The 72,089-nt window shown below is 40.8% G+C and overlaps 1 long non-coding RNA gene across 1 annotated transcript; it reads left to right on the top strand.

Annotated features, from left to right (window-relative positions):
- Positions 1 to 18,014: 18,014 nt before the first annotated feature.
- Positions 18,015 to 47,432, top strand: LOC127375291 (uncharacterized). Its single transcript, XR_007887363.1, has 2 exons — positions 18,015 to 18,084; positions 47,307 to 47,432. It is a non-coding gene; the product is annotated as an uncharacterized LOC127375291 (long non-coding RNA).
- Positions 47,433 to 72,089: the final 24,657 nt, after the last annotated feature.

Below are 72,089 nucleotides of genomic sequence, written 5' to 3' on the forward strand. Positions count from 1 at the left end.
TGAATTAAATATGTAAAAGAAACAAATATTCTGCTGTTATTGGGTTTGCTTGTCATTTTCTTTATGCAAACTGCGCTGTGGGGCAAAGCATTGTTGCCGTGGTTCAGGCCCATTAAATTTGATTGTTGCGGCGGTTACATGACATTTATTAAAATTTTGCCGGTTGGCTCGGCAGCTGTGCATGTTAACTCGGTTATTTTTAGGCACTGGTAATGGCTTACAGATTATAGCAGGTTGCAGGGCCGACAACAGAGGCTCATAATAAGGAATTAATGAAATATGAGCCTTCAGACTTATTCTTGTTTAAAAGATGAGAGCTCTCTCTCATTCTGTCCATGCGTGTGTGTGTGTGTGTGTGTGTGTGTGTGTGTGTGTGTGTGTGACTTTGCCCCAGCCTTTTCATTCCTTTCCTTCCTTCCTCTCTTCAGCCTTTACATAAGAGGCTGTTTATCAAACCAACCGGCTGGAAAAAAACATTAAGTGAAAAAAATAAATAAAAGAAAGAAAGATGGATTACAGTATACAAGTACAGAAACTTTCACTCCCGTGAGTTCATTATTTTTCTAAATCTCTCTAATGGAACAAGCTGAATTCTCTAAACAGCTGTAGTAATAATGCAGACGGGTGGTTTGTGTGCTGAGACACGCGCACACAGAGCATGTTACCTGAACTCTAAAATGTTGTCTGCTTTAGTGTGTTTAAACTGGTGGAAATAATGAAACACTGACATATGCAAATGCAGGTCTTAATTTATGAAGAATATAATATAAACCTAAAACTGTGACATTAGTTTTGACCACTGACATGAGTTTTACAGCTTTGAACCAACAACTGAGTTACCAGTGAATTTATATAACTTGTGACCTATTTACAGGACTGTTTATTTGCAGCTTTATACCGTTTCACACAGCATTAATTATCAAGCAGAAGAAATACATAACCAACATTTATAGTTTTGTAGGTTTTGTTCCGTCATTAAATCCTTATGCGAAGAAAATATGGTTATTCTCTAATTTGTTGATGATAAATTCTAACTTGTAAACAATGGAGCAATAGCAACTGTTTTTATTATCCGGTTCTATTCAAGCTGTGATTGATTGAAACGTGACATTGATGAGTGTATCGATGTGTTGAAAATGTTTCAGGGAAAGGCACCAGATATAGCTAAATAGCCAGCCGGCCAAACTTAAACCTTGTCCCTCCTATCTGTGTCACAACTTCAGATTTACAGTTGAACTCTATTGAGGATCTTGAGGCAGAGGATGTGGGCTGGTGCACAATCAAAGTGGGCTGACAACGCATCTACCTCGCTCTTGTTTTGCTGCAACACGAGTACTGACAGGAACTAGAAAAAGAGATCACATCTCTCCTGTACTAGCTTTTCTGCACTGGCTCCCTGTAAAATGTAGAATAGAATTTAAAATCCTCCTCCTCACCTATAAAGCTCTTCATGGTCAGGCCCCTTCATATCTTAAAGAGCTCATAGTACCCTATTACCCCTCTACAACACTACGTTCTCTGAATGCTGGGCTACTTGTGGTTCCTATAGTCTCTAAAAGTAGAACAGGAGCCAGAGCCTTCAGTTACCAAGCTCCTCTCCTGTGGAACCAGCTTCCAGTTGTGGTTCGGGAGGCAGACACCCTCACCACATTCAAGAGTAGGCTTAAGACATTCCTCTTTGATAAAGCTTATAGTTAGGGCTGGATCAGGTGAGTCCTGAACCATCCCTTAGTTATGCTGCTATAGGCCTAGACTATCGGGGGATTTCCCATGGTGCACTGAGCTCCTCTCTTCCTCTCTCTTTCTGCACTCATTCATGTTCCATTAATGCATGTTACTAACTTCACTTCTTCCCCGGAGTTCATGTGCTTTCTCGTCTCGCAGGTTCTCATTGATCCTGGTGGAGTCCTGCAGACTGTACACATTGCCTTGCCTTACTTTGCTACAGGTTTTTAGTGCCCGCCCACATAGATATGGCACCAACATCATCAGTGGCAACATTATATGGCCTGCTGTCACAGCAGAAAAACACTGAATGCTTAGCAACATTTTAATTTCAGTTAGACATTCTAAAGACTTTAATCATCTGAAATTTAGCAGTGAACTTTTCTGTATGAAAAAAAGTTATCTTTTTAAATCTTTCAAATCGGCCAGTAACATCAACCTTTGCTACATTTTTCTTTTAATTAATTATTTCTTTGCTATGATTACTGAATTTATATACTATATACTAAATATGCTCATCAGCGCCAGAGAAGGAAGTGCAGGGATTGGATTAAGTGCAGCAGACCTTGAGATGATCACTGCTCACGGCATCTACCGTCCAGACAAGCAGAGCAGCCGCCCCCAAACAAAACCTTGGAAGGGAAGAGAGGAAACAGCTTGGACCTAGGGCTATTCCATTACACAGCTTCCTCCTAGTCAGAGGAAAGTAAAATAGATGAAATAAGACTCAGGCTAACTCAGTAACAGGACAGAGACTGCTTTGCCATCACAGATCCACAGAGGAACTCTACTGCCCTGCACGCAGTCTTCACACATCTTGAGAAAAACCCCTCTGTCAGAATGCTGTTTGATCCAACACAGTCTCCCCTGTGACAATGATCGGTAAGGTCAGCACTCTGGGCCTGACTACCACACTCTGCAACTGCACATTGGACCTCCTCACAAACAGACCCCAGAAAGTTCGTATTGGTCGTCCCAGCCCCCGACGTGGAGACAACAGATTTCCAGCAATGATGAAGACTTCATATCCAGGGACGCTGGATGTTAGTCAGAGTTGGGGGTGCTGAGAGAATGTCAGTCCATATAATGTCATACTAAATTATGAATGCATTCATTCATTTATTTCAAATTTCAAAAAAACCTTTTAGCAGATAAAAGGAATAAAAACAAACAATTTATATTTTTTTTACTTTACTTTTATTATTTATTTATTCTATTGTATATCATTTTTGTGTGTAACGACTGTGTTTGTTAGTTGCATAAAGGGAACTTAATCTCGTCCTACAATGCTGTGTTGTAAAATGATAAATAAATCTACCTTGAACCTAGACCTTTGAGTTAATGTTTGTTCCAGTCTTATTTACTTTAATAGATTCTATCTGCTTTCTCAACCTGTTTTTTGTTCAGCTTTTCAGGCCGAGCACTACATGTCCTTGACTGCAGTTTCCAGTGCTCTGCATTATTTCCCTGCTCCAGCTTGCTTTCTGTTCAGTCTCCCTGCCTGTTGCACTGAATAGCAGCAAATTAGCCTGTCCTCTCCCATGTTTCTTAGTTTTGAGTGGGAATCTAAAGGCTTTTACTGGGAGCCACAAAAACATGACGGAATGTTAGTCAAAAAGCCTTGACAGGACAGCATTAATATGAGCTGTGTCTAAATCATTGGCAAAATGAAAACTACCACAAAATCACTCACTGCTGCACAGAAAGTAAAAACACTAGGGCCAGAGTGCAAAATATTATAAACACCCCTCAGTATAATATGCTCCATACAACGCCACCACAGGTTACATCACTTATGTCCTACTGCATCCAAAGATATGTTACAACCCCTCTATAAAGTACCACCACCCACTATGACATCAATATTAAATAGTAGATATATAGAATTATATATAATATTAAGTAGAATGATCACCAATTCATAAGCTTCATAAAAGTATATTGTAAAACTAGATGTTGAAACCGAAAATTTTAAGTAAATCAATTTTGTAAGTAAAAAAAAATTAAATCAAGTAGCTTGAGTAATTTGAAGTGATACTGACTAAATTTTGTATTAACGCTGTGTTACGACCCGGCTCATTTTGGAGAGCAATAACATAATTGGGATAGGCAATGAGGTGGAATGTGACAACTGGACAGGATCAGGTTAAAGTCAGGTGTTTAATTAACCAAGGAGAGTGTGCTTGCGCAAGGAAATATAACAGAAAGAGGCTAAGAGGCTATACAGGTGCTGACAAATAACCAATACACAAAATGAAGTTGAATAAATGGCAGTTACTTAGCTCTTGGCTCAAAAATACACTAAAGAACAAAAAGAGGTCAGCACCCATAAGCTCACAAAATACAAAGGACAAAAACAAACTAGCAGTTATTCTGCAACTTAGAGGTCTCAAACGAAAGAGTGTCCAACTCTTGGTACTCTGTATCAAACTAAATAAAATACAAAGATTCCAGGCAATACTAAGGAATATAAACACTCTAAATACCCTCTAGACTAACATAATGGTATGCAACCAACTGCAAGGCAAACTGATCACTGGTTCACAGCTGCCCTGAGCTGTGGACACACAAGCTATTTAAAATGCAGCTGGGGTTGATTGAAGACTCCCGATTGGTAGGTCGAATCACAGCCACACCAATCACAGACGCCAGGGAACAGCAACCAGGAAGTAAGCGGTCTCAGCTCCAGAAGGACCAATCCTCGACAGGGAATCACACAGCTGGATTTCCATAACCGGCAGACTCACTCATGGAAACACAATTAATACATGCTAAATGGCAGCCTGTGGTGGTCGTAACAGGTGTTATATTCTTTGTGAGGCAAAAATGCTCTTTAAAGTCCCCTCCAGTCAGTAATCAGTGTTTCGTCTTGTCCCTACAATGTGCTGTTTGAATGCTATCTGTGCAGAGTTTGACACTAAAAGAATGTTTTCACATTCATCTGCTGAAAGTGGAAAGTTTCTCTGTGCTGTGAAAATCTAATTTTGATTTGTGACATCACAAAGAGTTAGGAAGTCAGTCCTGGTCCAGTATCAACTTGTACAGTGTGATGGAGAAAGTTGAAGCCACCAGTGCACATCCACTGAGAATGAGCAACATTTGCATATTCTGAGATTCTAGAATTTTCAATGAGGCAGTATAAGTAGATTCCTTTTTGAGGATTTTAATGTGGAAATTATACTTTTGTTGCAGAAAAAACACATCAGACTATTGTTCTAAGTAGAATATTGTATATATGTCTTAATATATGTCTGGAGGGGATCTTAATTTTTCCTAACTATTTTTTGGAGCTAGTGACACTTTGCACAGGAAGTCAGTCAATTAAGGGAACTTGGGGTTATAGAACCATTGTCTATCTGAATGATACAGTACAGTAAGTGTTTGCTTTTGGCCTGTGGCCCACTAATTAAACATAGTGTTAGTTCATGCAGGCCACAAAGTCAAGCACAGCTCTCAATTCCAGCTACATCAGCTGATCACAGTTCAATTCAATTCAAATCAATTCAATTCAATTTTATTTGTATAGCGCCAATTCATAACAGAAGTTATCTTAGGACACTTTTCAAATAGAGCAGGTCTAGACCGAACTCTTTATAACATTAATTACAGAGACCCAACAGTACCACCATGAGCAAGCACTTGGCGACAAGGGCAAGGAAAAACTGCCTGTTAAAAGGCAGAAACCTAGGACAGATCCTTCGGCTCTAGGTGGGTGGTCGTCTGTCTCGACCAGTTGGGGTGAGAGAGAGAGAGAGAGAGAGAGAGAGAGAGAGAGAAACACACAGACAGACAGATGCACAGCAACAACAGTATTGGCAATGGCAATCTAGCAGGACCAGGATCGATAAGAACCTGCGAGATGAGAAAGCACAAGAACTTCGGGGAAGAAGTGAAGTTAGTAACATGCATTAATGGGACATGAATGAGTGCAGAAAGAGAGAGGAAGAGAGGAGCTCAGTGCACCATGGGAAATCCCCCGATAGTCTAGGCCTATAGCAGCATAACTAAGGGATGGTTCAGGACTCACCTGATCCAGCCCTAACTATAAGCTTTATCAAAGAGGAATGTCTTAAGCCTACTCTTGAATGTGGTGAGGGTGTCTGCCTCCCGAACCACAACTGGAAGCTGGTTCCACAGGAGAGGAGCTTGGTAACTGAAGGCTCTGGCTCCTGTTCTACTTTTAGAGACTACAGGAACCACAAGTAGCCCAGCATTCAGAGAACGTAGTGTTCTTGTGGGGTAATAGGGTACTATGAGCTCTGATATGAAGGGGCCTGACCATGAAGAGCTTTATAGGTGAGGAGGAGGATTTTAAATTCTATTCTACATTTTACAGGGAGCCAATGCAGAGAAGCTAGTACAGGAGAGATGTGATCTCTTTTCCTAGTTCCTGTCAGTACTCATGCTGCAGCGTTCTGAATTAATTGGAGTGTTTTAATGGACTTATTGGGGCAACCTGATAATAAAGAGTTGCAGTAATCCAGCCTTGAAGTAACAAATGCATGGATTAGTTTTTCTGCATCTGTCTGTGATAGGATGTGTCTAATTTTTGTAACATTACTTAAATGAAAGAAGGCAGTCCTGGAGGTCTGCTTTATGTGGGAGTTAAATGACAAATCCTGATCAAAGATAACTCCAAGATTCCTGACAGTGGTGCTAGAGGCCAAGGTAATGCCATCTAGAGTAACTATATCTTTAGACAGTGAGTGTCTAAGGTTTTTGGGGCCAAGAACAAGAATTTCGTTTTTTCTGAGTTTAACATCAGAAAATTGCAGCTCATCCAGGATTTTATGTCCTTAAGACATGTTTGCAATTTAGATAATTGATTAATTTCATCGGGCTCGATCGATAGATATAACTGCGTATCATCTGCATAACAGTGAAAGTTAATGGAGTGATTCCTAATAATGTTGCCTAAAGGGAGCATATATAAAGTAAATAGTATTGGTCCAAGTACAGAACCTTGTGGAACTCCATGACTAACTGTAGTATTTATTGAAGATTCATCGTTAACATGTACAAACTGCGAGCGATCTGATAAATATGACTTAAACCAGCTTAGTGCGGTTCCTTTAATGCCAATTTGATGCTCAAGTCTCTGTAAAAGAATATTATGGTCAATGGTGTCAAATGCAGCACTAAGATCTAATAATACAAGTACAGAGACAAGTTAATTGTCAGAAGCAATCAGAAGGTCATTATTAACTTTAACCAGAGCTGTCTCTGTGCTATGATGAACTCTAAATCCTGACTGACAATCCTCAAATAAACTATTGTTATGTAGAAAGTCACACAACTCTTTGGCGACTACTTTCTCCAGAATCTTAGAGAGGAAGGGGAGGTTAGAGCTAATCATAAACACACATCAGCTGACAGCTCAGCTGATTCCCTCAAGCATCCAATTGGCAAATATCATTCAGGGCGCCTTATTTAAGCTGCTTTAGCCTGCCTATCTTTGCTGCTTCCTCTGCAACCCACCTCCACCCAGTTCCTCCTTTTATGTTGTATCTAATTAATTAATGTCATTTTCTGATTGCCATTGATGCTCGCTCTGTTCTGTACCCTGGGGGGTCTCTGCTGCCGCTCTCCTTGTCTTAAACTTTTCCATGTATGCACATGGAAGGGCAGGGAGGTGTGCTCTCCCTGCCTTAAGGTTTTCCACGTAGACATGTGGAAGGGCAAGGAGGTCCCAGAACAGAGCCCTACCGCCAAATGTAACATTCTGCTTTGGGAATAAAAGTTCTTTTGACAAAAGTGGTCCTGACTGAATTTAGATTTTGTTTTGGCCCTCAAAGAAAAAAAAGTTTGTATTATAACTTTGAATGCTCATAAAACAATGACAACCTCATAACATCATCCATATCAGTAAAATCTGAATACTTAAATATGGACACTTACAGGGGTGTTCCTGCTTGAGAACAGCTCAAATCTGTGATGCAGTTGTATCCATGCATCCATAAATGACAGCAATTGATTTGTTTCTTGCCTTCAGCTATGTACAAACATTCCTCACTGTATGAAGTGATTTAATAATTCATTTTTTCTATATGACAGACCTGGACATTTATTAAAAACTCACTGGAAAATTGGTGGTGTGCACTAAGCTAAGCTGAGATTACTCTGATTCATTATCTCCTCTATGCTGCCTGTTTATACTGTTTTGTGGTCAGTAGCCATCGGCACAGTCAGCCCAAATCACTGGTCACACAGAAGACAGGGCACAAACACGCCTTTCCAGTAAAGTCCCTAAATAAAATTAAAAAAAACATCTTTAGGCAAATGGAAGATTTAAGCATGATGAAAAAAATGTTTTAGCATTTTCTGTAAATTCTATTTGCAGGTGTATTGTAAGTTACATAACTGAGAAAAATCCAAACCATGCCATTAGTATGTGTGTGTGTGTGTGTGTGTGTGTGTGTTTGTGTGAAGTACACACTTCCCGAAGGTTCATCTCACTTCTCTCAGCTTGCCCTCTCTCCCTTCCTAATTAAACACTGAGCTCATGGAGGCAATTTGATCTCCCTCATTAACAAGGCCTCATTAGGGCCCCACGCTTCATTTTCTTAATGAACTGATCAAGTTAAATGGAATGGAAAGTCAGGACTGGGAGTTTCAACACAACTGCACACTTACACAATTGGTGTGTGGTGTGTGCTGAGGGGGCCCACTCAGCACAAAGTCGTCTTTTTAATGTCTTTTTAACAACATTTGGAAAAAATGTCTGCCAAAATCTGGCTTAGAGTGGAAGATTGGAAGACATATTTTGCTGTTGTCTGGCTTTTGATTGGTTGGCTTATTTATTAATTTATTGCTGAACAGACTCAGGACAACTGAAATATAAGTACAAATTAATTATTTTAAAAACACTGCAATTGATAAATGTTATTATCTGCAAAAAGATATAATAAATATACCATAAATAACAAATCATTTAAGTCATTTAATATATAAAAGCCTGTAAAACTCTGTATTGGTGCATATTTGGGACTAATGCAATAAAAAGAAATTAGACACACAATGATTATTGATGATATGTCACATATTACAACCAAATAAATAATCGGCTCCAAATTCATTTAAATCAAATTCAAATCCGATCAATTTTGCATGAACTTCTTGTAGTAACTGAGTTCACTATTGGGCTCATTGTACAGCTTTGAATATAATATTTAATATCCTTTAATGTCACTTAAGCAAGGGGTTTCAGTTTAATAAATGATAGAAAAGGTTAAGGAAAAGATTGGGAACCACTGGTGTAGGAGGAACTATGAAGGGTGCGAAAACTCGCAAAAAATGCAAAAGGAAGTATCTCGAGTTTGTGTAAAAAACAAGGACGGGGAAGATGGCGGACCACGCTGTGGAGTAAACGTGTTTGTTGGAAGCTCCACCTTGACCTAGCTTGTACACCTCACCCATAAGTCTTTAAACAAATTACTAGCAGTCGTATACTGAGCAGCATGAAAACGTCAAAAAAGGCAAGGGGCTCAGAGCCGAAAAAGGTTCTTGTGAAGAAGAATTGGTCGAAAAAGATGCTGAAGCGGAGAGACCACCGAACAGGCAGGTGCTATTGCAGCTAGTGCTACTGCTGGTAGTGCTGAGTTCCCGGCTACTAACGAAGACATTTTAGCAGCAATACATAAGATGAAAACGCCGTGGACAACAGATTCGACGAGCTCAATGGGTCCCTTTCCAGCCTTTCGGCTTTAACAGCCATTAGTGAACATGTGTCCACAACAGAGGACGCCGTTGAATCGCATGAAAAACGTCTGGATGACCTGGAGAGGCGACACGAGAGCCTAGCTTCCCAGTGCATGCTACAGCAAGCTAAATTAGATGACCTCAAGTCCCGCTCTCGCAGGCAAAACATCTGTATAATCGGAATAAAAGAGAAAGCCGAGATCGGCAGGCCAACAGAATTTGTCACCAAGTTACTACCAGAGCTACTGGGAGAGGAGCACTTTGATCATCCTGTGGATGTGGACCGTGCCCAACGAAGACGGGAAACCGAGAGCTATCATTGCCAGGCTGCACCGCTTCCAGGTAAAGGAGCTGGTACTAAGGCTCGTGAGGGAGAAGGCACCGCTACAGTATGACGGGCGTCCGGTATTCATCTTTCCCGATCTAACATCAGCAACCACGAAGCGGATGGCTTTTCAACACATCAAGGAGAAGTGCAGAGCCAGGAAAATTCGGTGTGGCTTTAGGCATCCGGCGAGGTTTGTGGTCACCGTTAACGACAACTCGGGCACCTTCAGTACCCCAAAAATTCCCAAGTCGAGAGGCTCATGACTGGGACACGGACATTTGATCGGGTCGTGATGTGGACTGAACTTGACCGACAATTGCATTGTAATTTGGGTGAGGTTAAATGCCTTATTATCTCCTGAACATTTATAGGTGGATTGCTCCACTGTAGGTAGGGAGATAAGTAGTTATATGCTAAATTGGGCCTTAACTCGGCGCCAATGTTTAGCTTTGACTATCAGTTTGGGGTATGGAAACACCGCTCGTGGTTTTTGTTTTCCTCCTGGGGTGCGTTCATATGTTCAGTTTAGGGTTCTCTTTGCTTCAGCACGTCTCTTTTTTTGTTTATTGCACAATCCTCTTTGCCATGGTCAGGTGATAAGTTATTTTACATTGTAGATAATATTTATGTTATGAGGGCCTAGTAAGCACAGTGATGGTGGAGTTAATCTAGTCAGCTGGAATGTAAGGGGGATGAATAGCCCATTAAAAAGAGGAAAAGTGTATACTCATATACGTACACTCAAAGCCTTTCCTCCAGGAAGCACATATTAAAAAACTGCCGCTAAAGTATTACGTCCTTCATGGGCATCACATGTCTTCACTCCCTTTGTACATATGCAAACCATTTCTGATGATAGAGGTAGATATTTATTAGTCAAAGGGGAGCTAAACTCCTACCTGTGACTTTGATAAATGTATATGGCCCAAATTTTGATGATCCCATTTTCTTTCAGAATCTTTTTAACACGATATGCAATATGTCTAACACAAATATAATCTTAGGTGGAGACTTTAATTGTGTTTTGGATTCAGTCCTTGATCGGCAACACTCTCAAATTAATACATCGAGGAGCAGTATCGCTCTTAATAATTTGATACAGTCTTATAATCTGGTGGACATTTGGAGGCTCCTTAGTCCCACAGCAAGAGATTTTTCCTATTTTTCAGCCGTTCATAAATCTTACTGAAGGATTGATTATTTTATATTGGATTCTAAATTATTGTCACAAGTTGTGGATTGCACTTATCATAATATTCTCATTTCAGACCATGCCCCTGTTTCCTTAAAGCTTTGTCTGAATCTTAAACGGGGAGAATTTAACTGGCGGTTAAATAATACATTACTGAAAGAGAAGGAATTTTGTTCTTATCTTTCGAGCAAAATGTATCTTTACATTGACACTAATGATAATGGTGAAGTTAGCGACTCCACACTTTGGGAGGCCATGACGTCTGTTCTCAGGGGCCACATCATATCTTATGAAGCGATGGAAAAAAGAAAATCTTTTTGCAGATTAGAGATTTTGTTAAAAAAAATTAACCAAACTTTGAAGTTCTAAATAAACATGATACTCTTGAGGCAGTTAACAAATTTGACCCGGGCTCCCGAGGGGCAATCTCTGCTTTCTGTTGAATGCTTCATGATGGAGCTCTGATGAATACGGAGGTGTATAAAAGGGCATGGGCAGATGAGTTGAATATGGAATTCAATTATGAAATTTGGGAAGAATGTCTACGTAACGTGCAAATGTGTTCAGTTAACACCAGACACAACCTAATACAGTTTAAAACACTCCACAGACTCTATTATTCGCAGGAAAAGCTACACAAATTTTATCCTGATATCCCACCAGTATGTAACCGATATAAATCCAAGATAGGTACTCTAGCACATTATTTCTGGGCATGTAGTAAACTTCATTCATATTGGAAGTGTATTTTTCTGTTTTTTTCTGAGGCTCTTGGTAAGAATTTGGTACCCAGCCCCTTGGTAGCGATCCTGGGGGCCACAAGTGTCCTTTCCTCCGTCAATAAATTTGAAAGAAGAGCTATTCAATTTGGGATTGTGATTGCAAAAAAGCTGATTTTATGTGTATGGAAAATGGATTCTGTGCCTTCATATAATTAGAATGAAGGTGGAAAGATGGAAAGATTGAGATTCTATAATGAAGATAGAGGAGACAAGTTTGATAAAATATCATAGACATTGGCTAATGTAAATGGTAAATGGACCTGTACTTGTATAGCACCTTTCTAGTCTTCCGACCACTCAAAGCGCTTTTACACTACGTGCCACATTCACCCTTTCACACACATTCACTCAGTGATGGCAAAGTCCATCGAACAGAAACTAACATTAATGCAACACCAATGCATTCAGTATCTTGCTCAAGGATGCTTCAACATGTGGCACCAGGAGCTGGGGATCGAACCCACAACCTTCCGATTAAGGAACGACCTGCTCTGCCTCTGATTGTATAAAACCTCACTTTGCAAATGAGTATGTGACTTTGTATATGTCGAATTCATTTATTTTTTCTACTTTTAGATGTTTTTGTTTATAGTACCCATCTTAACTATGACCTTGGAATATTGTTGTTGTAATCCAAGATGTGCTGTGTTCTGTATGTTATGTGATCTTTGCTCTGTGTTCTTTTTCCTGTTTTTTCCCCCCTCTCTCATCTTTCTTTATTCTTTCTCTTGAAAATCAATAAACATATTTCTAAAAAAAAAAAAAAATAGGACAAAATTTGAACATATATCTCTCCTGTTCAAATAATTTGATAGATATCTAGATGGGATTATTACTAACAAGTATACTCACTTTCAGTTGGTAGCTATTAGAACAAGACATGATTCACATAATCATGACCCATTTATTCAGATGAAAGATGTCACAGGGCATGTTAGAGGCAGTGAGGAAAAGGACCCAAGTAAGAATCAGAATCAGGTTTATTGCCAAGTAAGTTTTTACACATACAAGGAATTTGCCTTGGTGCGTTGGTGCATAAAAATTGCACAAAAATAAAGTACTTTTTAAAATATAAATAAAGATAAAGATAGAAAGATCCAAACTGTACAGGAAAGATATTTACAATGTGCAGGATAGAAAAACCAACGGGAGTGCATTAATGTAATGCATATTGAACAGGGTGGGTTTAACTCCACAATGTCAATTGGGGAGTCACACAGGATGATGGGGGCGGATGGGGCTGGGTTCTTTCTGAAGTCCACAACCATCTCCACTGTTTTCAGAGCGTTTAGCTCCAGGTTGTTCTGGCTGCACCAGGTCACCAGATGGTCAATGTCCCATCTGTAGGCGGACTCATCTCCACCAGAGAAGAGCCCAATGAGGGAGGTGCCATCCCCAAACTTCAGCAGCCTGATGGACTGGTGACTGGAGGTGCAGCTGTTGGTGTACAGGGAGAAAGAATGCAGCCGCCACACGCACACGCACATTTTCCTCTCCTCCTGCGTTTCACTGCATCTGAGCACACCATTGACCAGAATGTCCAGTAATTCAACGGAATAAAGTAGATGAGTGGGAAAGAGATCAGCTGGAGTTGTTCCACTGATGTTCATGAGCTCTTCTCTAGTGAAAGAGCTCCGGGTCTCACAGCTGAAACTGAATTTACAAACAAAACAAGAAAAAACAATGCGCACCAACACAGAGGTAAGAATAGCAGTAAGTGAATTAATAATGAAATTTAAAAGTAGCCTAAATTTATGCATAAGCCACGATGATGTATAGATATGATTTAGAAAAATAGAAATGCATAAGAAAATAGCAAATTGTCAATATTTTAGAGACCCCACAAATTTTCACTAATCATGTTTTCAGGGGAGCTCATGTCTCATTAAGAGGAGCCATGCGAAAGTGCTTATTAATTTGTCACATTGAGTCTTTTTTTATCCTCCATTGTTATAGTGAACAGCTTAAAACATTTGAGTCCAGTTTTAGTCAACATTTTTTTCTCTTCAATTGGGCTTATAGGTATCAGAATATAGGCGAAAGAACATAAAAAACAAAGTCCCAAGTCTGTTTATCCCATGTCGTATTTGACTATATAGATCTTCTTTGACATTAACTATTGGAGCATTCCCCTTGAGTCATAGCAACCATTTTCAAAATATGAGCAAATGCATTATTTTGCCTGAAAGTCAGAGTGTAGTGAAATAGTTTCCATAAGGTCATAATCATAAAAATAACACCAGTTACAACAAAAATTATTACATTATGCAATTCCAACACTGTTTATGGACCCCAGTATGCAGAAATATTCAGATGCATTAGGTGAGAATGGGCATGTCTGCAAAGGGGAGACTTGTGGCTACCCATAGAACCCATAGAACGACTGTGGGTCAGAGGCAGAGTGGAGAACGATTTGGAAGGTTGTTGGTTTGATCCCCGGCTCCTCCAAGATAGAGCTGCTGTGCATCAGGGTATGAATGAGTTAGTTTCTGTTTGATGGACTTTGCCATCACTGAGTGAATGTGTGTGAAAGGGTGAATGTGGCACGTAGTGTAAAAGCGCTTTGAGTGGCCGAAAGACTAGAAAGGTGCTATACAAGTACAGATACAATTACCATTTTCATTCTGACATTTTGAGGTCAGAGGTCAAGGGATCCCTTTGAAAATAGCCCTGCCAGTTTTTCTATTGCCAAAATCTTGTCTAAATTTGGAATGTTTAGCCCCCTTCCTGACAAGCTAACGTAAAATGGAGCCTCTAAAAAGACAGTGTGGAGTGCCAGTGCCATCTGAGGCCCCCCCTCTGGAAACGCGCTTGCTCCCACTATATAACAGCTTCTCTGGCTTTGCAGTAGGGAGAGGGTTCAGGGAAATGCCATTGAAAGAGACAAAATCCTCTAAGCTGTGACAGTTTCTATAAAGACAAACAGGAGGAGAACAAAAGAGCCTGACACACAGTTGACTCACTCATTAGCGAAAATATCAGAAAAACACAAGAAGGAAACGCTTTAACAGGCAGGTAGCAGGAAGTATGAAACTGAAAGGCCTCAGGTGGATCACTCAGGAAGCTCTGTGTCGTACAGTATGTGTGAAGACAGGTTGAGAAAGACGTGTCTTTTTATAATGAACAAACTTTTCTTAACCTTCCAATCAACCCACTTTTTACAGATTTTACCAGAAGGCTAGACTGAAAGAGAACATTCCACATACTGTAGCTACACTTCAAATGTGTCATCTTTCTCATTCTTCAGAGCTCTCTGTGGCCTTATACTGGATTGTACAGGTATTACGATTTAGTGTAGCACCGTATTACAAAAACACTAAGCTGAAAAATAGGTTGTAAAATAAACTCCAGTGATGTTTTTTCAGTGTGTCTTTTTGCCACAAGCATTCAATAGACGAGTTCCCTGATTGACATTCACTGCAACAAGCAGTGACTGTGTGCAGATTTCTGAACTATACCAGAAAGCCCAGTTTTCCTATTTACTGCATACCCTCCTTTCTGCTCCTGTCTTATACTTTTATAGAGTTGGAATTAATACAATTTTTCACCAAATCACCACATCAGTTCATGATGTTCACAGTGCAACATCGTTTAGTTTGTTTCCATTTTTCCATTGACTTTTTTTGGCACGCAGCCTTTAAATAGTTCATTAAAATACAAAGCATACAACAATTAATTAAGCTATTTGGGCAAGAATGTTTTTTTTTTTTAACTTAAACTCTTATCTCATCTGGTTTTACAGTGAAGTAGCTCTGTAAGGCTATACTTTGAGCTAAATGCATCTAAATACATAGGGCTGAGTGCAAAAAATGTGATACTTTTCTGGCACAGACTGAATTTCTTTGATACTATTGAGTATTGAAAAATACCTTTTTGTGCCTCCAACGCTGTATCCAGTTCTCTATATACATCCCTGGTCTCAGGCATGGATGTATAAAGAAGAACTGGATGCAGTGCTGGGGCCTGGCTCCGTTCATGGAAGCTGCTTAGTGGTGCATGAAGCCAAAAACATGAATCTTCCAAACATGCCCCCACATTGTATGACCCATATAGCAAGTACACTAGAGACTTCTGCTGGTCGAGCCACTATCTTCTAGTTTAGCCCTTTGCTAACCTGAACAGAGATAAAATGATTAAAATTTGTGGCTCTCCTAGAATTTCAGATAGAATGGATCAAAATAAGATAGTGAAACAAGTAATTTTGCGGGGATTGTGGATACTAAAGCATGTATCCGTCGCTTTACAGCCGCGTCTATAGCAATGTAAGCTTATGGGCCAGTGTGTGTCTGCGCTCTTCCTGGGGGCTTGGTTTCAGGACAAGTACTTTGCAAAATCAGTGTGTGGATAGAATGTGATGGAGGCTGGAATGGTCCTTTACTGAGACATTGTGGTCCAGTGCTTCAATCAGTCCACTTGGAGTAAAACAAACTTCAACAATCAGAACTGGATGTAATCCTTGAGTAAATATTTGTGTCTTTGTTTCTTCAGACCACAAATGAACGCTGGTTATTGAGTGGAAACTGCCGGCACTTTGAGGGAACTGGGCCCAGAGCGGAGAAGCTGTCTGTGGAGCTGAAACCCCCTCTGGCCCTCTGATGTCTGTAGCCCACACAGCCAGCCTCTGTTAACTTCATCCATCAGGATCCCTCTACATGGAAAAGATGGAATTCCATATACGCGGTTTCATCGCCCACTTTATTCTTGCATGTTTCTGAGGATGCTCCAGAGCCCGCAGTGAATATGCTTTTAGGAGGAGTGGTATTATTTTCTCCTCTGCACAAATGATTCAGTCCACCGCCCAGGACACCACTCCCCGCAAAATCGAAGTGTCTTTCTTCTTTAAACCAGAGGCTTTAGGGACTGCCAGCAACTCCTTGCCAGTCTGACCTGTTCTTTTTCCTCCTCCTCCTACTCATCGTCATTTTCATCTCACAGGAACGAGAGGGTCCTGGCACTATTTAAGAGGTTTTCCACCATGTGTCCGGCCCGTTTGGGGCTTTCAGCAAGGGAATGGAGTGTGATGCATCTGCCCACTCGCCTCCATTTCTTTTTTCTTTTCCTTTCTCCCCTGGTGGAAAGTGATTTAGGGTGTGATCAAACCTACAGAAAATTTTTTTCTTTTTTTATGTTTCACACAAGCTCACAGTTGAGCAGTGCTGCACAAAAACCCGGTCCCTGTGTATATACACAGTTTCAGTGGGTTCCCTCCCCAACAGCTGAACACTGAGACTGTGTATATGATAACTTTCCAGTAAATTGTATTTTTTAATCTTACCATTGTTTTATAGAAGAAAATAAAAACTTTCATGCATTACCTTTGACAGAAACAGTCCACAGTCATCGGAAAAGGAAATACTTGATGTTAAGGTCTTTATATGCTTGAAATGAACTAATGAGTTAAGGCGTCTGAGGTGTTTATAATTGTTATGACTGGAGTCACACCTCCCACATATACAGCTACTTCCTTTTTGTTTTCAATAACAAAAAAAGTAATACTTTTTAGTGATGTACAAGCTAATATTTATTATATCACTACCACTACTTTTCCCCACCACACTGATTTAGAAACTGGAGGTAATACGTTTCAGAGCTGCAGAGCTGGAAGCCGCACACCCTCAGCTGATTGGTCAGCTCTTGTGATTTTATCCGCAGATAAATAATGACTTGTAGCTGCTAACTAGCGTTGTGCTGTTGTGCTATGCTAGTTTGGTTTTACAACAGACATTGTACAGAGTTTTGTTTCTGCTTGAAATAATCCCAAGCTTTGGACACTTTGTCGTTTTCTCTGGTTTGTTTCTCCTCTTCGACAATCACTTTTTTCTCTTTCCAAAGCGCATTGTGCGAAAGCAGTAATCATCACTGCAAAACACAGTTCGCTGTAGTTATAGATTAAATGAAGCCTCAATGTAGATATATTGTAGTAATTATTCGATTAACTCGAGGAATTGTTTCAGCCCTAATTCAAGTTGATAAATGGGAGCCTCCTACCATGGTCCTGCTTGACTGCCATTGCTAATATCACTGATATTATTGTTATTATTATTATTATAAATATTATTATAGCTACGGTTACTGTTGTTGCTGTAGTCGCTGCTCATTGTCCCCCATCGTTGCTGTTGTTGTCATCGTCGTCGTCTTCTTAATGTTCATCATCATCAATCACTATTAGTGTGGTTGTTGCTACTGTTGTTGCTGTGCGTCTGTCTGTCTGTCAGTCTGTCTCTCTCTCTCTCTGTCTCTCTCTCTTTCTCTCTCTCACCCAAACTGGTCGAGACAGACGACCACCCACCTAGAGCCGAAGGATCTGTCCTAGGTTTCTGCCTTTTAACAGGCAGTTTTTCCTTGCCCTTGTCGCCAAGGTCTTGCTCATGGTGGTACTGTTGGGTCTCTGTAAATAATATTTTAAAGAGTTCAGTCTAGACCTGCTCTATTTGAAAAGTGTCCTGAGATAACTTCTGTTATGAATTGGCGCTATACAAATACAATTGAATTGAATTGAATTAAACACTACAAACATATTGGCCAAAGATAAGCAAACCTAATTATAAGACGTGAGCACATGTGAGGCTGTAAAGTAATATCAAGCCTACACACACTTACTGGTGCTTTATTTCAGTACAGGTAACGTTAACATTACACTGACAGTCCACTAACCGACCTGTTCTGTCTCGCATGCAAACACCTACGTAAGCATTTCCTGTACCGCCTTCACAATAAAAGCCTCCCGCTAGTTCGCCAATGAAAAATCTTTTAATATAAATCAGCAGCAGGAAGATGATGGGTTGTATTAGCAGTACCTTCAATATGATGATAAGTCAGACAGGGATCGGTTACCTTCCTGTAAAATAAGCCTGATATCTCAAAGTAACATTAAATTTAAAGTTACGTATTTAACGTTATTTAAGCTTCGCAGTGATATGTCGATATATATGACGTGTTCTTGGATTGGCGAGATAAAAGCAGACCGACAGTGCAGTTAACAGTTAAATTAGCTAGTTACAATGTCCAACATCTGCACTCTAAAACTATGTTACACCTATTTTTTATCACAAATATAAAATACAATCATACTCAATATGAAAATACTATTAAAAAATTTATAAGCGCAAAAATAAATATTCTCCTACCCCGTCCAACACAGAAATGTCAGACCAACAGCTACTTAGACGTTAAGTGGCAATGCACATGCAGTATGAAGCATCTTAATCTTGGTCTTCCTTTGGGGTTTTACGGCACCTGGCATTGCATTACTGCTACAACACATTATAGCAGTAAACAACACATAAGTATTTTCTACAGATAATGAGAGACACAATTACATGGACTTTATTAGAAAACAAGTTAACTGAAAATAAATAATAATTATAAAGTGCACAACCAAGCTCATTCACTTTGTGTGGAGTGAGCTACAACTGCATTTCATTGTGCAATCCTGACTTGCATGATGTAAGTACCCACAGCTAAAAAGAGTACGTCGTCATGATTTTGAATAAAACACTCAAAACATGCAAACCTGGAGCGCTTGAATCAAGTGCTTCAAACAGTTCAATTTTCAATTAAATTAAATTTTATTTGTATAGCGCCAATTCATAACTTTAAAGAGAGAGAGAGACAGAGACAGAGACAGAGGTGCACAGCAACAACAGTAGCAACAACTACACTAATAGTAGTGACTGATGATGATGAACATGAAGAAGATGATGACGACGATGACAACAATGATAAACAACACTAAAGACAATGGCTATCTTCTCTGCTTGGCCTTCATCACCCTTTCCATCGTGTTATATATATTTGTTTATTAAAGCTGTAGTAGGAAACTTTTTGCCATATTTGCTGAAACTTTCACTATATCCTGACAGTAGTACATGAGACAGATAATCTGTGAAGTGGTTTGTCTTTCTTGCATTTGCAAGAATCCAATGAGCCTGAATAAAAACAACCAATCACAGGCAAGGAAGATGCTTTGGGTAGTTGTCCGAGTTGATTGTTGAGTCCCATTCCCAGGGTCCCAAAGCATCCGTATTTGACCTGGTAATGAGACTCAACAATCAACTTCAATCAATCTTTCTATCTCAGCGTGCAGCTTATTTTGAAGGGATGTAAAAATATGCCATTCAGTGTCATTGTCATTTCTATGACCTGATTGAAGTACTTTTCAGTGCTAAATCTCACTCTTTCATTTGTTTTACAGATGGCTGCATTGATCCATGGTAAAGTGGGCTGTTTTCTAGGTTTATACTGCACCTTCCATGTGAAGGAGGACGTTACTTTGTTAATAGCTGTCAAAAATGTATTACAAGTGTTCTCAATGCCATCACTGGACAGAAGATTGGACCAATCAGTTTGTTTTACAGCACTTTAGAAGTTATTCTTTACTTTTTTTGAATTCTCTGGTTGTAGTTTTGTCTTGATAGTATGGTTAAGATGATACTGAACCCCAAATTGCTCCCGATGCCATCAGTGCGTGAATGGCTGAATGTGACTTTAAGTGGTTGGAAGACTAGAAAGGTGCTTTCTAAGTGCAGTCCGTCTACCATATTTTCAAACTTTTTCTTGAGAGGTTCTGTACCAGTGTTATTATGGTCAGACAAACCAGTTAGCAGGTTATGGGATTTTGTTATTCTCTCAGGTCTGTGCGTAAACATCAGGTCAATTCTGGTCCTTGTGAAGAAGTTTTCCCACTTTACACTGTCTCTTTCTCTGTCTACCATTTATTTGTTCCCTCCTCTCCTCTCCTCTCCTCTCCCCTGCTCTGTGTGACTTTCATTTTCTTGTATCTCTCTTTGCATGCTGCCTTGCTTTCAACTCTAAGCACCTTCATCTGCCTGTCTATGCTGCTTTTACTGATGCTGGGCTGATGTCATTCCAGTGGCTGTCCTTGAGCACAGAGAGCTACTTGGTGGATAAAGACTTTAGAGGAGGCAACTACTTAAACACACACAGAGAGACTTTCCAGAACAAAATACAGCCAGTCACCCCTGTTGTTGGGAAGGTTACTTTCAGTGGCTGTTATTCCCTAGGAAGGTCCTTTAAAATGATCTTTTACAGAATAGTTCAGCGTTGAAGGAAATATGCTTTTTGCTTTCTTTCCGAGAGTGAATGGGAAGATCAATCAATACGTGACCAAAAGCACTGAAGACGTATTTCACCCAAACATTTCCACTGATATGCATCATATTTTTAACTGCATTTGAAATATATCTTAGTTTACAAAATCTATAGCGACACTGTGTAAGTTTTGGTATTTGTTGCGATTTGGCAGCCCCAATTTCAGAGTACAGTATCACTGTCGTCAATATTGATAGCGAGCCATCAACTTTGCCAACACAGCCCAACATCAAGACAAGGGCAGCCAGCTAATATCACTTGGGCCATTCTGCCAAATTGGTTCCATTTGCATGTTGTTACTTGTCAGAATGAAACTTTAATAAAACTAAGGCTAAGGTTTGACATGATGTATCTCCAAATTGCAATCAGAACAAAAGTGCAGGACACTGCTTAATATACTGTATTATACAGATAGTTTTCATACATATTTATGCACGTAATGTCCTAGGGATGGAAAAGGGACTGATTCAGTGGAATGGCTCACTTATTAGTTCAACAGCAAGAATATGCTCATGGAATTGGAATTTGTTAAATTAGGAACTCTTAACTAGTTGGAACACAAGAAACAGAGCACAGAAAGGTCCACTGTCATATAGATGTGCTCCCTGATTAGTGTTTGGGCCTGAAAATGGCACTAAATAGAATGACCTTTCAAAGCTAATGAGGCTCCACAGGTAAAGAGATACTGTTTGTTGGCATCAGGGGACCAGTTGTTGGCACAGTTGAATGACGCTAAATGATTTACAAACACTCATGCCCACTCTGGATTCTGGCAGATACGTCCAGCAGAAAAAAAAACAACACAAGGAGCACAGCGCATTCATCTCCCCCTGCAGGCACTGCTGCCTCAACATCGTGCCATTTGGCATGGACTCAGGACCAGATTACCTCAACAGATGCCTGTCTCAGCTGCTGGATGCACTCCGGTGGTGTAATAATCATGAAGATGATATTTCTGTGCATGTGGAGGGTGAGGGCACAGCATCAGTAACCACTTAAAGCAGTTTTGTTGCAGCTCCGGGAAGCTGGCCGGATGCTAAGTGAAAAGTGGACACTTGCCAGTGCAGACCACAGGCCAAAACCAGAGGATCAGCTGACACATGAGCAGCACTCACACAAAGACCGGTCCAGACAAAATAACACCCTGCTGCCCAGCCCGCTGGACACTGAGCAATGACACACAAGTGGAAGGGGGAGTCACTGGCAGGTTCAGCTCATTACTGACTGGACTTCCATAGAGAGCTACTACAGAGGAATAGAATAGTAGAGGTCACAGTTTCTGTATAAGTTTGTCGAGGTTATCCGTGCAAAACAGTCTCCTGATCATGAAGGCAGGCCATGCACTGGCAGAGCATCTGCTGGAAACTGAAGCATTTAGAAACACAGTAAGAGTCAAGCTGCTGGCTTCTCAGGCTCAATTACAATACTTAGCACAGGAGCAACAGTGAGACCTTATTTGCAGTCAGCTAATGGACAGAAAATGTGGCTCCAGTGTGAGGAGACTGCGAAGAGCCTGTTGGGTTCAATAGAGAGAGCTGTGCATTATGTGAGCACAGAGAGGGCTACCTCTGCAGAGTTTATAAGCAGACTGTAAGCCTGAGGGAAGGCAGATTTAGACTAAGCAGTGAGTGAAGTGCAGTGTTCATTTTGTCAATAAAAACTTTTTTCAAGACAAAACTAAAAGTAAATAAAAAGTAACCCTTGAAAACAAGAACTATGGCCAGATTTACTTAGAGTAAGCTTTGGATCAACCTGAATACCAGCTGAAACCATACAAACCACACAAAGGCCACAAACTTTCACAGATTTTTTAGTCTTTGACAGTCATGAAGGAGCATAAACCTTACGACTGAGTAAATACACTGGACCCCCACTGGTCAGTCACCACTGGAGTTCGGGCAGGAGCTGACCCTGCATATTCCGCATCAACCATACTCACCAACCCTCCTCACTTTCCCTGGAGACTGCGTTTTCCATCACCCTGTCCTGGTTTCCTCCCAGGGTCACAACTCTCCCATATTTTTCCTGATTTATGACAGTTTTCACACATGTATATGCATCTGGTTATCACAACCCGTTTCTGGCACTGTACAGGGTGTATAAGCCCTATGACTCTAAAGCTCTACTGTTCCCACCGATGGCAGAACAGCTACATGTCTGGCATGTACGTGACACGCCTCATCTTCCCTAAGTGAGTGAGAGACGGAGAGAGAAATAGAGATACTAAGAAACAGAAATACAATTTCAGACATCCTGGTAAGAACAATGACCATTTCTTATGGAAAGTTTTAAAGGGGCATGCATTTTGTAAAATTTGCCGTGAGATTGTTTTATTATTAGTTTAAAGTCACACATTTGTCTTTGGTCACAGCTAATTAATTTAAATTTCAATTTCAATTTTATTTGTATAGCGCCAATTCATAACAGAAGTTATCTCAGGACACTTTTCAAATAGAGCAGGTCTAGACCGAACTCTTTAAAACATTTAGTTAAACATTAAGTAACTATACTCACTGTTTAAATCATAGAGTTGCTTTGGTCCGAATAAATGCTTGATTATGGGCAGCTGTGGCTCAGAGGCAAAGTGGGTCATCCCCTAATCGGAAGGTTGTTGGTTCGATCCCCGGCTCCTCCCGTCACATGTTGAAGTATCCTTGAGGAAGATACTGAACCCCGAATCACTGCATCGGTGTGTGAATGTGTATGTTAGTTTCAGTTCGATGGCCTTTGCCATCACTGAGTGAATGTGGCACGTAGTGTAAAAGTGCTTTGAGTGGTTGGAAGACTAGAAAGGTGCTATACAAGTACAGGTCCATTTACCATTAATTCACAGAGTTATTTGAGAAAACAGCTGTAAAATGAGCTTCTAACATGAGCTAATGCCACTGATAGGCTTAGATTTCTATGCATAGTGTGGAATCATCATTATGGAAAGGATCTATACAGAGATAAACCTTTAGTTTAACTAGAAACAGCCGTAATATCACTCGCCACCGGACTCCATAGACAAAAGTAGCAAGTATATATGACGCATCATTGTATCTTCATTCAAAGTGGACAGAAACAAACTCAAACTCACCAAAACTTCATCTTAGTTTTTCCACTGTTCCAACAATCACCAACTCTGCTTTGGTGGAAATAAATCCTTAAGTCATTGACGTGGGCCGCTCTACTCTGCTCAGGACACCACTATATATTTACATAGCAAATACTTTTTTGCTGCTGTCTTAATGGTTAAACCTCATATAACCATTAAGTATTGTTCCTGGTTGGTTATGTTTTTGTGGGAATAAAATATTTTCTAACACAGCGAACGCTCTACATCAGTTTCTTTTCTTCTTTTACCTTTCAGTGACAACAGAAAGATTGTTTGAAGTTTCTCAGCCAGACACAGAAAAACAAATCATGATTTATAAAGCAGACACAGAGAGATGAGATGGGTAGAGTCTCTAGAGCAAACAGTGAAGTGATTGCAAACAACTGATACTGACACGTTAGTGGTGTGTTTAACAGGCCTTCATTCACCACAAACTTTGTTTTCCAACTGAAATATTGGGAAATGGTCCGCTAGCAATTTCATTTTATTAAAAGAAAGTTATTTTTTGTTTGTTTTACAATCTGCGTCTTATTTTTTTAGCTTTGGTAATCTTTCTGGCGGAATCTGTAGGAGCAGTGAGACGATCACAGACAACAACAACAAAACAAACCCAGTATGTTCGTTTGTGTGTGTGTGAAGTTGGAGGAAAGCTTCCAGCAGCTCGGTGCATCTGGATGTGCTGCTGTCTCTCTCAGGAGTGTGTGTGTGTGTGTGTGTGTGTGTGTGTGTGTGTGTGTGTGTGTGTGTGTATGAAGGCTTGGCATGGTTAATTGAAGGCTGCTAATTTGAAGACAGCACTATCATTAGCAAGTATGTTTCCTCACTGGAAGTCATCACTCCAGCAGCGCTTCTAACCCTCAACATGTTATCACCAATTAGACGATCTGTTTTCGTGTTTGAAAGAATGTGAGATGCCACTGAAAAACAAATACTGTGTTTTGTTCAACTTATTCTACTTTACTATATTGAGCGGACCTGGAAAACATGTTTGTATATACTATGAATTTCCTTATAAAAAACTTGATTTCAGATCCAGAAGTTGGCACAAATAACAGCACAGTATTGTTAAATGTAATCTGTATGATTGGCTGAGATCAAAAGCTAGTCAAGAGAAGATTTTGACCTAGCAACACTTGCCCAAAATCATTTCATATTTTCTACTTAGACACAAAATTGGCACATAGTAAATAGAGTGTGTAAAAGCTAGCTCTAGTGTCCTAAAAACTTCTCAGTGAAACCAAAACATATTGTGCAGCACATCATCTTTTGCAAAGAATCCCACAATGCAATGCCTCACTGTTAACAGGTGTAAACATTACAGTTATAGTAATTTCTCAAAGAAGCCAGTATTCAAATAAAGGCCAAGTAATATCTGGCAGGCACAAACAAATTGCTATTAAGGCAGCTCGAAAACACTAAGTGAGTGCTATAATAACTCAGTTATTAAGAGACATTTCCACAGCACTAACTCTACAATACACCAATCTGCTCCTTTGTGTCTCTACTTTGCCATTTTTCTTTCAATGCTAGGCTACCGTCAATGAAGCTCAACACTTCGTGGAGATCTTTAGCATTAAAAGCCGACCGAGAAAGCATATTTTTAATAACTTACAGCATACAACTGTAACCTGTCGGTTTCAGTTCAGTGTCTTAAATCTCAATTTAATTTTTTTATTAGCTGGGAGCCGACCACACTGAGCTTCACAACGGCTCTTCAGAGACCTATTGGGAACTTCACAGAGACTATATCCATTTTTAATTATACAGTCTGTATGTTTCAGACACAGCCACTGGCATTGCATGACCTGCTTGTTTTCTTTGTGGCAGTGTAAATGTACGGATCATTTGTAGTCCACAGCAAAATGACAAAATGACAAAAAAAAAAAAATTTATTCACCCATCTCTATTTCATTTTAATTAACTGTATGTGCATAATGGCATAATTATAATATATATTGGTCTGTATAGGATTATGCGTTTGCGTGTGTCCGATGCACCAGCCTAATATTTTTCGTGCACATTTGACTCTCACGGTTGCGGGGATTCACATTTTTTTTGACCTAATGGCTGTGTGACACTGAATAAAAACCCAATTCCACGACTCCATTTTTTTCTAGTGAATATAAAATCCTTTGAAAACCACTCTTGGAGCTTTCGGAATGTCTTCAGTCATCTCTGAAAGACATCTTCAGCAGCGAGTCAGACAGGCACTGCAGAGGCTCGAGATCAGAGCGGAGAACCTCTAATTATATAGCTGCTGTTGGACACGACGGTGTCAGCCTGCGTTCACACGGTTTACACTTGGAGGCTGTGAGGCAGCGGCTGTTTGCTTGGACAGCACTTACTGCTGCCACAGCTTGACTTGCATAAGTTCCTTAATGAGATAGATGAAAACTGTGCAAACTTGGCTCAGGCAAATGAGGCACAGTAAATAAATAAATAAATAAATAAATAACTCAACAGCTTGAGAAACAAGAGGCAGCAGTGTAGTGGAGAGAAAATCCAGCTAGTGTAAACTCTGTTTACACAGTTTACTATCTTTGGAGGCTACTGTTTCTTCAAGTGTTTTTGACAAATTCAAACACCACACTCATGTAAGCTTTGTGAAAATATAGTGTTAAATCATTTGGAAATGATGCACCTATTAGTAAAAAACAACATCTCCTCCCTCAGCTTGTTGTCTAGCAGTACAGTGTCTGTGTCTGTACTGCCTGTCAAGCTGCACTAGCAGAATGATATGTAAACTTCAAGGAACCCTGTAGGGTTTTTGACCATTAGTGGTCTGATGAGCGGGCCCATGAGCTTGGACACTGAATGCAGGCCCATTAGAAGCACCAGGAATTCCAATGGGAGCATTCAGTGTTTCCCATTGTGTGCACTGGCCTGGCCAGCTGTACTAAATGAAATGGGTAAATCAAGAACTGCAGACCAGTGGTTCCAACGACCACTAGTGGGAGTGGGTTACGTCTCTATCGGTATATATTCAAATGGTATTTGAAATATTAGCAGTGATACTGGATGTTATATATTGGATCTTTTGGTCAACTAATTACTATTCTTATAAACAGTTTGTTTGTATGTTGTTATAGATTATATACATATACTATGAACACAAATGGTCCTCACCTGATTAGTATTGCTGATGCACTTTTTCTTTGGTTGCAGATTTGGCAGAATATGTTAATGAGGGTCGAGTAGTGTGTTTTTGCATTTTAATGTTGCTTGAGTCATATGATAGAAAAATACTCGAGTGTGTGTCAGTGAAATATTGTACAGCTCAACATGGACAGCAGCTGCTTAAGCGAATTTGACTGAAGGAACTCTCGGTGACAGCTGCCATGATGAGAGAGTCAGTAGGAATGATGAATAATCATTTCCACACAGAGTTGAAGAATGGCACTCTCATACTATTCCAGAGAGGGATGAGAAGGATGGATGGATGACTGAAAGAGTGGAGCGTCTTAAAGTCTGTCACAATGGAGAGAGGGGGCGGGAGGGTAGCAATGAGTCATGACGATAAAGACGACGGGATTGATTTGTGACATCGGGCTGGAGAGGGAGAGTGAACAACACTATGAGATACTGAAAAGATTCATGATGCTCATAAAACATCAGAGACTGGGACAGTGTGTGCATATTCACCCACACCACGCTTGAGTTCATGAACGCACACAGTTTGATTATCTGTTAAAAAAACTTAAGTCCACTTTCAGAGCTTGGGGAGAACAGTTGTCTCCATGACAACTGAGTTTAATCCATCCACTAATGAAGACCAGGACGTGCTTTTGTTTGATGCTAATAAGTGGATGTTATTTATTTATTTATTTTTTGGCCAAACTACGGTTTCTAAGGTCGAGGAAGATCTTTCACTGCCACATTTACATTGGGTCATGCAACTCTGCGTCCTCATATGGAGACATTAGCTTTTGGCTTCCCTGCACCATAATACTTGCTCAACTTAGACCTGTTGTCCTCATTCAGGGACCCTTACTGTGCCATCTAGTGTTCAGAGAAGCACAATACACAAAAAAATCTGAAGACAAGATGGCGGCCATATCAGCAACATGCTTCTATGGTAGATCCTGAAATAAAAGTAGACAAGGTACTAATCCTCATCCTGGTCTGCCCGGAAGTCTCAGGACTTCAAGTGACTATGCCTGTAAATACAGGAGATGAAAATCAAGTTAAAAAATATCTTCTTTTGTCCACCACTGTATTGTAGGAGTGTATAATTAAAAGAATGAAAACTGTGTATGCATTTCACAGTACTGAAGGTAGCTGTAGTGCGTTTGTGGCCTTCACAATCCAATGATACTGCTTTACATGCATAGAATTTAGTATCACCTTACTTGTGTGTGCAGACACACACACACACACACACACACACACACACACACACACACACACACACACAGGATTACCTACTTTGATGTTAGCTTCAGAAAGAAAGGGACTAAGTTGTGAACACAAAGGAACACCATTCAGTGTGTGTGTGTTAACAGAACCTGCTGGCAGAGCTTTTCACTGGTTGACTGTTGCCTGTGTCTTATCACACAAACAACTTAATGTCTAAACATACCCAGTAGACACCTTGAAGTGTTATACTGTACTATGGTTGTGTTTATAGTCCTGTTGCTAGCTGACCCAGCACCCCACCCGGAGTGGTTTCTAATGTTGACCCCCTCCAGCTGTCCCTTTAAATACACCTGTCCTCTGCCCTTCCACCTTCAGAGCTCATCTGCCTTTCAACCTCAAAAACCTCATTGTTTTTTACACGGATGTACTTTCATGTGTGTGACCATCTATTGGTTCAGGCATCAGGGAAACAGCAGATCTGTCGGCACAGTTCAAATGCCATCCTTTGCTCTCTCTACACTCCGTCCATGCCCTTTCACTGTCAGCTGTGGCCTCTGTGTTTCTAGAACCACCAAAAAGGAAATATGACATTTGTGTGTGTTTTGAGTTCTTTTCCCCGCACTGAACCTGGGGGAGAACTAGAGGGCAGCTTCTGTTCAGTCATTTGAATTTTAGAAACAACATCTCAGACACTGCTGATCTACGTAATACAGTGCCCAGTGCAGTTGGACATCTGGAGCTCTGTGTTTAGTACTAAAGAAAAAGGCTGTCAGCAAGGTAAAGCAGTGAAATATTCTTTATTTTATATATACACACAAACGTATCCACTGATTAAAACCACTAAAACAATGAATAAAGCAGTTCCACCTTAACAATCACTGTTTCTCCCACGCTGTTGGACAGACAAAGGACGTCCTGGAGGGGCTGTGAGCCGAGCTGCTGCTAACGTTAGCTCAGCTTGTTTCTCTGATAACTTAAGATCCAGACGTCCGATGACTAAAATCCTTCATCTGGTTCAAATCTAGAGTTAAAAAGCACCAAGATCTAAACAGTGGATGGTAACAATGTGGCTTCAGACTGGATAAACAGTCAATGTATGACAGCTTCTGGCAGACAACCACAACACTGACGCAGGCACAAAGGGGATATGACGCCATAGACAGACGACCACTGAAACGCAGCGTTACCTGAATAAAATGACAGATTTATCTGAGTTTGAACTTTGATGGAAACAGTTGGGATAATGTAAGTACAAAACTCATCTACACATAGAACATAGGTCGAAGGTTTTTTTACACAGTTTAATGTGGAAATGTTACAGATTACAGCTTTAAAAAGCCTTTAATATCTCTATTATGGCTATTTACTCACAGTAACAGTTAAACACATGCCTACGCATTTAAGCCATTCATGCCTTTATCAGGGAAATAATGTTTTTTAAAAAAGTCCTCTTCAGTGTTTAACCTGTTGTACTACCATTAATAAGAAGCATCTGGCATTCAGTAATGTTATTTGATGTTACCAGTTCTTGGAAGAAATCATTTATGGATTTTAATTAAACTGGAAGGATCATTAGCTCTAGTCAGAAAACATCTTTGCGTCCCAGTAGTGGGTCGTGGCCCAATCGTTGAGAATCACTGCTCTAGATGTTCACTAAAGAAATATCACTACTGTGTTATAGCTTCCCCTCTCAAACTAAACCCAGCCAGCGAACAAGTGAGTGATTCCAGCTTGATACTCTGCAGTGGAGAGCAGTTAGCTGTGGTACTGCTGGGTGAGGAGGAATGTCAGAGAGAGAGTTTGGGAATGACAGCTTCACTGATAAGACCTGTGCCTGTTACAGTAACCCCATGATAAACAAACAACAACACCTGTAACCATGGTAACTGCACACAGATGTTCACACTCTAGGACTGCTTCGACATGAAAAAATGAGAGGAGTCCTTCAATAAGACTGAATGGGGCATGCTCTTTGAACGCAGTATCCAGTCCTCTTCAATACATTCATGATCTGTAGCCTATGCCGTCAATGCTGGGAACCCTGCAGGTAAAACCTCAGCAAATGATCCAAAACAGAGCAACGTGTAGTCTCTAATTAGTAACTGAAGAGATTTTATAGCTAGCTGAACCACATGTTTCAGTTCCATCTCCCTGCACCCTCCCATAATTCAAATGGCCATTATAGCACTGATAATAATGGTCATACAAGCCCAAGTTGCCAGATCGTCTATGGAACAGTTATGTGAAGCATTTTTTAACTTTGTTTTGATAAGTGTTATATAAATAAATAAATATTATATTATTATTACGAGTAAGTAGGCTACGTAGTTAAATTGTACTTTTTTTGTTTTTACAGCAGAGCTCTGCAGCAGCCATGCAGGCGTCACATGGCAGACACGCCATGTGCTGCTCAGGCGACCTATGTGAACGGGGTTTAAGCCTGTCACCTTGGCTGAGGGATCGGCTTGCCCATTGTATCCCTACTTTCATAGTGTCCCATGCCTCAGATTATGATGCACTTCTCCAGTCACTGTTTGTATGAAAAGTGCTATACAAATAAAGATTGATTATTTGATTGATTGATTCTATAAATTTGTGATTTGATGTTAATGTAGAAATGTTCATTTAATTCAGTTGCACGACTCTTAAAATCTAAAGGACAGGCAAGATTCATCAGCCAGCACCATACACTTTCTGTTTAATCAACAACTTAAAAACATGGTTAAACACTGGAGAAATCCACTGAAGCAGAAGTAAAAGAAGACGTTACACCACGGTTAACAGAAGCCCCAAAATCACAACAGCTGCCAGAGTTTTTGAAAAGCCATCTAAATCGTTGCAGTGATGAATTAATCAGTGCCAGCGGTATGAGAGTGATGATGGGATGTGGGGGATGGGTCAGACGGAACCGCGGGCTCCTCCACACTCCATCACTGAAGCGGTTGATAGGCTGACTACGTCTACAGCTGTTGAATTTTAAACTGTAATGAATCATGGTGGCTCTGATATAACTTATCTTACTCAATATCATCCTTCACCTCACTTGAGCTGCACTTAGGCTACTGTACTGACACTAATGCATGCAAATATATGAGTATGACTTACTTTACAGACAGGAACAGAGGAAAGTTTGGAACTTGACATTAGCCTTTTAAATGAGGGCTGGGACTCACGTCTTGCCTCTGTTTTGCTTGTTTGAGTAAACTCTACCCGACTGGACCCACACTGAGTCCATAATACATGCATGCATGTTACACAGCTGAGCTTTGCTCAAAGAACCCAATTTGAAATGCTAATGTAAAAAGGTTCTGATGATACACATCATGTATGATGTAAAGTGTGAAACTGTAGTATATTTTTTCCATTACTCTCATAATACAGATGATATAACTTTGATAATCACAAGCAAATACAGAATATATATATATGTGGCATCTGTTTTTCCTAACCTTGAAGCACCCCAATTTCCATCAGACATGGCCATGGAGCTGATCGCGCCCATTTTACACAATGCTCAAATTTCCATCAGAAGCGGCGTGTCTCAGAAGTATCTCTCCGCTGTGCTCTGTGTAGAATATGTGGTTGGTCTATATTTGATGGAAACCCTGACCCACTCACGTCAAGCAGCACAGAACAGTTCACACTGGCAGGAAGTCAGACACAGAAATGGAATAGAGAATCCGGTCAATTTTCAAAAGAAAATACCGCGTGCAGACTTCAACATCAACATTGTGGCGCCAGAGGTCAATCAGTCAGAGGAGATTTGAAGCGGAGAAACACACTGATTTGTATCCTTTTTAGGGACTAACTATACAAGTAAACACGTGGCAGGCAACACGCTCTTGCTGGGATTTGAAGACTTCAGGATCATGGAGCCAAGCAACGTCACAAAGCCGTGCCCAGTGGAATTTTTAATGTGATTTTCATATCTTTAAATTGTTCTGATGGCAACTTAACTTTTACTAGACCAGTTAAAGCTTTATAGATGAGGTTAAGAATGAGGTTGTCCTCATTAATTCCTACAGAAAAAAAAGCAACTGTAGCAACTGTGGATGAGAACAACGCAGCTCTACGGATTGTTTTGTAAATCGACTAACAAAAATAACAAATCTTAAAATGATTTATTTTGTTGTACAAAATGTTTACTTAACTGCAACTGCTTCTTTGTCAGCTAAAACTGGGCAGCTGGACTCCACATCAGGAGAGATGCATCTGGCCAGGCTTCAATTTATGTGTTTGAGGCTAAACTACAGTGGTACTGCACCAGTCAGCGTCATATGAGAAAGTATGGTTAGGTTACATCAGGTATATCAGAACTGGAGAGTATTCCTTCATTGGAGGAAGAGCAAAGAACGGCACTGAAGGCTTTTCTCAGATGGCCGACTTCCTGTTTAGTTTGGGGTATGGGTCCAAGAGGCTTTTCTACTTTTTTAAATCACGATACACATTTGTACCGGTTTTCGTACATGTCAGCCTTACGTGTCTTGGGGACTGATTCGGAGGGGCGGGGCTTAGCCATTTGGCGGTGCCCGTGGACGGGTACAATTGCATACATCGAGTTTCGCCGCGTTTGAATTTTGTGCTGTGTTTCGTGAGCTTTCAAGCATGGGAAAGTGTTCATAAATGCGATTAAAGGCGCAGAAAAATAATTATTATTTCAATTACAACAGGGCTTTCACAGTGGTCAGTGCTCGGGCCCTAATAACATCAGTGATATTAGCAATGGCAGTCAAGCAGGACCATGGCAGGAGGCTCCACCAGGATCCATGAGAACCTGCAAGACGAGAAAGCACAAGAACTCCGGGGAAGAAGTGAAGTTAGTAACATGCATTAATGGAACATGAATGAGTGCAGAAAGAGAGAGAGAGGAAGGGAGGAGCTCAGTGCACCATGGGAAATCCCCCGATAGTCTAGGCCTATAACAGCATAACTAAGGGATGGTTCAGGACTCACCTGATCCAGCCCTAACTATAAGCTTTATCAAAGAGGAATGTCTTAAGCCTACTCTTGAATGTGGTGCGGGTGTCTGCCTCCCGAACCACAACTGGAAGCTGGTTCCACAGGAGAGGAGCTTGGTAACTGAAGGCTCTGGCTCCTGTTCTACTTTTAGAGACTATAGGAACCACAAGTAGCCCAGCATTCAGAGAACGTAGTGTTCTAGAGGGGGTACTAATAGGGTACTATGAGCTCTGTAAGATATGAAGGGGCCTGACCATGAAGAGCTTTATAGGTGAGGAGGAGTATTTTAAATTCAATTCTACATTTTATAGGGAGCCAATGCAGAGAAGCTAGTACAGGAGAGATGTGATCTCTTTTTCTAGTTCCTGTCAGTACTCGTGCTGCAGCGTTCTGAATTAATTGGAGCGTTTTAATGGACTTATTGGGGCAACCTGATAATAAAGAGTTGCAGTAATCCAGCCTAGAAGTAACAAATGCATGGATTAGTTTTTCTGTATCCGATCAGTGTCTAATTTTTTAAATATTGTGTAAATGAAAAAAAGGCAGTCCTGGAGGTCTGCTTTATGTGGGAATTAAAGGACATATCCTGATCAAAGATGACTCCTGATTGTGGTGCTAAACACCAAGGTAATACCATCTAGTGTAACTATATCTTTAGACAGTGAGTTTCGGACCAGTTTTTAGATACAAAAAAGAAAAAGAAAAAGAAAAAGAAAACACTACTGCACTTACAAGTTTATTATACTGAAACCTGCTGGAGGCTAATAACCCAGATACTGGTGGTACTGGATGTGGATGAAGGGCCCAATTTGTCCATAATTCCTAATGGCATGCCCGAGACGAAAAACAGTTAAGAATAAGGTCTTTTAAGGATAACCCTAAACTGATTTCAGACTTTTTCACCACAACCCACAGTAACGTAGGCACATAGTTTTGACAAGGCATAAGAATGTGTGGCATAAAAAAGACAATATCTCTGGTTCTGCTGCATTGATTGTTGTCCTCAATTTTTCTTTTTCAACTGTCCATCATGAGTTCTGCAGTTATAGGAGTGTGGTGTTAAAACGGTGAAGTACTCTTTTAGAGCTTCATTGAGCAGAAAAACTCCAGTTTTCCCCAGCCAATCACTATACATGATCACTTTGAACAGCGATACAGTTGATAAATCTAATGTGCTGGCAAACATTGGCATATTTACACACAGCAGCATTTGTATTCATTTGTAGTAATGTTTTTGGCTATGTGAAATTGTTGTTGAATCAAAGGACAAAACAGATCCACAAATACTGTTTTCTATGTAGACCACATACTCCAGTACGCCTCGGACTGGCATATCCTGGCTGAATTCTGTCTGTATGGTAATGTGACGTTCTTTTAGCTCTTTTGCTGCTAAATTCTCCACATAGCGGTTTGCTAGATAAACTGGATAAATGTGCTGTAAAACTAACACAGTGATCTTAAACAGGATAAAAAGCTTAGTTGACCTGCAGAGTTGGTAATAATTGTTATCACTACAAGTGACATATTTGATTTTACAAGTAGTCATTTAATTGAGGTTGAGTGTGTAACATTTAGGAGGATCTATTGGCAGAAATGAAATATAATATTCATAGGTATGTTTTCATTAGTGTATAATCACATGACTTTAGAATGAGCTGTTCGCTGTTTACGGACACTGTGGGTAGCCTTCCATGGAGTCTACCACACTGTAAAAAACAACAACTCATAATTCCAAGGCAACTGTCTTCACAAAAGTCAAACTTTTACTTTTACTAAAAACAACTTCTGCTGACCTGTAATCTTTTGTTGAGGTAATTTTCCTCTTAAAAAAACTTAAATCATTGATAAACAAAACAACTTCAAATTTCAAAAATTGTTAACCCAAATTTTGTATTATTTGGGTGTTGGAAAATTAAATAGTTGCAATTAAAAGTATTGAATGATTAACCGTTTTTCACTTTAGGACATTTTCTGAACAATTTTTAAAATTACATTTTTAATTTAAAATGTTCTGTTAATAAAAGTTCTTATTAGTTCATTTCAATACTTGAGTTTGAATTAAAAAAAATGTCATGAAGAAAGTTACCTTTAAAATGATGAGCTTCCTCAGCTTTATTTTACAGTGCATGTTGAACCACCATGTTTCTACAGTAGCCCAGAACAGACAAACCAAACACTGGCACTAAAGGGGCTTGCACATTTTTCGTGCATTTTGCAGCCACACAGTTTCTCCTTCATGTTTAGAAGGGGAGGGTGAAGTGAGTGAGTTGCAATCTGGAACTACACTGCTAGATGCCACTAAATCCTACACACTGGCCAATTAATATAGAAAATACTAATTAATGGAGGTTAAAGTCAAGTTATATATTGGTGTATGAATGATCAGGTAACCAGGGAACTTGAAATTAAACGTTTAATTCTGAACCAAATCTGATCCACACGCCAACAGAATTGTGTAGAAATTAGGAAAAAAGAGGTGAGCAGAATAACCTCAAGCTGCCGTACAGTATTTTTCACCCGGGGGTTGGACTGCATCATTTATGGGCTGATGAGTTCTTTACTGCTGCATGGTTTTTCAATGGTCTCAGCCAGAGAATATCCATAACCACAATCCATACAGCTGTCGCACCTCTGTATTCCCTCTCAGCATCAAAGCATGCAGGTTCTTTTCAAGTGTGTAAAGTAACGCTTTATCTTTGACGACTCTCTCCGGCTTCACAATGCGATTAGGCAGCAGCAGAGACAGCGAGAGGTGAAACAGAACACAGGGGCTAAACACACAAGCATACCGGGCAACACATGCACTGTTGACAGTGTGGTGCTGCAGGTTTGTTCTGCAGGGGGCACTGTTGTCTCACCTAATAACTGAGCTATCATCAGACACACAGAGATTCACACTCACACACACACACACACACACACACACACACACACACACACACACACACACCGAAGCAGGAAGCCAACAGTGTAATGTGGCGTGGGCAGCAAACATAGTCCTTTCATTATGTCAAAATTCTCAAAGTGGGAACTGCAGATCAAAGTCAGAGGAATCAAACTTTCATCAGAAATGTGTTTATGTCTTTGTAGAAATGAAAAAAAAAAAAAAAGTAACCTCTTTTCTTCCCAAACTATTTCCAAGCAGCCTAAATGCCACAATTTAGAGGGGAAATGGCTTTCAGACAGCAATAAAAAAGGATATTTGTGCATCTCTTAATTGGTCACAATAACCAGCTTATTTTTGGAAAAAAAACAAAGTGTAAAAAAAAGGAGTGATGACAACATTAAAAAATAAATAAAACAGCAACAAAGACCAGTGTGACGATAGAAGGAGGCAACTGACAATTTAGCCCAGCAGAGAAGCAGAAGTTAAATGTAAAAATGAAACTTAATTGTATTTCTCCATCAGATGGACTGACAGCATCCTGCTGCAGGAAATTGCTGGCACTGGGAGTGAAAGCATGCACCCACCCACACACTCTCTCTCTCTCTCTCCACACACACACACACACACACACACACACACACACACACACACACACACACACACACACACAGACTGGTGGCATAATGTCAGAGTGGACCTCAGTCAGCATGGCATGAGATCACTGCTGTGGCCTCTGACCACCCGAGGGTGCTACTGCTGGAGTCAGACCCATAATTCGGCTCACTGCTATACTGTATGTAGGACCTTAAAGTGAACTGGTTCTAATGAGACATTCTGAAAGGATTCCAAAGAAGTATGCATATAGTATATTTATATACTATATGTATTGTTATTAGTGCTGGGCAACGATTAAAATTTGTAATCACAATTAAAATCTTTTATTGTGATTAATTGCATGATTTTCTAATGTTTTCATTACAGTCAGAGCAGTGAATGCAGCTCCCACTGTCCATCAATATAATGCACTGTAACTCCGGGGTAACTATCCCCAGCGATGTCCAGTAGTCTCCAGTGAGAGCAACAGTTGGTGCACGTTGTAACGCCGTCGCTTTTGTAGTCCTCTCCTTTTCATACAAATCGTGCATTGTTCTTGTGATGGTGCGTCTTGAGGGAGGCTCACATGTGCCGTCATTCCTTGTGATCATATCTTCCACAATACTAATAGGCCTGCAGTTTGAAGCTATCCACTTCGCTATGGCATTTGTTAGCTTGTCTTGCTTTTGTTTATCTATTTTCCCACACACTGCATCCAACATAGTCTGCCGAAGCCTCCCTCCACTCCCCTCCTGTGACCCATGGTCTGTCTGGATGTGTATTCAGAGCCAGTGAGCAACGGACTTTCAAAAAAATAATAATGGTAAAAAAAAACTGCGTTAATGCAAGATAAAATAATTGTCGGCGTTAATTAATTAATGTGTTGACGCGATAACAACGCGTTAACCTACCCAGCCCTACTTATTATTCTATACTGAGTTCATTATAATCCTCTCTCGTAATGTACTGTAATATTCTTGGATGTGCACTGACTTTTTTATGAAAGAATAGACAGATCTCTGGTTTACAAACAATTCAGGATTGAGGGGAATGGATGTTCATATGTAAACGTGTTTATTTCTGCTGTAAAGTTGGGCATTTTAATATGGGGCCTTTTGGAGATTGACTCACTGCTGGAGCCAGCCTCAAGTGGTTGTTAGAGAAACTGCAGTTTTTGGCATGTTGGCTTTATTTGCAACCATGATGGTTGCTGCTTGTGATAAATATATAAATATACAATTTTAACATTTTCAGCATTTAGAAATTAAGAAACTTGAGAAACCCCTGTACTGTTTAAAGGTACATTTGTATGCGCAGCTACCATTTTCAAAACATTTTCAGCTCTCAATAGCCATAATGACACATGAAATTCCAGTAAGAAACAGCAGCTAGTTCCCGATGGCTCCACCCCCACATAGGGGTGGGCGATATGTGCAAAAAATAATATCTCGTTATTTTTTGGGATTTTGGCGATAATGATAATCAGTCGAGATCCTTTAAAATGTGATTGGAATTGTCTGAGTTAGGGCTTGTGTCCACCAAACGCTCATTTTCCGAGCGTCCAGCGGTGTTGAACAGATTTCAACTTGAAACGCTCTGAGCGCTGCGCTAAAAATAACGTCACCGCATCTTTTTACCGCTGAAGGTGCTTTATTCAAAACAGGCGCTGCTAGAACTAAAAACGTGTTTGGTGGACACAGACCTTTATCAGTCTTTTCGATACCAAACCATTTCCATGCCAGAGAGGTAGACCCACGTCTCGGCACTAAATCATCTGAAGTACCGGTAGCTTCAGGGACTGGAGGTGTTTGCATTTTCTCTCTACCATCACATGTAGAGGGTGAACCGGAAGGGAGAAAGGACAGTTCCCTGCGTGGCCCAGTGTTGCTAACCACTCTATCTCACACACAGTGTTGCAGGCGCACATACTGTGGTCTGCCAGTCAGGTAATTACAATCCAGGACACGAGGGGAGCATCCACCTCCATCGCTGTCAACTTCTTATTCATGATTGTGTCCTCAACTCCCATTCTGGGATCATAGGCGAACTGGAGTGGGTCCAGTTGAGGTTTGACCATGGGCCGCAGCTACTCTAGAACCAGTCTATCCAGGGTCTTCATGATGTGGGAGGTCAATGCCACCAGTCTGTGTCACTCCTTAGAGGGACTGGGACGGAAGGGGGTAGTAGGACTCCCACAGGAGGATGGGGATGGGGGGCTGTGAGGAGGAGGGGGAGGGACAGGCAGTGGAGCAGGAGGTGTTTTTTTGGAGGGAGGTCAATCTAAACTGTGATATTATTATTATTATTGTTTATCAGCTATACAGGATCATGAAAAGTGACTATGTATACCTGTTTGTGGTTTTCTTCTCTGAAAAATGATGTGCATAATATTATAAGTTTTCCATTCAAAGATCAGTCTGCACCCCTCAGCTGTTAATAAATGCACCTAAATGTACGTTAAACTAATACAAGTATTGATAAGAGTATGACAAACGTTTGCACAATTCAATGAACATCACTACTTTTGCAATAAGAATGTGTGCTGTTTCCTTTTCACCAGGTTCTGTGTAACTGTCCACCACCTTGCAGTACCTTGCAGGATATGAACTCAGGGCTCTGACCAGCTCACTGCAGCTTACAGCTAATTCTGCACTCTCAACTGACACAGAGGATTCCTTCTTGAGATATAAACATTTTCCAACCATCACTATTGTGACCTGTGCAGTTTAAAGCATGAGCTTTGAGGTGATGAAAAGTTTCTGGTTAACTGAAAAACAATGAAAGTGAACCTTTGTAAGTTGTGGTTGCCTCAGGTTAGGGCTAAATTGATCGTGGCAAGTTGATAAATTGAGCCACTATGGTGCAAACTGAACCCCTGAATTGATAAACTGAGATGTTCTAAAATTAAAACACAGTATTTCTATATCAAACAGATTTTCTACCATAAAATAAACTGAGAAGTAGAACAGTAGAAAAATTACATTTTGACCTACGTATGATATTTTAACCTGATACACTTTTGAAGTAATGGAGTGAAACCTGCGAGCTAGTTCAGGCAGTCAACTCGAGCTGCGCTGATATACACACATGACATGCCTTATTCCATAATCACTAACCAAGCGCTCCCTTTCAATCTGGCGGTTTATTTAAACTGCACAATTTCCCAGCTCTCCCTCTCCTCTCTTAATCCCCCTTTTCCCCTCCCCCCCTTTTTCTTCTTCCCCTAAGCCCCACCCCCCCCGCATCCACCTGTAGGCTCCGACTGGGGGTTAAGGTTTTGTGGTAGTTTATTTTGGTGGATGTATACTGCTTAATAAACATTCCAAACGTGAGTGGTGACTGACTCTATTTGGCATAGGTTTGTTCAAGATGTCTCTTGGTTAATGGCATTATTTCATGTTTTTGCCTTTTGGCTTCTCGACTGTTGGGGTATATATCAGAATTTCTTTGAGCTCTCTTAACAGTGACAATTGTTTTGGAAAACGCAAAGGGGACAACTTTGGGAACCAGTGACCTAAACAAAATCATAAAAAACCTATAGCCTAACCATGCTAGCAGCTGTAATGGGTTATTGTATGATTATGTATCAAAGACAATATAAAAACAATGTGAGAATGTAAAAGGGGCCTCTAGTTGTGATGAGCCTACAGAGAATTATTCCTGAATCTGTAGCTCCCCTTGGTTTTATGGAGCTTTATGGTTGCAGCTCATTGTATTAGCTGTCTAGCCCGCAACTTTATTGTTCTGATTCACTCTCACCGCTCTCATAGTCTCATTTTCAGCGAAAAAGCCACTGTACACTACCTGCTCAGCAGCAAACCGCAGACTGAAACAGAGACTAGCTGGTGAACACAGAGGAGCATTTAGCAGCTAAAGAGAGAGATTTCTCTCAGGAGTTGGTGGTGACCAAACCTAAAAATGGAAAAGTATTTCTGTTGTTGTACGTGTAAGTTGGACATTTTAATATGGGGCCTTATGGAGATTGACTCGCTGACACTGCCATCCATAGAGCTGTGTCGCTAATAAACACTCATGCTTTAGTTGCCAGGAGTGGATACTGTAGTAAAAACAGTAAGTAAACATGTTGACAGTTTGCAGACATGTTAAATTTAAGTGCTAGGGCAGTCCTGAATGCCCTTTTTTGGGCTTTGAGCTTCAGTGAGAATACTGATTTGGATGTCAATTACCATAGCAACAGTCAAAGCTCTGAAGCATTCAGGTCAGCCCTGTTAAATGCTTCTTTGTTGTGCTGATAAAAATATATAATCTGTGTGGCAGTACATTTCCTCCATGCCAATGCTAGTGTGCGTATATGAATGTATGCTTTTAGGAGACAGTGTTGCAACAGTGAGCTACATCAGTGGAGGTGAAGCAACATTGACCTTCAAGACATCATGACTCGCTGCGTGTTCCTCACGCCCCTTCACCTCCTCACTCACTCTTTCACATTCTCTCTCTCTCTCAGGCCCACACCTTAACACTAGATAGGAAACCAGGTTGTAAAGTCTAAAATAGGACTTACATCACACTGCAATATCCACTGCTGTGCAACAATATAATCACCTCAGTACAGTTATTGGAAGGCAGACGTTAAGAAGTGACTGGAAAAGACGTTTCACTAACAAAACCAATACTTAAATGAAATAAAATGTGGAAAGTGGACTTTTTTCCATTCCAGTTTAAAGTATCATATTGTAGGACCTTGTCCTCGTCTTCCTCTACAAGAGACGCTTTATCCGTCTCTTAATTCAACAATCAACATATTATTTTGATTTTGTTCCACCAGGAGAGTTTTCAAGGCCTCCTCTTTCCCTTTGACCTTTTTGACCCAGGAGGGGAGGTGAGACTGTGGCGCCGACAGTCTCCTGCACAGAGAGCCTGGTTCTTTTCAGATTCTCAGATGGGATCTCTAAGGTGTCAATATGTTTTATCCTCTTTAACAGAACACTGACTTCTCCACAGATCAGAACGACACCCTACACCTAAAGTGGATCGTGTGTGATAATTAAGTGCCTTTTTGATTGTAAATCAGGGTTAGATATCCCTGAAATGTGTTTACATCTCTTTTAGTCTGACAGGTCCACCTCCAGAGAGAAACTCCTCTGGAATCCACATCTGGCATTCTGACACCCCTTCCTCTAAAGTGTAAATTACGATGTTTTCTTTTGATAGTGGACATTCCAATCTAGGAAGCAGTAACAACAGTTGCACGGATATAGATTTAGTTCTGTTGGAGTATTATGGTAAAATTTCATCTCCCCCTAATTAACAGATTGCCATCCAGCATGAGAAGGACGCAAATGTAATGTTTGTCTGATGTTTCTGTCATCAGATTGGACTAAGTTACAAAATCATGTGTAAAATCTCTGAATGTTTGATGGAGCCACAGTGCCACCTTTTGCTAAGGTTCTGGTATAGTTGTAAGAGGACTTTCAAAACGAACTTTGTTTGATAACTGTATAGTAATACAATAAGTAAATGCCTGACACATATTTGTTATAACAAGGATTAAGCTAGCACTATATGAAATATGTACAGTCCATCAGTGCTGTTTTATGTGCGTGTTTAATGATTAATGATTTAATGATTTTAATCAGTTCCACTTTTCTTTTACATTAAGTAATTTCGGTTATGTTATGTTAAAACATGTGAACTATGTATTAAGTCATGGTGGGTTCTGTGAACGGTGAATAATGATCTCGAAACTTTAAAACACGATAGGAGTAAGTTGATAAAGTTACGTATATCAAATTATCACCAGAGGAAGTGACGCGCGCGGTCAGCTCCTCTCGTCCAGTTCCGCCTCCAGAATAAAAGCTATAAGAGATAGACTCCGGTCACTCTTCATTCTTCTCTTCGCTCTCGCTTTTCTTCTCTCTCTTGTATCCACTCGTTATTTATTCTCGCTCTTACTTTAATTCAATTTCCGTACTTTATTTTACTTCGTTTGCGACACGTGTTGAATTTTTCCTCAAGTAATAACTTGCTGTGCTGAAGTACTTTTCAAGTACTTTTATTTTGAAAGCTCAAGACACAAACAAATTTCTTCTTTTATATTTTTGTAGTCTTATCGTCAAGTATTGTCGCCTTTTCACAGAAAGTGAATTTAATCAAATTCTTGGACTTTCTTGGAGAATTCGCCAGGCCAGTGTTTCATCCTCCAGTTATTTTCAAACAAGAAGCTGAATGAGTTTACAATCAAAGCTGAAGACCAACCACTCTAAGACATTCATCATCAGCCAGAAGGATGTCGCAGTAGTTGACTGCTCAAGAAGACGTATAAACGTTTCCAGCCGAATAAAGACATTATTCTCCAGCCACCTTGCCCCCAACGCTCACTAGCGCACACGCCGCGCTGGGCCTTTTGGAGAGATTGCCACTGGAACCAGGGACGAGACGCAACTCCCTTCGGCCTGTTGGATCAGTGACGCAAAGCCGCAGTTGAGTTAAAAGCCAAGGACCTGGAATCCTTCCAAGTTCCATCTACAAACAAAGTAGGCTGACTCTCCGGTACACGGCCGGATTCACACACAAAAAAAGAGCTGGTGTCTGTCTGTAAGCTTTGATTCCCATCTTTTAAGTTTAAGAGAATTTTGGATTAGGGCCTCTCAGTTCTAAAATTTACTCTCATAATATTTTAAACTTACTGCCGCATCGCAAAATCCACCATCGCTCCTGAATCACCTAATAGTAATAATTCATATATTGTCCACATATTCTGTTACTTGTTGTCGTTTGTTTGTTTATCATTTCATGCTATTTACTCTGCATTAGTTTAGTTAATAAACATATATAACCGTATGTCCTTGTCGGTGCCGGTTTGATTTGATGCGGGGAAATCGATGAATGTGTAAAAGAAATCACTACTTCAGAAATATGAGATTAAATATAGATTTTGAAACTTAATAAATTGATTTAAAATTGATTTGATTAGATCTGTGGAATAATTTCCTCCGGATTATTCCAGTAGCTAAACAACGGAGGTGGTGCCCCATTTACGAGTGTATTATTAATCACTAGTGATTAAATACTAATAATAATGAAAAAGTAGTGTATCCCCTACAATATGCTAAAGTTAAAGCAACATTCTGTAACTTTTCTACCCTAAAATAACAGCTTCACTATCATTCTGCTTCACTGAGTTGTAATAAGGTGAATGGTGTCTCCGTCATTCCAACTCGGCTTTCTACTGTTCTTCCACGATGTAACTTTTGGCTCTGGGTCGGGACAAGGGCGTAATGCTTTACAGCAGCAGTCACACACCTCCAACTATGTAACAAATTTTGGTGAAACTGGATCATATTTTACTGAGAAAATGTTTCCTGGTTTTCCCTCTGATGTCCTCCGGCTGCTCCTCCTCAGCTCTCTGTGATTTACAGTTTCCTGAGGGACAGAAAAGTAACTGCTGTAAGCTGGTTAACTGTTCCTTGTCGCCAGGGACTGGGTGCTCAGAGCACTGGGGGAGTGTTGGTAGCACTGGAGCTTTGGGCTGCAGGAGGACGAAGATTTCAGACCTGGGATGGCGGGGGAATGCTGGCGGGGAATGCTGGCTGAGAGCAGCGTCAGTTGGAGAAAATTTGTTTGATGTGAACACTGATACGCTTGAAACAATTATTTGTTGGAAAACTGAACAAGAGGAAGTACACTGTTACACAAATAATGCTGCACCAATAAAGACCTATTGTAAGCTGAAAACCCCAAAAACAGCACTTCAACTTATGATTCACACATGTCACCATTGCACATCTGCAAAGCACATTAAGCATATAATTGGAGACAAGATTTCATGTAAATTTGGAGGGAACAGTTGTTGCTTTGTGCCATTGCCTCTTTGACATTCTGTGTGTATCACAGGCTGTCCACATTCTGTCCAAACTGTCCTGCCAATAGCATGTCTGGGTCAACGTGTCACTGGTGGCCCCCTATATACAACTGGTGCCGGAAAGTTGTTCCCCACTGATGTTCAATTTCCAATGTTTCTAAAAAAAACAGTCCAGCTGAAATGTCCAAAAACCAAAAGTGGAATAAACATTTTCTTCAAGATTAAATAATAAAAATCAGGAAGCACAATGTGTTGCAGAGGCTCAAACTCACTGTGCGTAGAGTTGAGTCCTCTGCTCAATACGGTCCTCTATCTTCACTCAGCTCTTTTTAGATCCACAATGTGCCACCATAACAAAGAGCCAAGTCTCCCTCCAAAAAAATTCACCTCCTCTGTTCTGCAGGCCACACCCCTTTACACCTGTGAACCTGGAGTGGCAGATCACCTGACCATTTCCCAGCAGCCATTTTGACGTGAAACAGAACAATAAACACAGGTCTTAATGCTCAATTTTGATTTTTTTGCTGACATCAGATTTTTTGGCTTGGTTGTTCACATTATAATTTAAATGCGGCCGCCATCAGACTCCAGTGACCCACATGTGCAGAAGAAGACGTGACGTCAGATGCAGCGCGCTGTGTTTATGGACGTAAATATGGGTGCTACACATGTCAGCGTGTGTGTGTGTATCAATTTTGAAGTATTTGTTCATTCGGAGCCGACAAAATTATGATGATGATTGTGATATTGTCGCATTGAGTCTCCTCCGGCGTAGCTTATGCTACGTTCAGACTGCAGGCAAAAGTGGCCCAAATCCGACTTTTTTGCCCATATGTGACCCAGGTGAGATTTATTTATGACAGTCTGAACAGCACAATTCAGATTTTTTCAAATCCGATCCAGGCCAGTTTCATATGTGGTCCTAAATCGGATACATATCTGATGTTTTTCAAAGCGACCTCAGTCTGAACGGTTATGTCGCATTTCATCCAAATTTTTCTGTCATTGAAGTGAGACAGACGTCACAATTCTGTGCCGGAGAAGGCGGGGCGCGGCAATATCAAAACAATGGACGAAACCATGGCAGACACCGTTGATGGAGCTAGTCAGTGGAAAGAAAGTGAGGTTTTGGACTTCAGTCATGGTGGCCGCATTTAAATTATGATGTGAACAACCACGCAAAAACGGATCTCAGCGAAAAATCGGAATTGAGCATTGAGACCTGCAGTGTGACCGTAGCCTTAGAAGTTGTGTTTTTTCAGTGTTTTAACATTTCATGCATTAAACAATCAGTCAGTTAACAGTTCTGAAGTTATTCCTAGGTCATCAGTGTTTTCACACAGTCTCAGCTCGGTCAACTTCCTCCATTCCCAGACTGAGCTATGCTATGTGCTAGGCTAATCTTGGTTGAAAAGACAACCACATTTTGAAGATGGTTAAAGATAAAAGAAACATAAATGTAGTCACATATGTTAGCTAATGCTAACAAAACATTAGCTAACGACCTAAGTAATGATTGATGTAAATGATTTAGCTAGTGATGTTTACATTCATTTTCAGATGGATCTAGACAGCGAATCTACGTTCATCTTTAGCATCATTCTGGAACCTGGTTTCAAAACTTTGCAAAATAGCATTTACGTGTGATCAAAAAGCCAAACTGCAACAAGTTTAGTGTTTAATGCAAAAATCCTAGTCAGACAAATTTATTTTGTCTTACACTGTCCAAATATTTCTGTAATAAAACTCATTGTTAGGAAATACAGAACAATAATATGAACATCTCTCTTGAATACGGGCCTGCCATCACTAACTTTACCACAATAAATTCATGAATTAAATAGATAAAACCACAATTTGTATGAATCTGACTTGTATCTAAATCTACTCATTACCTGAGACACTGAGCCAAGCCAAAGTTAATTTATTATTTATTAATTTATTTATTACTGCTAATATTGTGGTAGTGACAGAGCCAAATCATCACTTTGCCAATGCTACATCATCAGATTTTCAATAAAAGCAACATAAATACATGCTCCATCAGCTTTCAACGTGGGGGCCCCTGATACTATTTGACAAGGGACTTCCAACCAGGAAAAATGCTGTATGCCCCGGGGCCCCAGACTTTCAGGGGGCGTGAAGGCCCCAGGTTCACTGTGTGCCAGTTTGTTTGTGGTAATTTCATAAATAAAAAGTAAAAGTAGATAAAGTAGAACAGGAGCCGAGCCTTCAGTTACCAGCTCCTCTCCTGTGGAACCGCTTCCGTTGTGGTTCGGGGCCCCTCCATTCAGGTAGGCTTAAGATTCCTCTTTGATAAAGCTTATAGTTAGGGCTGGATCAGGTGAGTCCTGAACCATCCCTTAGTTATGCTGCTATAGGCCCAGACTATCGGGGGATTTCCCATGGTGCACTGAGCTCCTCCCTTCCTCTCTCTTTCTGCACTCATTCATGTCCCATTAATGCATGTTACTAACTTCACTTCTTCCCCGGAGTTCTTGTGCTTTCTCATCTCGCAGGTTCTTGTCGATCCTGGTGGAGCCTCCTGCCATGGTCCTGCTAGATTGCCATTGCCAATACTGTTGTTGCTGTGCACCTGTCTGTCTGTCTCTCTCTCTCTCTGCCTCTCTCTCTCTCTCTCTCTCTCTCTCTCACCCCAACTGGTCGAGACATACGACCACCCACCTAGAGCCGGAGGATCTGTCCTAGGTTTCTGCCTTTTAACAGGCAGTTTTTCCTTGCCCTTGTTGCCAAGTGCTTGCTCATGGTGGTACTGTTGGGTCTCTGTAATTAATGTTATAAAGAGTTCGGTCTAGACCTGCTCTATTTGAAAAGTGTCCTGAGATAACTTCTGTTATGAATTGGTGCTATACAAATAAAATTGAATTGAATTGAATTGAAAAATAAATAAATAATAATAATAATAATAATAATAAAAAAAAAATTCTAAAAGTTTTCTTGTTAATACTACATGCACCAATATAGTATGATAAAGGCATTAAGGCAACATCTGCAGAGTTAAAATCTATTCTGGTCTTTATTATTTCAATTTATATTATGCTTACATGGTGCATAATACATTTCCAGAAAATAATTAACTAATAAATATATGCAGAGAGATTGAGAGGAATGGAGGCCCTTACTGATGATGGACGGTGTGTTTGTTTGAGATTTCTACTATTAATAATCACTTATTTAAATTAATAATATTGATTGTAGCAACTTTTTATGTTTCTACTACATAAAAGTCAAAAAAAGCTGCAGTAGTTTACCCTTTAGGCACCGGGTTTTACTTTTAAAAATACTAGATTTTGACATCTACATTTCAGAAGGCTCTGGCTTGAAAGTGGTTTGAGACAAATACTGAGAATGACCTAAAGTTTGTCTAGGAAGTAAATTTCCCCATCTAATTTGCATATTATGACGTCATGTGTCGACGGCCATATTGGATTATATAATTTCCATGAAATACCTGATATTTTGAAAGAGAGTTGAACTTATTTAATCAGATTCACCCCCCTCCATCCATTTGTTATGTTGTCCACATATCAAATGAACAGGTAAAAGTAAATTGTAAGCCAACAGTCGTAAACTAGAACTATTACTACCACAAAACTCATGTAAACAGTAGGCGTTTTTTATGATTTTTTACCACCACCACCCCCTATTGGAGGACACTTTCTTTCTTTTATTCTCTTCTTCATTATTATTATTATTATTATTATTATTATTATTATTATTTTTGTCATTATAATATGATAATAATAATAACAGTAGGTGTCTTTTAGCTGTCTATCTATCCAGATAAAAGTTTGTAGTATTTGTAGGTGTGGAACCTCTCATTGAGGCCAGTACAGAGACAATATGACATATTGAGACCCCACCACTGCTTACAAATGGACGGCACACATCCGCATCGGATGGCTGGCCACTGCCCGCATGGCGCCTGTGACCGGCGCGGTGAAGATTGCATAACGCTGGTCCCGCACTATTCTCACACCCCGCTACTTCTACCACTTCTTGCTCCCTTACTGATACACGTTTGTGTGTAATCCACCTTGTTGGGAAGGGTTTGTGCTTGAGTGTGTTCCTCGCTCTGCCCGGCAGCGCCGGTGCAAAGACGCATCACGCTCACTAAACGACCAGCCGTCATCTCCCAAAGGTAGATTTTCCCCTTTAGAATCAGGATCACCAAATAGGAGACCCATCACTTCCCTAATCGTCAACTTTTTGCTTGTCATTTTCGTTTATTTCGTCTCAATAACTCCTCACCCAACAGTTTGGACGGGACTTCCTTTCATTTTGCATTGAAACATGACGTTTTTCTGAGCTAAGGTCTAAGTACGGGATGTCTGCCAACTAGTGGAGGGGAGTATGAACGACATATAACACTCTATTAGGAGAAAACAGCTGTTTGATTCAGTACTGCGTCGTGTCGCAATTTTGCGACTTCGGCGCTTAAAGGGTTAACTTTCGTAAAAATAACTTTTTGTCATATTTGCTAAAACTTTAGTAATTTAGTACATGAGACAAAAAATCAGCTTCATCTGGCTCCTCCTAGTGCTTATAATGGTATTTGCAAGAGTCCACTGGGCCTGAATGAAAACAACCAATTTAGAGTCAAGAAAGATCATTTGATTGTTGAGTCTCATTCCCAGGTACCTTTATTATCTTCAAGCTACCAACGCAAAGTGTTTCTCTATCCATGTGCAGCAGAGCTCTAATTTAATCATTTGGGTAAGTTGCTGATTGATTAAAAACTGAAAAAAGAGTTACTCTAAATAACTGATAGCTGACATTAGATATCACCAACAAACACATTATGATACAAATGTAGTGACTGTAAGTCTCAGTATCTCAGAGATTATTACCGCTTTTCATTGCTGAGTGTGTAAGCAGTTCCATCATCCATCTTGCAGTGAGGGGTTCGTGGAGAAAGAGGCCCCCAGTTTATTTTTGCCCCAGGGCCCCCTATTGGGTTAATCTGGCCCTGAATTCATTCATCATTGTTAGTAATTGCTGCAAAGTTGCTGCTTTTAAATCTCCCACTCATTGTCTTTCTTATAACAATAAGAAATATAACACAGCCTCCCAGAATCGTCTCTGCCTCTCATTGTTCAAAAACTGCAGGTGAGATAGTTAAGAGCAGCTCAACAGGCCTGAGGCGTCCTCTACTTTCCATTGAAGCAGGTTGCTAATAGAACTGCTATAGAAGAGCTGTGCAGCAGCAGGACGGCATCCCTTGGGCAGGAAACAGCAGAGCGGGTGCAGAGAGTTGTGGGAAAAGTAACTTTTTAATTAAACACTTTTCTTGCAGAAGTAATACATTTTCACAGTCTGTACCTATAATATTAAATAGAAATACAAAGAGAGGAAGCTGTCAGCATCATGTACCTGAGGCACAGTGGATGTATGAGAAGCCTGACAGATAGCACTCCTTAAGGCTAATTCCAGTATCTTTAAAACTTGGCCCTATTTTTATATATTTTGAGGTCTAAATTACTAATACAAGGTACACAGTACAAAAAGTTTTGAAACTGGTCCGATAGATCGCCTCAGCCAGCAGTTGTGTGCAGTTTATTAACAAATTCGTAGTGGACGACACACTCTACTTCCTGAGTCACATACAGGATTAAAAAGCTAAATTGTTTGTTTAATTTTTTCAAGTCAGTTTTATTTGTATAGCGCCAATTCATAACAGAAGTTATCTCAGGACACACAGCAGGTCTAGATCAAACTCCTTATAACATTATTTACAGAGACCCAACAGTACCACCATGAGCAAGACCTTGGCGACGGCGCCAAGGAAAAACTTCCTTTTAAGAGGCAGAAACCTCGGACAGATCCTTCGGCTCTAGGTGGGTGGTCGTCTGTCTCGACCAGTTGGGGTGAGAGAGAGAGAGAGAGAGCAAAGGTGCACAGCAACAACAGTAGCAACAACTACACTAATAGTAGTGACTGATGATGATGAACATGAAGAAGACGATGACACCGAAAACAACGATGGGGGACAATGAGCAGTGATTATAGTAATAATAGTAGCTGTAGTAATAATAATAATAATAACAATACTACTTTTTACTGTGACTTTATACTTTTTAGATCGCATTTCATCCAATGCGTTCCATTTCTTATGCTCTCTACATGAACTGTTTGCCTGCATACAACCAAAGCCTGCTCAGAAGTGATTGGACAGTACTACTTGGATTATGAGCAGAAACCAGAAGGCTTCTGATAAACCGATTGGTCCCTTGTCTAGAGATTCTGCACTCATAAACAGATATCTGTTTATATAAATTAGGGTTAAGAAGTCAGTGGTTCTCAAACAAGATTTCATCCTTCTTAGTGTTTCATTTTGAAGTTGATTTTCCTGACTGGGCATCATTTTATTGGAGTCAAATGCCACTGTCAGTTCTGTAACTCTGGCAATGCAATGATAACCTTCATCAATCTTCACTAATGATCCACAAGCCATGTGTTCAGATTTTATGGAAATCCTCTCAGATATGTTTGGTGGAAGTAAAAATGATCATCCACAGTACAGATAGTAGATTAAGTAATGATTGATTTTACTACCAATAACTAATTCCACATAAATATGGCTTGTGAGTAGTGTATCATATAGGGCATGAAAAATCCAAGGACACTGGAGCAAAAACTGAATATACAAGCCCTTTGAATTCTCTAAATTAAAAGTTTTTCATACACTCTTTGAAGGAGAACCATGAGATACATGCGTCAGTCTTAAATTAAGCAAATGAACTGTAGTTCATGGAAAAATGTCCAAATTCGACAATGCCCTTACTCACTATCATTAAAAAAATTATTTATCCGTCCCAAACACAAATCACTTGTCCTTGCCCGTTAGCCGAACCTTCTGATTAAACATTATTGAAGTCTGTTAACAAGGTTTTAAGATATCCTGTTTCTATTACTGAAAACCTAACCTTCATGTTGGATATAATAAAAGAAATTGGCAAGGACAGCCGTTGTGGCCTTCAACACGACAAGAAACACTGGAGTCGGATTTTGTTCGAGGACCCAGCACTGTCCCCAAAGAAAAGAATGTCCTCCCAGAAGAGAGCAAGTTTACAACCTGTTTTGTAAAAATTATGCGTAATTATTATTGCTAACTTGACCGCGGAATAAGCATGTGTTGAAAACGTGAAACTGCCATTGTGGACTGGTGTGTGTATTATATGCTTTAGCATGATACCGGGTGTTTATGCTGAATGTACATACAAAATGTTAAAAGACAAATTCGTTTTTCTACAATACCTAACTCTAAAGCCTAACTACTGTTTGTTAGGGGCTAATATTCTAAACTTGGAAATATTTCCAAATTATGCTCCTCAGTTGATTTATGAGCTCAGTAAACAGTTTTCTAATGAGTTTATGGTCTCAATCTCTAGTTTCAGTCATCTTCCATACAGCATGATGTTCATTTAGTGAATTATGGTCCCATTTGGAGTAAAATAGACCATAAAGCAGGGTACGATTTAGGGCGTGGCTACATTGTGATTGACAGGTCATTTCTCTTCTCAAATCATTTCACAAACATATTTTAGTGTACTGTTTATCTGGAATATGAAATCCTGTGTGACCAGGCTGCCTCTGAGCCACAGCTGCCAATAGTACAATATACTGTCCACAAATGGAAAATAAAGGCAGCAGCATAAGTGGAGGTAATGATAACGCCTCTGTCATTTTAAGCTTCTGCCTGCTTAAAATTACCAACAGTAAATTGATGCAAGGCTGCTGTGAAGCTTGGAAGTGGTGTGTTTGAACAGAGTGGTGTGTATGTGTGTGTTTCAGCAGAAAAAGAGAGAGGAGACAGCTGGAAAACAAGGAACATAGAGAGAAGTGACAGGGCCTGATTGAAAGGCGTCACTGACAGCAGATGAATGGATGGCTGCTGTCATGTATCTGAACAGATACAGTATCTCTTCTCTCACTCTGGGAGTTTGTGTGTGTGTGTGTGTGTGTGTGTGTGTATATGCTGTTTGAGGAGTAACAGCAAGGGCTGAGGAGAATGAGACTGGGGAGCAAGGACAGACAGCATACAATATATAAACAGTAAACTCTGAAGGAACACATCACACAATGTACTTAATGACTTTAAATGAAAGATTAATTACTAATTAGGTTGCTGGTTGAATAACGGTTCATCCAGGCAGGGACACAGGAAAACATGATTAATGAAGACAGTGTCTGAGTAAGGTGGCCTGTGAGGGACATATTTGATTTTTTTAATGAGGCGGTGGTGGTCGGGGGGGTCACTCGGAGGTAAAGAGGCAGAAAAATCTTGATTTGAATAAACTGCTATGGGGGAAGTTTATTAATATGGAATCTACTTCCCATACTGCCCTGTGGAGCTGAATGTGTGCATGTGTCGTTCTTCATTTCGTGAATTGCTGAGCTCTCCGGCTCTCTTCCTCTTCAGGGCCACTGACTAATTGTAAAAAATTATAAAAGCAACATATGATAGACAGCAAAAGCTCAGTCTTGAACCACAAGTTTACAAGTTAAACTTTAAATGGGAATAAATCAGGAGCGCTTGTTTTGATGACTGGGGCCTGGAGGACCTGTAATGGATTTGCTCCTCACTTATATATGATGGAGCCCAATTGTGAAGTGCCTTAAAGGTAATTAGAAGGATTTTAAATTCAATCCTAAACTTAACAGGAAGCCAGTATAGTGCAGTCAAGGCAGAGTAAGATTTGAACGCAGAGTTTGTAGACAAGACACAGCTCTAATCAGCCAGCTGGCCTACTGGTACCATCTGCTTGCGGTTCTCTCTCTTTTTTAAAGCTGGATGGACTGATAAACAAATTGACTGCCTGTGTGCTGGACCAGTCGCACGGGGAGGGGAGGGTGGTACCTGGAACAGACTCACAGGCACAGAGAACAGGGCAGCAAAACAAAACACTCACTATACTCCTAACAGTTTGGTTTGTCCGTTTTGTAGAAACATGGTGGTTCAATATGGTCTCCATGGAAGAGGAACCGCTCTCTCAGTAGATTAAAAACAGCTCATTCTAAGGTAACAAAAACACAATGATTCCTATATTCAGGTGATTATACACCAATGAACACATACCTGACAATAGATCCTCCTAAATGTTTGTGAAGGTGGGTGTTGTATATTGGCGCCCAACGTACCTCAGCACACAGGATGTCAGACCCACAGCAGCCACTGCAGCAGAGAAATGCTGGGGGAGGTTGCTGCAATGCACCGTGAGCAGGCGGCTATTAACAGACAGCAACTGGATCTATCTATCTTCACCTCCTTCCTTCTCCAATATCACCATGCACAAGATGACAACGGCGGATGACCCCCAAACGTTCCTTGAGATGTTTGAGGCAACGGTGAAGGCATGTGGCTGGCCGGCTGCAGAGTGGGCCGTGCCCCTGCTTCCCTTACTGTCAGGGTGCCCGCTCATGGAGGTCGGCCAAGTGATCCGGGTTGCTGGCCCACCTACACCCTCCCCCGGTCCAGGAGGGACATACAGCGTTCCGGTAAGGATTCAACGGGGTATACATCAGGCAATGGATTTAGGCTGTATGCAGTTTATAATTCATCAGAACCTGGTTGGATCGGGGGCTTTGGTGGAGGCATCATAGGTGGATATTAGGTGTGTGCATGGGGATGTTCACAGATACCCAGTTGTGCTGGTGGAAATTAGATACAAGGGTAAAAAGCATAGTGTTAAGGCTGCGGTTAGTTCCCGCCTGACGCACCCCCTGATGTTGGGCACAGATTGGCCTGGGTTAAATAGATTAGTGGGGCAGTGTGTAGGGGTGCGTTCATGGCCAGTAGGGACATGGGATATGTGTGCTGTGCTCAGTGGGGACGCAAGGTTGTCCGACACTGCAGAGGAGGAGGGGGAACCAGTGGTGCCTCTGCCAGAGGCTCCACAGGTTCTCATGTCGAGCAGTCTTGTGACAATGCTCTAGGCTTTGCCTTTGACCAAGTGATAAAAATGTATTGATAGTTGGTCCACCGTGATACAGCACAGACATCCACATTTCACATTGGTTAGGGACAGGCTATACAGAGTGAGTCGTGACACTCAGTCAGCAGAGGAAATTACCCAGTTGTTGGTACCGGAAAGCCACCGGGAAACTGTTTTCCAGGCGGCTAATTATGACCCAATGGCGGGGCACATGGGGTATGACAAAACACTAAACTGATTCTATTGGCCTGGCATTCAGGGAGATGTATACCCCTGGTGTTCGTCTTGTCCCGAATGTCAGTTGGTTAGCCAACTGGCTATCCCAAGAGCGCCTTTGCGTCCATTGCCACTCATTGAGGTTCCATTTGAACGTATTGGCATGGACCTCATCGGGCCATTTTACCGTGGTGCACGTGGATATCGTTTTGTACTAGTCCTGGTGGATTATGCAACTTGATATCTGGAAGCAGTGCCTCTACGCACAATCTCTGCAAAGAGTGTTGCACAGGCCCTGTTTCAGGTCATCTCCCGAGCTGGGATCCCAAAAGAAATCCTAACAGACGAGGGCACCTCGTTCATGTCACGCACACCCCGGGAACTGTATGGATTATTGGGCATCAGGTCAATTTGGACTAGTATATACCACCCTCAGACCGCCGGCCTTGTCAAGCATCTGAACAAAACCTTGATGTCCATGATCCATAAGTTTGTACATGATGACGCCTGCAATTGGGATATGTGGCTAGATCCTCTGTTGTTTGCAGTGCGTGAGGTACCCCAGGCCTCCATGGAATTTTCTCCCTTTGAACTGCTGTTTGGCAGGACACCACAGGGGGTTCTGGACCTGGTTAAAGAAACTGGATGGTCCAAGCCCAAGTAAAAATCAAGTTCAGTACATTCTGGACCTGAGAGCAAAACTCCACACATTGGGACAGTTTTCACGGGAGAATTTGCTCAGGGCCCAGGAGCGTCAACAGTGCCTGTACAACCAAGGAACTAGACTTAGACAATTTGCACTGGGAGATAAAGTGCTTGTATTACTCCCTTCTTCCAGCTCTTCCTGAGGTACCAAATTCCACAAATCCTGCCTCGCTCCATTGTGATGACCATCTCACACCATCCAAGAGAGCAGACATTGCCATGTTGCAACAGCGTTATGCTGATGTGTTCTCCCCCATGCCAGGACGCACAAATCTCATACAGCACCACATTGAGATTCAGCCAGGCGTAACGGTGCGTTCAAGGCCCTATCGGTTACCCAAACACAAAAGAAAAGTAGTTCTGAAGGAATTAAACATTAGACAGAGGGAGGTACGGTATCTGGGGTACCACTTGGGCAGTGGGCAGGTGCATCCTCAAGTAGATAAGACCGCAGCAATTGCAGCCAGCCCACGGCTGAAGACCAAAAAGTATGTGAGACGGTTCTTGGGGCTGGCAGGTTATTACCGGCGGTTGATTCCCAACTTCGCAGACATGACCAGCCCCCTGACTGACCTCACTCGAAAGGGTGCCTCAGATCCAGTCCAGTGGACAGAGCAGTGTCAGCTGGCATTTGAGAGGGTAAAATAAACCCTCTGTTGGAAGCCTCTCCTACACACACCTAACTTCTCTCTCCCTTTTATCCTGCAGACTGATGTTTCGAACAGAAGGCTGGGGGCCTTTCTGTCCCAGCAGGTGCAGGGAGTTGACCGCCTAGTGCTATACATCAGTCTAAAGCTGTTGAAGAGAGTGTTGCAGTATAGCACGATTGAAAAAGAGTGCTTGGCTATCCAGTGGGCGGTCGAGGCTCTGCGTTACTACTTGCTGGGGCACCCCTTCACCCTCTGTTCGGACCATGCTCCCCTCCAGTGGCTCCACTGTATGAAAGATACCAATGCCCGGATCACTCCGTGGTATCTGGCTTTGCAGCCATTTAAGTTCAGAGTGATCCATAGGCCCAGGGCACAGATGGCTTTGGCTGACTTACACCCACTCCCATGGGGAGGCAGAGGGGGGAGAGTAGGTGAGGCCGGATGGCTCCCCGGCCTAAGTCGGGCGGTGAGGGTTGAGGTGGGGGTGGTTTACAATCAGCTGCAGCTACTATGTTACACATTGGACCTTTTAAATGTACTTGACAGCACCGGTAGTTAGTTGTCGTAGTAATGGTAGTAATAGCAGTGCAGATAGTATATATATAATAAGATGATATTAAATATGAACAGAGGGACAGACAAGAAAGGTTAGAGAAAGGGGATGACATGCACAAAGGGATACTACAATAAGGACTTGAGAGAGTGCAGTGGAAAGATACTGCCCTTCAGCTGGCTCACCTCCGGAAGTCGTGTTAAATAAAAGGTTACTACAGTGCTTTTGCTTTAATTTTTAACTGTAGTGAAATATGTGGATATGACTACCAACAGATCCTCACTGCCATTACTGGGAGATGCGTGCATCTCACAGTAAAAATAGGTGAGAACTCAACTCTCTAGCATGAGTGCTCTCATCTGTTAACATGGGAGGCAAAATAAAAATTAAGAGTTCCGCCATACGGCACGCAGCGGCGGGTGGTGTGATCGTGCCGTCAGTACTTGGTGCACATGCTCTACCAGGTGAGCTATAGAGGCGCCGTAGCAGTATAGTTAAAGTAGACCTGAGAATGCTGCTCCTCCTGACTTGAGGGTAATATATATAATAATAATAATAATAATAATAATAATAATATTACTATTCACTGAAATAAAACATGGTAAATGGAAGCTTGTTTACCTTAATGACAGTGCTTTGCAATTTGTCTCTCATTTCACACATAGACACACAAACACCTTTTCTAATGTTGCAAAAGGCAACTTGTTCCAGTGAGAATAATATCGCTAGTAGAGTGGTGATGTATGGCTCAACGTTTTGCACAGGGGGACCGCTGTGACAGCAGTAAATTACAATGAGTGCAGAGTTGCATCACTAAACAATGTCGCTATTGGCCCAGACAGCCAATCAAATTGACTATGCTTGACTACTTTCTTCCTTTTAGGGTTAGGGTTGATGCTGTTTACCAGGCTGGTAAATAGGTCTGCTTGAATCCACTTTTTTGGGTGACCATGTATGATCACATGTGACCACAGGCGCACCAGTTGTTTACTCACCGACAAGGGCTTCTTGAAGCTTGTTAGCTTGTTAGTAATGTTTATAAAAGCAGTGGCAATAGCAGCAGTAATATTAGTATTACCAGTGGTAGTTGGAGTAGTCATGTAGTCATGATCACATTACATGACATCATTCTGTCACTTCAGTGTAAGCTGTCTCAGCAGGATCCAGCATTCATCCTGTCTGTCAAACAAGCCAACAGTCATCTTACCGTGAAGGAAAACTAATAACCCAGATAATCCTGTGGAAAGAAAAAAAAGAACAGATTTTGTTTATCTCTTCTTGGCGGGGTGTTTGGGAGTGATGTCCTGCTTTCCCTGGTGCATTCTTTGTTCTATTGTTTGCCTGCGTGTTTATCAGATTGCATTGTGGGATGGGTGACAGGAAGACAAAGATAAATGGGATGTTTTGATCGCTGTTTGCGCTGCTAATGTGTTTTAGTCACTCAAATAGTCTCTGTGGAAATGGAGTTAATGAGCACTCTTGTGTATAGGAGGTGGATTAAAGTTATTATGTTGCGTTGGGATGAGTAATGCGTGTTTGTTCGTGGCCGCGTAGCTCTTAAAACATATCCCCCTTGCTCCCAGGACAGCGGCAAGTGTCACTCTACTTCTCATGGCTTTGCCTTTGTTGTGAGGGTGAACGGTGCGACTTACACACACATACACGAGTGAAATAACAACTGCAAAAAGCCTGCATTAAGTTTGGAGCACCAATTATCATCCCCACCATCTGGATGAGTGCGACATGAAACGGCTCACAGTCACGGAGAATAGTGGTAAAAAATAACAGGTGATTTCTGGTGCTCATGTCTCATTTCTTGGTATTGGACCCCTGTTAGAAGTTTGAACCGCTACGGTCCATTATCCCTCGGCCAAAGTGTCATTATGCTCTTTAGATCTGAGAGCTCAGCGATTTTGCAAATTTATCTCGCTCTGATGAGAAGAAATGTTCTCTCTGATCAGAGCACAGAATCACCTCTGAGCAGCAGTTCTGATATTGGGCTACACCATTAATCTGCTGTGGCTTCATATTGTGTTTCACCTACACTGCCTCTTTGGTTTGCCTAATGAGCTGCTTTTATTAATCACATCTCCCCGTCCCGCCAGTCTAATGATGCCAAAGTCATCAGTTAACACACTTTTTAGGATAATTCTGAAGACGTGCAGAGACGGGAATGCTGAGAGGAGGGTTTGATTCAGAGATCTGTCAGCTGTGACAGGAACACAGCAGCACTGAAGAAGCTGTCATATTGCATTGTGAGCCATTGCTCAAGGCTGTCAGGTCCAGCTTTCAGGCCAAAACACAGCGCTCAAGCTTCCCTGAGCTCCAGAAACCACCAAAGACTAACTAGAAATAAACTCAAACTGAAGTGTCTCTAATGGAAGTATGAATAAAAATCTACATTAAAAACTTGAGTGAGTTTATGTGCCTGCCTGCATCGTGCAGCTTTAAATTATATCAAACTTAACATATGATGGATATGCCTCACATTTAAAGATAGCAATAGTGAGCAATTGTCTTATACACACAATACAATCATTTCTGTATATAGCCACATTCTATATGGGGTTTTAAAGCATATTTTGTCAGTTTTAACTGAGCTAATTTTACTTTATCCAGGACCATAACAGTATACTACATATCATGGTCCTGAATGGTCATGCCTTTTAGCAACAAGGAAGTGTTTGAACTCTGTTGTTTTGTGGCAGACTAAACTGACTCCGCCAAACGACCAAGTATGGATGTTGGCACATTTACTCTGATGATACTCGTACTCAAACTTTCAGTGGACATAAAAGACAAAACACAATGAAATTTGGTGGACCGCAAAGTCAATATGTTTTTAAAGAGAACCATTCCTCATGTACAGTGTTGGGCTACTTACTAAAAAAAAAAATAATTAAAAAAAATCATTCATTACTCATTACTCTTTAAAGTAATATTAGTTGGACTACTATTTATATTTTCTTTTCTACTACATCCCACAAAATTGGTAATTGTGTCCTTTTTCCCCAAAATTCTGACTTACGCTGATTAAAATCCAGTTTTGTTTTTTAAAATCAAAGTAATGGAAAATTTACAGCTGCTGAATGTAAACATTTACAGCTGCTGAATGTAAACCTTTACATCTCCAAACTGCCACGATTACAAAAATTAATCAAGGATGCTAAACTCTGTTGTCCCGGAGGCACATTTTACCAATCTGTATGAGCAGACAAACAAAAAAGCCTCTTGGACCCATATGCCAAAACCAACAGAAAGTCAGCCATTTTGAATTTAGTGATCATTTTTGGTGATATGCACGCATTTTTAACAAACTCCTCATAGGGAATTGATCGATTTACGTAAAATTTTCATGGGGCGGTTCCCAAATGATGATGGTACCTGATGGAACCGCGTCACACAAGTGCAAGGGCCCAGTCATCACTACTTGCAGCTTTATTAGTACTGAATTTTATTAGTAATTAGTCACTGGGGAAAGTAATATTACTGTAATTTTATTACTAATAATGAGTTACTACCCAACACTGCTCCTGTAAAAAAATTGTGACATTTAGTCCCTAAGGGGTTCCTTCGATCCAGGTCTTTGATACATGATAATCCTGGATCAGGGCCAAGTTTCCATCTATTTACAGTCTTTGTGCTAAGCTGGGCTACAGACATAAAAAAAAAACACCCAAGAGAAAGTTTTTTGATCCAGTAACACAACAGTAAAGAAATATATATTTATACAGTTGTGCTCATAAGTTTACATACCCTGGCAGAATGTGTGATTTTTTTGGCCATTTTTCAGAGAATATGAATGATAAGAGAAAAACTTTTCTTTCACTCATGGTTAGTGGTTGGGTGAAACCATTTATTGTCAAACAACTGTGTTTACTCTTTTTAAATCATAATGACAACAGAAATTACCCAAATGACCCTGATCAAAAGTTTACATACCCTGGAGATTTTGGCCTGATAACATGCACACAAGTTGACACAAACGGGTTTGAATGGCTACTAAAGGTAACCATCCTCACCTGTGATCTGTTTGCTTGTTATCAGTGTGTGTGTGTATAAAAGGTCAGTGAGTCTCTGAGCTCCTGACAGACCCTTGCATCTTTCATCCTGTGCTGCACTGACGTTTCTGGATTCTCAGGGAAAGCAAAATAATTGTCAAAGGATCTGCGGGAAAAGGAAATTGAACTGTATAAAACAGGAAAGGAATTGAGAATGCCAATCAGTAGTGTTCAAACTCTAATTAAGAAGTGGAAAATGAGGGATTCTGTTGAAACCAAACCACGGTCAGGTAGACCAACAAAAACTTCAGCCACAACTGGCAGGAAAATTGTTCAGGATGCAAAGAAAAACCCACAAATATCTTCAGCTGAAATACAGGACTCTCTGAAAAAAAGTGGTGTGGCTGTTTCAAGATGCACAATAAGGAGGCACTTGAAGAAAAATGGGCTGCATGGTCGAGTCACCAGAAGAAAGCTATTACTACGCAAATGCCACAAAGCATCCCGCTTACAATACACCAAACAGCACAGAGACAAGCCTCAAAACTTCTGGAACAAAGTCATTTGGAGTGATGAGACCAAAATGGAACTTTTTGGCCACAACCATAAACGTTACATTTGGAGATGAGTCAACAAGGCCTCTGATGAAAGGTACACCATTCCTACTGTGAAACACTGAGGTGGATCGCTGATGTTTTGGGGATGTGTGAGCTACAAAGGCACAGGAAACTTGGTCAAAATTGATGGCAAGATGCAGCATGTTATCAGAAAATAGCCTGGAAGCTGCGCATGGGACGTACTTGGACGTTCCAACATGACAACAACCAAAAACACAAGGCCAGGTCGACCTGTCATTGGCTACAGCAGAATAAAGTGAAGGTTTTGGAGTGGCCATCTCAGTCTCCTGACCTCAATATCATTGAGCCACTCTGGGGAGATCTCAAACGTGCAGTTCATGTAAGACAGCCCAAGAATTTACAGGAACTGGAGGCTTTTTGCCAAGAAGAATGGGCAGCTTTACCATCTGAGAAAATAAAGCGCCTCATCCACAACAGCTACAAAAGACATCAAGCTGTCATTGATGTTAAAGGGGGCAATACACGGTATTAAGAACTGGGGTATGTAAACTTTTCTGTTGTCATTATGATTTAAAAAGAGTAAACACAGTTGTTTGATAATAAATGGCTTCACCCAACCACTAACCATGAGTGAAAGAAAAGTTTTTGTGTTATCATTCATATTCTCTGAAAAATGGCCAAGAAATCATAAATTCTGCCAGGGCATGTAAACTTATGAGCACAACTGTGTGTGTGTGTGTGTGTGTGTGTGTGTGTGTATATATATATATATATAATTTTACTGTTGTGTTACTGGATCAAAAAACTTTCTCTTGGGTGTTTTTTTTTTTATGTCTGTAGCCCAGCTTAGCACAAAGACTGTAAATAGATGGAAACTTGGCCCTGATCCAGGATTATCATGTATCAAAGACCTGGATCGAAGGAACCCTTGTATATACATATAAAATATCACCAACACTGGGTCAAAACACCACATTGGTACTGAGTATAGTTAACGCAGTATGACGTCTTGGCCACAATTCTTTAAAAAACTATCATTATTATTATTATTATTATTATTATGGGGGAAAAAAGGACATAGAATGATATGTCTTTATTTTTTCTCAAACATCATCAATAGGTTTCAGCCTCAAACATCTACAATCAGTCTCTACTGTGTGATAGCAAAAATGGTTATTTAGGCTTGAACCATTAAAAACTCTTGGTGGTGGCATTGTATAGAAATGTAGCACAGAAAGGCTGCACATATGTACCATAAAGGACGGAACGTTTGATATGCTCCAATTGAAGAAACGTATAAAGAACGAGACTGGATAATTTACCAGGTTCTTCAAAAAAAAAAAAGAAAAACAAACATATCATTAATATCATATAGACTTAGTATCCTTACCAAAGACTCTCAGAGAGGCTTACTTTCTTCACAGGAGCACAAGGGGGTTATGAAGCTGCAGGGATGATCTTAGTGTGAAGTGAACATTTCTAACAGTGTGTTTGTGAATGTGTGTAGAGTGCAATGCAGGGAGTTAGTCTCTGTCCTGCCCCAGCAGCGGGAAGCGAGAGGGATCGTGCTGGAACTGCAGGGTTGATCCAGGAACCCCCACAGAGAGCAGCCCCTCCACCATCTATCAGACCCTTGTGGCACCTCTCCTGTGGGTTGAAAACCGACCTGGGGCTTCCTTACCGCCCGCAGGACCACCACCAAGAGGAATCACCTGTAGAGAGGAGAAACATGGAGAATGAGCACGGGAGGATTTTCACTCTTCTTTTATTCGCTCATGTCTCAATGCATGACAAAAAATTGAATGAAACTGGCAAAAATGAACAAAGCTAAATAGCAATTCATAAAAGAAAATTATCTACCGGGAGAAAACCATTAACCTGAAATACAACTGATGTGTTTTTTCAGGCATAACTGCATATTGGCTATGGCTTTCCATTTGTCTAGACGCTGCAACAGTGAGCTATCATTTACACATCTCTATTATTCACAAACCCTTTCCCTGTTGAAATAGAGTTTCATTTTATTTACTGTGATGGTAAAACAGAGAGAAAAAGAGTCTGTTTTCCACCGTGAATTATCATTGTAAATCTGGGGAGTGGACTGTATTTGCAATTCAAAAGATGGATTTATGTCGATAAATGCTGCTTTATTCTGTCCGTGGGGAATCACTGTCGTCAGTCACTTTGGAGACAGTCATTTTGGAACGGGGAGGAAATATCAATATGCTGCAGACGAGTAACAGAGCGCTGATGAGTCAGCAGCAGAGCCAGTCCTGCCTCATTCTGAAAATATTGAGTCAAAGTGAAGAGAAAGTGAGGAAAGAGATGCTGGAGAAGAGAACAAATAAAAAAGAAGCAGTCGAGGAGAGACATTAAAAGGTCCAGTGTGTAACATTTAGGAGGATCTATTTTTCAGAAATGGAATATAATATTCATAGGTAAAACACCATTTTAACCAAGCAGCAACCTCCGTGGCTGACAAATGAAGTACCAAAAACTGCAGTTCCTCTAACAGCCACTTGAGGCTGGCTCCAGCAGAGAGTCAATCTCCATAAGGCCCCATATTAAAATGCCCAACTTTACAGCAGAAATAAAGATGTTTACAGCCTGGTATAAAAATCGCTTTTGGTCTATCTAGCCAATTTTCCCCGTTCATGACAACTCACCTGTTTAAATTATTTTAAAGCTTAAAGTTATGTATAATAAAGGGCAACCAGAGCCGACCACAATGAGCTTCACCACAGCTCTTCAGAAACCTATTGGGGACGTCACAGAGACTGTCCATTTTTATTTATATTATACAGTCTATGATTACCACTAATGAAGTGTATTCATTTCATCTATTACATTGTTGATATACCTTTTTCACAGCAGCCATTTGGACATTGAGGCTGTCCACAGCAAGCGATGTCTGCGGAAGGCATGTAGCATTGCTAGGGACACCTCCCACCCAGGACATAAACTGTTTGCCCTCCTCCCCTCTGGGATGCGCTACAGGTCTCTCTGTTCCCGAACTAGCAGGCTCAGGAACAGCTTTTTTCCATCAGCTGTCAGCCTGCTAAACTCTGGGTTGAGGAAACTCCCCTTCCCCCTGAACTCCCACTGAACTCATACTGTAAATACACTGAACAAAATTAAAAATGCAACACTTTTGTTTTTGCCCCCATTCATCATGAGCTGAACTCAAAGATCTAAGACTTTCTCTATGTACACAAAAGGACTATTTCTCTCAAATATTGTTCACAAATCTGACAGAATCTGTGTTAGTGAGCACCTCTCCTTTGCCGAGATAATACGTCCACCTCACAGGTGTGGCATATCAAGATGCTGATCAGACAACATGGGTATTGCACAGGTGTGCCTTAGGCTGGCCACAATAAAAGGCCACTTGAAAATGTACAGTTCCATCACACAGCACAATGCCACGGATGTTTTGAGGGAGCGTGCAATTGGCATGCTGACTGCACGAATGTCCACCAGAGATGTTGCCCGTGAATTGAATGTTCATTTCTCTACCATAAGCCGTCTCCAAAGGCGTTTCAGAGAATTTGGCAGTACATCCAACCGGCCTCACAAGCGCAGACCACGTGTAACCACACCAGCCCAGGACCTCCACATCCAGCATCTTCACCTCCAAGATCATCTGAGACCAGCCACCCGGACAGCTGCTGCAACAATTGGTTTGCATAACCAAAGAATTTCTGCACAAACTGTCAGGAACCGTCTCAGGGAAGCTCATCTGCATGCTCGTCGTCCTCATCGGGGTCTCGACCTGACTGCAGTTCGTCGTTGTAACTGACTTGAGTGGGCAAATGCTCACATTCGATGGCGTCTGGCACTTTGGAGAGGTATTCTCTTCAGGGATGAATCCCGGTTTTCACTTTACAGGGCAGATGGCAGACAGAGTGTATGGCATCGTGTGGGTGTGCGGTGTGCTGATGTCAACATTGTGGATCAAGTGGCCCATGGTGGCGGTTGGGTTATGGTATGGGCAGGCGTGTGTTATGGACAACGAACACAGGTGCATTTTATTGATGGCATTTTGAATGCAAAGAGATACCGTGATGAGATCCTGAGGCTCATTGTTGTGCCATTCATCCACGACCATCACCTCATGTTGCAGCATTATAATGCACGGCCCCATGTTGCAAAGATATGTACACAATTCCTGGAAGCTGAAAACATCCCAGTTCTTACATAGCCAGCATACTCATCGGACAGTCACCCATTGAGCATGTTTGGGATGCTCTGGATCAGCGTATACGACAGCGTGTTCCAGGTCCTGCCAATATCCAGCAACTTCGCACAGCCATTGAAGAGGAGTGGACCAACATTCCACAGGCCACAATCAACAACCTGATCAACTCTATGTAAAGGAGATGTGTTGCACTGCGTGAGGCAAAGGAGAAGTGTTCACTAACACAGATTTTGACAGATTTGTGAACAATATTTGAGAGAAATACACCTTTTGTGTACATAGAGAAAGTCTTAGATCTTTGAGTTCAGCTCATGATGAATGGGGGCAAAAACAAAAGTGTTGCATTTATAATTTTGTTCAGTGTATCTTAATTTATTGTCGTTATATTTATTCTGTTAATCTGTTCATAATGTTAATACCTTGCCATAATGTAAATATCTTGCCAGCATATTCATTCATATATCGATAATGTTATTATTACTTTTTCTTTACATATTTCTGTACATTTGTAAATTGTGCTTTACTACTTTGCACTTCTGGTTGATGCTAACTGCATTTTGTTGTTTGTACCTGTACTTACAATGACAATAAAGTTGAATCAGATCAATCTAATGAAATGGAAGGGTAAACATAGGTTGCTACCAATGATACTAATAAAAGTTCCGTTCCATTCAGATCAAACAGAGTCAGGGTGCTGCTTGCTGGAAAAGCTATGCTACACTAAATAGAATGTAACCTTAATTAGTATCATTAGTAGCACCTACCCTTCTACTTTATGTAAACATGGTTGCTATAGAAAAGGTCTGTTGTAAGGTAATATGCTGTTAGTGGTGCAGTAAGACTGGTTTCTGTGTTGGACAGCCCAATGTGACCATAATGTATCTGCAGGAGGTTGATACACTTAATCAATGCCAATGAATCAATTACTTTGGCAGCAGATAATCCTCGCCATTAGTTTCATTTAAACTTCAGTGAAGCTTGACAGAATTGTCTTAAACATGCATTTGTTCTAAGGGCCACCAATGGGCAGCTCCATTGGCTGCAAAAAAAAGAAGTCTGATAGTATTGAGTCTTATGGAGAAATGGAGACTAGTTTTGTTAGCTCAATAAAGTTTCCTAATGAGTTTCAAGTCTTCTTCTGGTCCCATTTAAAGTAAAATATACCATAAAGCAGGGTATGCTTCAGGGCGTGGCTACCTTGTGATTGACAGATCATTCTCAGTGAGTCTGTCTAGCTCAACACAACAAACTCAGATCAAACTCTCAGACTAGGCAGTGCTGATCAGACATGGATCCAGATTCTGTTACTGCGATGACTGTTTGTTCACAAACTTATTTTAGTTTACTGTTTATCTGGAATCCGAGATCCTGTGTGACCAGGTGAGCTGTCATTGTTTACTGCTACAGACGAGTCGAAACTGCGCAGCCAATGAGAGCAGCTCAACTCGCAGTGCAATAGGTTCACACATGGCCACAACAAAACACTATGTCACTCTATGATTAGCATTATCACAGCCAATTACACTAATTTGTCCAACTATTTTAAAGCAGCGTCTGAACCAGGAATGAAAGATATTAAGTTCTAAAGTTTTAAAAGTAAGTGTACATTTGTCCATCTGTCTGTCCATCCCGCTCCATCCACCCCATTCTTGTGAATGCAGCATCTCAGTAATACCTTAAAGGAATCTCTTCAAACTGGACTCAAGGATAAACAGATTAGATTTTGGTAGTCAAAGGTCAAGGTCAACGTGACCTCAAAAAAACATGTTTTTGGCCATAACTCAAGAACTGATGACCATATTTCACAACTAGTTGGACACTGAATTGGCTTTTCAGAATCAGAATCAGAATCAGAAATACTTTAATAACCCAAGGGGGAAATTACTTTCGTTACATATACTCCAGATGTAATAGACATATAATATATTAAGAATATATATAAATATATATATATTAAGGTTTAAAATGTACAGTTTAAAATAACACTTTCAAATGTACACTGAGTAACGTAACCAGCAGCAAGCAGCTTTCACGCATGGGCACAAACATGCTTTGACTCCAAGGTCACTGTGACCTCAAAATGACCTTGACAAACATTTTTTTGGTGATGATTCGTTTTACATAAAAGGTCAAAAACGTACTTCACTGTGGCATCATAATGTCCTGGAAAAACACTCAACACTCATGTCACTGAAATCATGTGCCTGCATGTAACATAATAGAGCGTGCCAAGCTCAGTGTGCTGTTGCATCCAAAAACAAAAACAAAAGCATCACATTTTGTACAGCTATACTCTGTAAGAATTCATCTTTACATGGTAACTTGACTGGTTGGCAGGGCTAGTTTTATATTGCCAATCGAAAACTGACTGTATAATAAAGGTGTTGCTCAGAGTGACAAACCAACAGGGAATTATCACCAGCTCTGCGGTCCCCCCCATCAATTTAGTTTAAAGCCATAGCGTGCAGGCAGCTGGTTTCAGTGAAAAAGTTGTAAAAAGTCACTGTACACAGACAGACTGTGAACATAGTGGAGCATTTAACAGCGAAAGAAACAGATTTCTTTTTGAATTTTTTTTTTGAGAACAAACCAGAGCTAAAAGAGAGTGAATATGACTGTTGCTACACATTCACCATTTCAACTTCATAAGGTGATAATAGGACAATTTTGTGTTTATAGCCTGTTGTGCTGCCCCAAGTGAAAATAAATAAAAGAATGCAAGCTTGAATAAAGAAACAACATGAGAGCAATTAACAACAAAACCTGTACTTTAAAAACTTTTAAAAAGTACAGGAATGAATGTTTTTGTTCTTATTCATTAACCCAGGGCTTCAATTAAACATTCTACTGAAAGTATATATATATGCTTTATTTTATTTTTGGGTGAGATAATTAAAAGACTCTAAATATTAAATAGAATCCAGGCCTGGCTATAATTTGGTCATGTGGAGGCATATAGCCCTATCTCAGCCCTTTGTAATGGCAGAGTTTAGCCATAATGACTGTGTGTTTGACAGAAAGAGAAGACTGAGACAAACCAATAACAGCACAGTGGTGTGTGTGTGTGTGTGTGTGTGTGTGTGTGTGTGTGTGTGTGTTGTGAAGCGATAAAGCAAGAGCGAGAACAGTCTAGATATTTACTGAAATGAAATGAGGCCATCTTTGGGCGCTGGTCCCAGAAAGTGAAAGAGAAAGCAGCCCCACGGGCCTGTTATTTGATTTGGATGACTTTATGGCCACATATAACCTGATCACTCTGCCCTCTCTCAGCTTTATGAAACCTACATCTGCCCTCTTACTCCTCCTCATTCATTCTCCTGCTGTTCTCACTCGCTGTCTATCTGTGGGATTCTCACTTTATTTCAGGGGAAAGCCAACCATTTCTCCAAGAGAAGTGTGAGAGGATGTGTGTTTCTGTGCCTGTGTGTGTATCAATGACTTGGCAATCACTGTACAGCCTAAAGTGGACTGCCAGATTGAAACCAGCTCATTTATACTGTTTGTCTGTCTGGCTGTCTGGCTGTATGACAGCCTTCTGTACTCATCATTACACACAATAAGAGATGGTATCCTTTAGATTTTTTTCTCGAAGCACTGCTAAACCAATATGTTTCACAGAACCATCTGGGAAGTCGTCATTGGAAAAGGGCAGGCACCAAAAACAACCGCAAGGTGATTGGATTAACCATCTGTCACAGGTGAACGATATAATGTAGTCAAACTCTTACTGAAGCCAGTCTGGAGAAGAGTGAAAACATGTTTTCCAAGACCTTCAGAGCCCTTTGCTCTTCTTTCAATGAAGAAATACTCTCCAGTTCTGATACTGCTAGCAGCATCTCTTTAGCAGTCCCCATTATTGGTTACAAAGCAGTGTCTTCTCACCATACATAATGCCCACCCCTGTTAGCTTTTAGTACTTCCTCAAAGGATGCTAATTGGTCTGGTACCACTGTACACTACCAGTCAAAAGTTTGGACACACCTTCTCATTTAATGGTTTTTCTTTATTTTTATGACTGTTTACATTGTAGATTCTCACTGAAGGCATCAAAACTATGAATGAACAGATATGGAATTATGTAGTAAACAAAAGTGTGAAATAACTCTAAATATGTTTCATATTTTAGATTACTCAAAGTAGCCACCCTTTGCTTTGTTGACAGCGCTGCAAACCCTTGGTCTTCTCTCAATGAGCTTCATGATGTAGTCACCTGAAATGGTTTTCACTTCACAGGTGTGCCTTGTCAGGGTTCATTTGTGGAATTTCTTGCCTTCTTAATGGGGTTGGGACCAACAGTTGTGTTGTGCAGAAGTCAGGTTGGTACACAGCTGACAGCCCTATTTGACAACTGTTAGAATTCATATTATGGTAAGAACCAATCAGATAAGTAAAGAGAAATGACAGTCCATCATTACTTTAAGAACTGAAGGTCAGTCAGTCCGGAAAATTGCAAAAACTTTGAATGTGTCCCCAAGTGCAGTCGCAAAAAACATCAAGCGCGAAACTGGCTCACATGAGGACCGCCCCAGGAAAGGAAGACCAAGAGTCACCTCTGCTGCTGAGGATAAGTTCATCTGGGTCACCAGCCTCAGAAATCGCAAGTTAACAGCACCTCAGATTAGAGCCCAGATGAATGCCACACAGAGTTCTAGTAGCAGACACATCTCTACATCAACTGTTCAGAGGAGACAGGCCTTTATGGTCAAATAGCTGCTGAAAACCACTACTAAGGAAAAGCAACAAGCAGAAGAGATTTGTTTGGGCCAAGAAACACAAGGAATGGACATTAGACCAGTGGAAATCTGTGCTTTGGTCTGATGAGTCCAAATTTGGTTCCCCCCGCCGTGTCTTCGTGCGACGCAGAAAAGGTGAACAGATGGTCTCTACATGCATAGTTCCCACCGTGAAGCATGGGGAGGAGGTGTGATGGTGTGGGGGTGCTTTGCTGGAGACACTGTTGGGGATTCATTCAAAATTGAAGGCACACTGAACCAGCATGGCTACCACAGCATCCTGCAGCATCCATCCCATCCGGTTTGTGTTTAGTTGGACCATCATTTATTTTTCAACAGGACAATGACCCCAAACACACCTCCAGGCTGTGTAAGGGCTATTTGACCAAGAAGGAGAGTGATGGAGTGCTGCGCCAGATGATCTTGCCTCCACAGTCACCTGACCTAAACCCAATCGAGATTGTTTGGGATGAGATGGACCACAGAGTGAAGGCAAAAGGGCCAACAAGTGCTCAGCATCTCTGGGAACTCCTTCAAGACTGTTAGAAAACCATTTCAGGTGACTACCTCATGAAGCTCATCGAGAGAATGCCAAGAGTGTGCAAAGCAGTAAACAAAGCAAAGGGTGGCTATTTTGAAGAATCTAAAATATAAAACATGTTTTGAGTTATTTCACACACTTTTTGTTTACTACATAATTCCATATGTGTTCATTCATAGTTGTGATGCCTTCAGTGAGAATCTACAATGTAAATGAAAAAAAAAAAAAAAAGAAAATAAAGAAAAACCATTAAATGAGAAGGTGTGTCCAAACTTTTGACTGGTAGTGTAGTTTGGACACAAATGCATAGACTGAAGCCTGGCAAGATGGATTTTCAAGTAATTTTGGCAGATACATGCATGGGATGGGATGGCAATGTTGGCCATGACATTTAGACAGAGGTGATGTACGGAAAGTTGAGCTGCTCTCATTGGCTGCACAGTTTTGACTCATCTGTATCAGGAAACAATGGTGGCTCACCTAGTCACACACAATCTTATATTCCAGCTGAACAGTACACTAAAATATGTTTGTGAAACAATTTTAGGTGAGAAAAAGTCAACGCAGTAACAGAATCTGGATTCATGTTTGATCAGCACTGCCTAGTTTGACAGTTTGATCTGAGTTTGGTGCGTTGAGCTGGACAGACTCACTTAGAATGACCTGTCAATCACAAGGTATTCCCGCCCTTAAGCATACCCTGCTTTATGGCCTATTTAAACTCTGGGGGGGTCCATAAAATGGGATCATAATTTACAAAATGAACATCATGCTGTATGAAAGAAGATTGAAACTAGAGACTGAGCTAATAAATCAAGTGAGAAATAGAATAACATTCCCATCGTCATTTTGTGTTTAGAGCTCATAAGGAAATGTTGGCACACTAACACACTACACAAAGATAGGTTAGCTTTTAGCTCAAACCAGTGCTATGTCTAAATGCAGCCTTACAGAGGTGCTAGCACGCAAGGACGACATTTTGATTTCAGAGGTGGCGGGGGGGGACAATCCTTCTATCTGACTTGACCCAGGCAGAACAAACGCCCAATTTACAGTGGCAGATTAATAAAGACTCCTGGGCAACTAGCAGATGGTGTGCAAGCAAGATGGAGTGACAGCAGGGACGGCCAATCACACAAGAACCCAATCGAGCCAATCGAGGAGCTTGTGGGCGGTCTAAACTAAGGGAAACAGGCTTCAGCTTGAGCGGCCGTTTTCCGCTTGGTCCTAGTGCTTGACCGTCTCTGTTTACCTTTTGAAAAAGTGCAGGGGACATGTCCCCTGTGTCGCCCCCCAAATTATTGACTTTTCGAATCTTGTTAGATAATTGTTAGATATTGATACAGTACAGCTGTATTATATTATATTTAACCGCTGTATACTATTAATACTCGCTTATACCCAAAC

Source organism: Dicentrarchus labrax, unplaced genomic scaffold (genome assembly GCF_905237075.1).
Source record: "Dicentrarchus labrax unplaced genomic scaffold, dlabrax2021, whole genome shotgun sequence".
Taxonomy (NCBI): Eukaryota; Metazoa; Chordata; class Actinopteri; family Moronidae; genus Dicentrarchus; species Dicentrarchus labrax.